Source organism: Mus musculus, chromosome 10 (assembly GCF_000001635.26).
Source record: "Mus musculus strain C57BL/6J chromosome 10, GRCm38.p6 C57BL/6J".
In the NCBI taxonomy this organism is placed as follows: domain Eukaryota; kingdom Metazoa; phylum Chordata; class Mammalia; order Rodentia; family Muridae; genus Mus; species Mus musculus.
The window spans coordinates 40,999,833-41,071,921 of record NC_000076.6 but is presented as its reverse complement, the minus strand read 5'-3'; the positions used below and the strand labels follow the sequence as shown (position 1 = coordinate 41,071,921).

At 44.7% G+C, this 72,089-nt stretch overlaps 1 protein-coding gene, 1 long non-coding RNA gene and 1 pseudogene across 2 annotated transcripts in view; 2 read left to right on the top strand and 1 right to left on the bottom strand.

Moving 5' to 3' along the window:
• The window catches only part of Gpr6 (G protein-coupled receptor 6), a 2,314-nt gene extending 369 nt beyond the window's left edge, over nucleotides 1–1,945 (top strand). The window contains exon 2 of the mRNA NM_199058.2: nucleotides 319–1,945. Within this exon, the coding sequence (NP_951013.1) occupies nucleotides 338–1,429 (1,092 nt within the window). The 5' untranslated portion in view covers nucleotides 319–337 and the 3' untranslated portion in view covers nucleotides 1,430–1,945. The remainder of the gene's footprint in view (nucleotides 1–318) is intronic.
• Nucleotides 1,946–22,796: 20,851 nt separating this feature from the next.
• Nucleotides 22,797–24,196, top strand: Gm19611 (annotated as a pseudogene).
• A 10,511-nt stretch (nucleotides 24,197–34,707) lies between these two features.
• Nucleotides 34,708–36,867, bottom strand: Gm48057. The gene is made up of 2 exons (XR_003949056.1): nucleotides 36,630–36,867; nucleotides 34,708–35,628 (listed from the first exon to the last, which is right to left on the bottom strand). It is a non-coding gene; the product is annotated as a predicted gene, 48057 (long non-coding RNA).
• Between the last annotated feature and the right edge of the window lie 35,222 nt (nucleotides 36,868–72,089).

The window sequence follows — 72,089 nt, the reverse complement described above, 5'->3', positions numbered from 1 at the left end:
CAGCGGCTTTGCCCAGCTCAGGCTTGCAAAGAGATGACTCTCTAGGTTGATTTGTTTTAGGGTGTTCATGCATGCTAGTGCGTAGTGGAATCTATCTATGCACCTCTGCCAAAGCTCAGAAACCCCGTATATTCCGTTCATTCATTCACTCAACAGGTGCTTATTTATTGGGGTTCTCACTTTTCCCCCACTTCCCCCACTGCGCTCCGTGCGTGTTCCTGAGGTGAGATAAGCAATTTAAGTGAAGCAGTTAGAGCGGGGAAAGTTCATCGGTAGCTTGGGCAGTGCACCTGACAATCTGCGGTCCCTTTTGTGCAGGGAGCAACATCTAGCGGCGATGAACGCTAGCGCCGCCGCGCTCAACGAGTCCCAAGTGGTGGCAGTAGCGGCCGAGGGAGCGGCAGCTGCGGCTACAGCAGCAGGGGCACCGGACACCGGCGAATGGGGACCCCCAGCAGCATCCGCAGCGCTGGGAGGCGGCGGCGGACCTAACGGGTCACTGGAGCTGTCTTCTCAGCTGCCAGCAGGGCCCTCGGGACTACTGCTTTCGGCAGTGAATCCCTGGGATGTGCTGCTGTGCGTGTCGGGAACTGTGATCGCAGGCGAAAATGCGCTGGTGGTGGCGCTCATCGCGTCCACTCCCGCGCTGCGCACGCCCATGTTTGTGCTCGTGGGTAGTCTGGCCACTGCTGACCTGTTGGCGGGCTGTGGCCTCATCTTACACTTCGTGTTCCAGTACGTGGTGCCCTCGGAGACTGTGAGCCTGCTCATGGTGGGCTTCCTGGTGGCGTCCTTTGCCGCCTCAGTCAGCAGCCTGCTTGCTATCACAGTTGACCGTTACCTGTCTTTGTACAACGCGCTCACCTACTACTCGCGCCGGACCCTGTTGGGCGTGCACCTCTTGCTAGCAGCCACCTGGACAGTGTCCCTCGGGTTGGGGTTGCTGCCTGTTCTAGGCTGGAACTGCTTGGCCGACCGCACGTCCTGCAGCGTGGTGCGCCCCCTGACACGCAGCCATGTGGCGTTGCTCTCTACTTCCTTCTTCGTGGTCTTTGGCATCATGCTGCACTTGTACGTGCGCATCTGCCAGGTGGTCTGGCGCCACGCCCACCAGATCGCTTTGCAACAGCATTGCCTAGCACCGCCCCACTTAGCAGCCACCAGAAAGGGAGTGGGAACTTTGGCCGTGGTGCTAGGCACTTTTGGGGCCAGCTGGCTGCCCTTCGCCATCTATTGTGTGGTGGGTAGCCAAGAGGACCCGGCCATCTACACTTATGCCACCCTGTTGCCTGCCACCTATAACTCCATGATCAATCCCATCATCTATGCCTTCCGCAACCAGGAGATCCAGCGTGCCTTGTGGCTCCTGTTCTGTGGCTGTTTCCAATCCAAAGTGCCCTTCCGCTCCAGGTCCCCCAGTGAGGTCTGAAGGGCTCCTCGTGTTCCCTCACAAACACCACAAACCCAACATGCCAGCCTTTGGTGAGCGTCAAGGTGCCTGCTGATGAACTCTTGAGGTGTCAGTGGTGCAAATCTGACTCTGCTGGAGCAAAGGGACTGAACGTGAACGCAACGAACTGACTCAGACAAAGAGGCTTGTTGGCATTTTACATATACAGTGTATACATGTGTACATATATATACAAATCTTTGTATCTTCTGAGGTGTTCAGGACCTGGAGCTTCCTGTTCTGTGAAAACCAAACAAAATGTGGTTGTATACTCAATCGTACATCACATTTGTCAAGTGAAGACATTCCAATACTGCTTAATAATAGCACTTTATTTTTAGCTGCTGAAATGCCAAGACAGTGTTGCCATCCCCAAGAGCAGGAGAAAGGGAGTCTAAGATGTATTTTTGTTGTATGTGATAGAGTATTTTGCTGCACATGCATCGTAAACTACAACATATTTTGTACACAAATAAACACATTATAAAAATATAATCTTGGCTATGTGGTGGATTTTGGAATTAATTGGAAGCTGAATTGTGAGTGTGTTTGTAAAAAGTCTATTACATATCTATCATCTCCTTCCAGGGATAGCCACATGAAATACCAGATCCGGATCATGGGGTAGGGTAGAGTCATGGAGGGAGTAGCATTCACATATGGCATTCCCAGAACATGAAAAGGCCTGGTTGTTACTGTGCAAGCTAATGTGCTCCCTTGGAGACCAGGTTGGGAGAACATGTTTCAGAGGTCAAAACAATTCAAGTCACATAGGTACAGCTGTAAACTCTGAAGCCACAACTTCCCAGTGAAGCTTTACAAATATGGCAAGGTTATCAACATGGCTTGTTCAGACTGTTGCTAGCCAGGTCTGGTAGCCAGGTATAGTGCCTAATAAAATGAATAGAATTCTACTAAAGAAGGATTCCCAGATCTTCACGAGTTAACTGAAGTGTGTCCCTATGTCCCTTCTACAGAACATCATCTTCCAAACATGCATTAAGACCTTAAACAAGCAAACATTCCTCTTTATCAATAGGTCATGAGAATCAATGCTAAATGGGGCAGGGCTACTGTGAGCCCATATGAAGAAATATGTCCACAAACACATACATATTTGGGAGGTTAAGGAAATATGCACATGTGCATTTGTGCATGGATTTTGTATTTATTGGGTGCTTATTGTATGTTGGGCACAATTCTGAGCCTGGGGATATGGAAATAAAATTAAAAACAAGAAAAAAAATCCCTCCATATTCATGGCATTATATTCTAGTGGCGCGACTGGCCTGAAAGTACCTAGTTTTATTTTGAGATAAATGCCTAGGAAAAAGATAAAGGGGCGGGGGGGGGGAGACAGCGGAGTGTGCTCCAGTGGTGGGGGGTAACGGGGGAGTTGCTGGGGGAGGTAGCATTTAGGAGGTAACCGAAATGGAATGTGGTGTGAGAGGTGTTAGAATGTAAGGGGACAGCTTTCTGGGCCAAGGGAGCAGCAAATGCAGAGGTTTCAGGCCAGGATGTAACTGTCAAGTTCAAAGAGACCCAAGGTGAACAGCTGTATGAACTGAGCAGGGGTGGGGAAGGTCCAAGGGCAGCGTGGGCAGGGCTGAGAGGTGGCATCTTCTCCTTTAAACGTTTTGGAGGACCCTGGTTTTTCACTGAGTGGTAAGACAGCGATTCAATGCCACTTGTATTTTTTAAAGAATTACTCAGAGTGGGGATGGAGGGCAGAGAAATGGGGAGAGAGGAGGGGGTCCCAAATACAAACCTGATATTTGGTAAATTAACCAAAAACAAACAAACAAAACACAAAATAAAACAAAAAAAAAACAACAACAAAAGAACAACCTAAAAATTCCTTTGGTTGTTCCACTGAAAATTAAGTCAGGTGGTGCTTTAAGTGCACCCACCAACAAGGGAATAGTTCTTGTCATATCAAAAGATCCTGCAAGAAACAACCAATATAGCAAAGAATAAGCATAGTTACCACCATCATCACCACCACCACCACCAACAACAACAAAGTTTTAAAACAAAAAGAGTATTCACAGCCAGGAGTGATGACACATAGCTTTAGTCTCAGCACTTGGGAAGCAGAGGCAGGCAGATTTCTGAGTTTGAGACCAACCTGGTCTACAGAGTGAGCTCCAGGGTGGCCAGAGTTACACAGAGAAACCTTGTCTCAAAAAAAAAAAAAAAAAGAAAAGAAAAGAAGAGAAGAGAAGAGAAGAGAAGAGAAGAGAAGAGAAGAGAAGAGAAAAGAAAAGAAAAGAAAAGAAAAGAAAAGAAAAGAAGAGAGAAGGAAGGAAGGAAAGAAAGAGGGAAAGAAAGGAAAGAAAAGAAATTGTCTCTAGAGTTAGACTAGAGACAGCAGATGGACGCCCATGGCTGTACTCCCCTGAAAATGATGGTAGCTTTAGGCACAGAAGCAATGGTAAAAATGGTGAATCATGGTTCTGGAAATATAGTAAGGTATAGATGAGGCATGAGAGAAAACTTTACATTGAGCCAGAGAGCAAATGGGCACCACTGATATCAAAGAAACAATAAGGAGGGGAGCCATGCTACATATGATGATTGTCTGTCAACTTGACCAGACATTCAGTTATGCAGATAACTGGTCAAACATTCTGAGTAACGTTTTACTGAAGAGGATTTGGGGTGAGACTAACATCTAGATGGGTAGACAGTGAATGAAGCTGACACCCTTATGTATGCAGACACCTCAGTCAGTCACAGCATGGCCTGTCTTCTGACTCCATTGCTAACACTGGGGCTTTCTGGCTCTCCTGCAGATGGCCTTGAGACAGAAACCACGCCAGGTTCCTCAGGTCCCAAGTGCACTAACCTGCTCTGCACATTCTGGGTGTGCTAGTTCCCACAGTCACACAGGTCCCTTCCCTATAATAAATTCCTCACACTTGTATGCCCATCTGTTCTCATATCTCATGCCCAGTGTGTCAACAAAGCCTACTGACTTCCCTTCTTAGGGTGCACACATCTTGTTGGTTCTTTAGTCCGTGTCCTTGGAAAACCCCAATCCAGGAAGGGCAGGAGCTTTAAAATTATTTCTGGACTCCCAAATAGAGAGCACATGTGGCAATTTGTCTATTTCATAAACACTCCTATAGCACTTTCTATAAATCAGTCATTGATCTAAACATGTGACAAATATCTAAATTAATCACTGCACCAATTCTGGATTGATGAACTCCCAGCAAGAAACAAATAGCATGGTCTAACCAAGGAATGAAGTGGGGTTTAATAATGGGTCTCTTTCTAAAGGTGAAAATGGTCAAATAAATCCAACAAAGGTTCCAAGGCTCCTTCCCCCACCCCCCACCCCCCGCCACAGCTCACTAACAGAGCTGCCAAGGGAATGAAAAGAAAGCAGATTCTAGATCCAAGAGAAAGTGCTGTAGAGTAGGGGCCTCTGTCATGTGAACCTTAGAAAGAAAGGCAGACCCTATCAACCCAGAGTCAAATATGGAGAGAGCTGGGACAGTTAATTACTGGGTCACCATCTCTTGGCTCCATCTCTTGACAATGACTTTTATTAATTAAACTTTACCAGAACACAGAGAGCAAGAAAGACAACCAGCTCTGATGTAAGGCACAAAGTCCGTTTCCCTGGAGTAGTTGAGGTGGAATGAAACAGATCTGCAAATGAGAACAGAACAGTTATCACCATCACTGTGAGATAGGTACTTGGTTTATGCCCACTTTACAGATGAGGAAATGGAGGCACAGAAAGGTTACCTATACATGTCAGGAGTTTGGGAGCTGACAAAAATATGGAACTTACCAACATAATGATGGTATTTAAGTTATAGGTCTGGATAGGGTCGTCTTGGGAGTATCTGTTGTGTGAGTTTCCCAGAGGAGATGAGAAAAAATGTTTACTCCATCCAGATAGGGCACTAATGAGAGACCCTAAGAAATGATTCCATTAAAGTCTAACTAAGAAAAACAATAGTTTATTGGCTTACTCGTGGGAGTGTGGGTGAGGGGTTACTTATAGGCCCATCGGCATAGGTTACAACTCACAAAAGCTGTTCCTCAACCTGCATGTAGATTGACAGGCCAGGAAAGTCTCCTACTCTTAGTAGCCTTTTCTACTTATATAACCTCAGAGATAGAGGGACCTTATGAACCTTGAAAGTTTCAGGAACTTCCTGAGACTTGGGAGTTGTTTGCTGGCTGAGTCTTAAGGACCCACCCTCCAAGATGGAAAGTTTCATTGTGGAGGACACCACTATATAAAACTGTTGGACCGAAAAGAGGGTCAAGGACCAAAGTGTTCATAAACCAAAAGACAGGGAGGGTCAAACAAAGGGAGGAGAGAGAGGTAAGAAGAAACAGAGTTCTCCCAAGAAAGAAGGAAACCATGCCCCAGGAAGGAGTTGTTAGCAAAGGAGTAAAATAGGGTCTTAAGAAATGATTTGAAATCTTATTATGGGCTGCTGCTGAACTCACTCCTCAGGACAGGCAGAGGAGAAGGAGTCTGTCTGTAGAAGGCCCAGGAGAAAATTCACTAGTGATCCAGACTCGAGCAGCTCCCAGCAGCAGGGTGACCTTTTCAATACTGGAACACCCTGTGCTTTATGCATGTAGACTTTCACGATGCCCATAAACTTAGATATGGGAAGATTAGAGTTATTGCTCATTCATCACGTTAAAATTTTCTAAAGCTCTAACCCTTGTGGACTCTCCAGTGTTGTCACTCATAGTTTGAAGCCCCTCTACCCCTTCACAACTAGAATGTGTTGGAGTGCGCTGAAACACAAGAACTAGCTGTCAGCATCCCCTAAATGTGAGGGGAGAAAATAATCTAACTTTATAAACGGAACAAAGGCATTAATAGTATGATAAATTTTATAACCATAAAGAATTTTTTCTGTAATAAGCACATAGAGACACTTCTATGTGAGAATTTACTATGGGCGATGAATCTGACTTAAGTCTACTTAAATATTAGTTAATATTTAATGTCCAACCCAGGCCTGATCCAGGTTTAGAGGAACTAAAAACAGGAAAATGCTAGGCAATCAGTTTGCTAATGATGCTGACTTACATGGTGGCTCAGTCTATGTAATGTCAATAGGTTTGACATTAGCCAACCTATGATGTAACCGTATAAAACTGTGGGCAGATCTCAAAACATTTCCACACAGAAATGTCACATATTCATTTGACCTATCAAAAACTAATTAAGAATCTCCCGTTACAAGGCCTTACTAGTTGTAGAAGCATAGGATCTTTGAGAAACACAAGCCTCATTCAAACATGCAGTTACTTCTCCACTTTATTATCTAATATGTGTCCTACATTCGGCCACTGAGTTTTACCCACCACAAACCCCATTATCTAGATCTTATTTACAATGTTAATGCAGGGTCATCTTTGTGATTGTGAGAGTCGCCAACTTTAGAAATTATGCTTACCTTTCTGCTTCTTTCCTGATTCGTGCACCATCAAATGCCATCATCTTTAACTTCAAACACACAGAGAACCTATCCAGTGACATTTCTGGACTGGCACCATTGCCTCTTGTCTGGATTACTTCAGTAGCTTCCTATCAGAGCTCCTGATGCAGCTCTTGTATCTTACAAGTCCCTGACAACCAACAGTAGCTTCCTTGGCTGCTCTTCAGAGAGAAGCCAGTGATTCTGGGCAATAGTCTGTCTCTAAGGGGCAAACTTGGGGTGGAGCCCATGGGCCCTGGAAGCAAGGGCTTTCTGTAGACATCTGGTGCCTAGCTTTGAAGTGAGGACATAGATTTCACCCTCTTCCCCAAAGGAAGGCTTGGAACAAGCAGGATTCTCTAAGGCTTGAAGCTCAGTGCCAGGCTTCACTTGGCATAACATATCCGTTTGCTGTTGCTGATGTAGCAAATCGCATAAAACTTGTTAATATGCATAAAACAGCACACATTTTACACTGATGGCAACTGGAAGCCAGAAATCAACTTCCCAGGGTCAGAATGGCAGCAAGCCTTGCTCCCGCCAGCAGCTCTATAGGGAGAATATTTCCTATCAAACTTTCCCAGTGTTCCAGGTTGCATTCCTTGGTTCATGGCTCCTCCCTCAGTGGCCACATTGCCTTCTTCTGCAGTCAGATCTCTGGTGTGTTTGGTTTATAAAGATGCAGTGGTTGCCTGTAAGCCCTGGCTAGGGAGATCCTCCCACTATCTCCATTCCAGGGACCTTAATCACTTCTGTAAAGACTTTGTCATCTAAGTAACAGAGAGTCTTTGAGAGCAGTGCCAAGGTTCTAGCCTGAGGCACAGAAACATGGTAGGCAAAAGAGAAGAGCAACCCAGGAGAGTCACCAAGTATGGAAAGTACTGAGAAAACAAGTGAGCCCAGGGCTGGGGAGTGTTCAGTTAAAAACATGGTAGTGACGGGTGAACAACGGACAGCAAGATAGAGTCTGAGACTGGGTACAGTGAGGAGGAACATGCCATGTTCTCCTGCTGAATGTAGTTCTCTCTCTCTCTCTTTCTCTCTCTCTCTCTCCCCCCTCTCTCTCTGTCTCTCTCTCTGTCTCTCTTTCTCTCTCCCCCCCCCGAAAGCCAAGAATTGAATATATTATTCTACCAAGGAGGTAGCAATATGTAGTTGAAAAAGATAAGAAAGATGCTTGACAGACAAGACTTGATTAGGTAGGAGGGGCTCCGAGGCACAGTGCAGGGAGTCGGTGAGGACTCAGCTCCCCTGCTCTGCCAGGAGGCAAGGAGAGAATAATTGGTACTGAGAGATCTAAGTTTATAGGTGGTGGGAGGAAGTTCACAGAGTTCCTACCTGACAATCTCCATTTGCCTGAAGGAGGAGTGCCAGTTAAGAGATGATTATAAGAAGACTCATGAACCTAAGCTGATGAGTTTTGGAACAAAGCCTGGTACTTGGTGATGCTGCAAACACTTGATCCAAGTTAAAGATCATAGCAGGTGTAGCGAGGATGGCGAGCATCCACAATCCTCAGAGACTGTCAACGGGGATGCAGGATGGCAAAAACACTTTGGAAGATGATTTGGTGGTTTCCTAAGAACTAAAACATCTCACCACATAATCGAAAATTTTTTAAAGAAGTGAAAGAATGTGCCCATATAAAGGCATCTATTTGAATGTCCACAGCAGCTGGGTTTATAAGACCAAGAAAGGAAGAAAAAAAAAACAAGTTACTCAAATATTCATCAACAAGTAAATACTAAATTGGGGTCCACCTATCTGATTGGATGGTACTCACAAGTGAGAGAAATGAACTAGTGATCTATGCAGAATGAGTCTCCAAACAGTTATTCTGAGTGGACAGAGGCCAGGCAAGAAGAGACTAGAGTGTACAATGTGCAGAATTCTTGAAAATACATGGCAATAGAAATTAGATTATGGCCAGGACAGGTGTGCAGAGATGTTCAAAGGGGAAAGAAACTGAAAAGGAGGCTTGAAGGAAATTCTGAGACAGTGCATGTTGTCCTTATCTTAATCTTGATGTTTCATTGGGGCAGATTGTGCACAGATTGTGCCTTGGATGGTGGCACATGCCTGTAATCCCTCTAATGCCTGGGACATTGGACTTGTAAGTTCAAGGTCAATGTGGGATACATAGCAGGCTCAAGGCCAGTGTTGGCTGTACAGTGTATCCTTCATTCATAAACTAAGGGCTTGGGCTGAAACTCTGTGGAGAAACATTTACTTGATATATACAAAGCCTTGGCTTCAATCTATGGTATTGCATAAAAATATAAACAAGCATTCATTTTTACATCAATTGTAGCTCAATAGATTCATACTGAGTAACTAGGGATCATCAGAAGGACCCCAGTATGATAGCATATGTATGAAAAATACAAATCAATATGATACAGTTAATTAGTCAGATAATGTGGTCCAGTCTACTCAAACATATCCACCTGCTACCCATTGAAGGGTCCAGTGAATAGGAAGAGAGAGCGAGCTGAAGTTGCACTACGTGCCTTGTGGTGTCTAAGGTTCTGGTAAAGATCGTATGGCCCAATATGCATTAGTTAAGCTGCAGTAACAAATGGCCCATAATCCTAATCCTAGTGCTTCATGTTTGCAACATGTGGCCAACATCTCCAAACGCCTTTGATGTGTATAGATATAGATGTGATCATACTTAGAAGCTGAGTGAGGCTGTTTAAATGGTGTGTGTGTGTGTGTGTGTGTGTGTGTGTGTGTGTGTGTGTGTGTGAGAGAGAGAGAGAGAGAGAGAGAGATCAGAGGACAACCTCAGCTGTCATCCCTCAGCCTCCATCCACCTTATTGTAAGACAAGTCTCTCATTGACTTGGAAGCTATCAGGTAGGCTAGGCTGGCCAGTCAAGGAGCACCTCTCCAGCCCGGTTCTCCCACACCCAGCTCTTTTTTTTTAGATGTTTATAATATATGTTAAAAGTTTAGAACTCAGTCCTGTAGTCCTGTGCTTGCCAGGTAAGTGACCTCCCCAGTCCTGAATTGTTCTTTTTCTGAAGCCACAAAGGTTTCAAGAATTTCAGTCCAAAACTTAACTTTTCTTCATCATGGCTGAGCTGTCCTAAAGTTGCTGTAAGGACTGGGTGAGCCAATGAAACTAAAAGGGCACCTGACCGGAGGCAGCAGGCGTCTGTCATTATCAAGCAGAGGATACAGTTGTAGCATTTCACACAAGGCAGCAGGTGTCTGTCTTTATCAAGCAGAGGATACAGTTGTAGCATTTCACAGGGTCTGGATGTTATTAGTCTTAAGTACAAGTTTTCATTCTTCAGGTTCCCCTCCATTGTACTTCAAGTATTTTTCCTGTTACCTGTTTTTCGTAGCTTGAAAATCTCAAAATTTGCCATGGTAATACTTTAGTTGCTGCCTTAAAATACCTTTCTAATAATCTTTTTTAAATCATTACAATTTGTTTATTAATCATATATGGGGGTGCCATCGTGCACACGTGGAGGCCAGAGAGCAGGGCTTGAAAGTCAGTTCTCTCCTTTCCCCATGTGCGTCTTGGGGATCAAACCCAAGTTACTATGCTTGGCAGCAGGAGCCTTGATTTGCAGAGCCATCTTGCTGGTCCCCAAAGCATGACAGTGTTTAAAGCTGTAACTCTGAAACAGGAATTCATATCAATATTACACCTATTTTCCAAATGTATTGAAACTAAGGTGTACATACTTACTGTCAACCACTTGTTAATAAATTTTCCAATAAAATGTTTATACTTAGTAATAATATTAACATCCTCCCGTCTGCTCCCAGGAAACAAGAATCATTGTATAGTAACAAAATAAACAAAAACCATCTCCTCACATATAGATCTCTGTTTGTCTATCACTGACAGGAAGACAGGCAAGCAGGCAGGCAGGCAGGCAGGCAGACACAGACACACACATTTCTATCTCTGTTTCTTTAGCAAAAACAAGCAGACAGACAGACAGACAGACACACGCATGCACATGCCCGCACACACAGGTCATGTACTTGGGAGTCATTGCTACTTACCAAGACCTGCTCACTGGGATGGATATACTACACTCCTAGTAGTTTGTATTCAAGGGTACTCTGAAAAGAATGGATTACTCCCTTAAACAATGCAGCTTGGAGAAAGAAATTGTTTCTTACAAACTCCACAGCACACAGAAGCAGCCTAATATGCCCAGCTTGGGCACTGACTCTGTGAGCGTTTTTTTGACTGGCAGCTTGAAAATGAAAAGAGCAGGCAGGAGTTCTCTCATGGCCATTGAGAGAATGTTCTGTGTTCAGTCACTTATCAGCCCCTGGCTGTAGGCTTTGGGGACTTGTCTATATCTGAGCATGCAGGTAACAGCCCTCCTCCCTTACCCCCCAATGTCTATTAAGTTATGTCACAGTGTAACCAAAGCCAACAATGGTTACAACCCCTTGGGTGTTACTGTAATATTGGAGTCTGCTCTGTGTTAAAGGAATAATTGCTCCCTTAATTTTTTAAATTGCTGTTATTAATAGGAGCACAGAGTAAATGAGCATGACACAGTATTCTTTCTCTTACTGGAAGGTTATTAAATGCCTGTTTTGTAAACACTGCACACACAAAGGTAATTATGAAAACGAAGGCAGAATTAATAACGATGAAAGTATCACTTGTCTTAGTCCATCTCAACAAATCTCATTTTCACTGCTGTGGACGCACTTCCACTTATTACTGAAACAGCTGATGGCTGATAGTGTTATCTTTTATTGCTGAGGCATTTAATCCCCGTGTGACAGATGTCACCGGTCCAGCTGGTACCAAGCTAGCAGAACTTTGCACATCACGCAGAGTACATGTGATAGCCATCCTGCCTGGATTTTAGACTGTACTCAATTCCAGGGAGTCTGTGACTGTTTGGGACCCTGTTTCCATATATGTACCACTTTCCTTGTCCAGAAAGCTAGCTAGCTACATCTGTAGCAACACAGATAGAAAAACAGGGATAGAAAGGGCTTTAGAAGCCGTCATGCAGAGTTTCTTTGGGTTTCAGTGTGTTGGGGTTTCAAAGAGAAGTCGGGGAGAAGTCTTATTCAAGATCCCATAGTTGATGAATAGCTGGAGTTCAGTTTACCCAGAGTTCCTGGTTTTGCTACCCAGTCACATGAGATGTTTAGTAGGTCTTGGTTGAACAGGCCCAGGAACACTCCTACCTATCTATAGATTTCTCTCTGCTTTCCTCTGCTCTCTGCTTCCTTACCTCTTGGGAAAGCTGGGTAGGATTTCACACCAGACATGGTGCCCACCTGAGACAAGGGTGGCTCCCCATGTCTGACCCTTTCCCAGCGGAGGCTAACGGAGCTGCTGGCAAAGTTTGGATCTCTCTCCAGAACTGCAAAATCAAGGCTCAGAGTGGATGGTTGTGAGATGCCAAAGACCAAGTTGATGTGGTAAGCAAAACTTAATGTCTGTCCAACTTTAGCCCTGCTTCTCAGGCTCCAGAGCAGGAGCTTGGTCCAAGTCTTGATCTGTGTCTCAGTCAGTGCCTGGATGCTTAAACAATAATGCCATATAGTTGGATACCTCAGGACATTCAGGAAAACTTTTAGCCTCAAAAGCAAGAGTTTACTGCCTCTCCCAACTGAGTTTAGAGTAGATAAATAAGTAAAGTAAAAGACAAAAAAAAATGTAAATGAGGACCTATCCATCAAGTATGTGAAGTAGAGAAGACTTTCCAGTGAATAAAACCACATAGTATAAAAGAAATTAAGGTATAGCCAAACCCCATGGTAAAAAAAAAAAAAAAATCGAAAGACAAAGAACATAGCAAAGTTTATCAAATACAGTTCATACATTTAAAACCATTAACAGTATATGACACAGTTATGCATATGCATTTATTCTAATTAAGAAAATTATAACTCGGTAAGAAAATTGACAAAAATATAAAAGGGGTTATATCGAAAATAAAATCAGCCAATTGTTTTCAACCCTAGGGGGTGTGGACACTTGTAGCATCCTATCTCATGGGAAGAGACTCTTCCTAATGATGTAGTTGGCTTTTCATGTGCTCAAACTCCTGACCCTTGGCATTAGAGGAAGTTCTGAGAACCATGTTGGGGTAAGAATAGAACATTCTATCAATGGGTTATGTTCATGAGACACCAGGGCAAGGGAGGAAGAAGGGCCACTCAGCCACAGCTCTACACCGATGCCCTGTTCCCTCAACTTCCACCCAATCTAACATCCACCCTGTTCTTTAAAATGATCACTGGCTATTTTTGGAGTGGGAGGGTTCACCAGGACCAAGAATCTTAACATTCAGGCTGTCTTGTAAGAAGCAGTTTTACAACAAAGTGTTTGTAGATGAGGAAGGGCGTGATTTCTGGTAGACCGTGATTGGTGCATAATTGAAGTCACTGAAGGGCCATGTGACTTCAAGTGAGGCATGAAGGCATCAGCTCAAACATCAGCAGAATGAGAAGTTGGGCCCAAGATGAGCTGAGAGTTTCTTTCCTCAGGTGATGGGCCAGTACCCTCTCCATGGTGGGGTACAAGAGATGCTGAGTTATCCGGCCCTGGCTTACCCCTCAGGATCTCAGGAGGAGGCTCATCATACCCAGAGGATGTCTTGTGCTTCCTTACTCTGATGGAGGTGCAGGTGCTTTGAGATGTGGTGAATTTCATACTCTTGACAGTTCCTTTCCTCTCAGACTCCTACCACATGGAAAGAGGATGAGAGAGAAGTGTTTTGTTCTTTCCAGCAACTCTGCCTGCATATTCCACAGCTTCTCTAAAACAAGCCAATGCCTTAGCATGACCAGACATTTATAATCTGATCCCTGCAACCTCTTCAGATCAATCCCCTCTATCACCATGCCCAGTGGCCTACATGTTTGGAACATGCTAGCTTTCATCAGCCTGCAAGACTTTGTGCATCCATTGTTATCTATGGCCTCATCCAATTTGTTTGTTTGTATTTTCTCTTCAGTTTCTCCATTCCTCCTAATAGGTGGCTCATCAGTGTCTCAGCTCCCACTATCTTCCTACACACTTGGATTTCACTCCCCACATCCCTCCTACCCTAGGTCAACTTAGTTCTCCATGAGGCATTCCTCTAAGTGCCCTGAGCATCTTCAAGCCTGGTACTCTTCATCATTTACGATAATCATTTCTCTAAATTGTTTTTCTCCTTGAGAGACCGTTTATTTTAAGGGACCCTATCTTATTACCACGACATCCAAAAGGTTTTAACAAGCCTTGTATATAAAAAATACCCAAGGGGGTTGGAGAGATTGCTCAGTGGTTAAGAGCACTGACTGCTCTTCCAGAGCCCTGACGTCAATCCCCAGCAACCACATGGTGACTCTCAACCATCTGTAATGGGATCCGATACCCTTTTTTGGTGTGTCTGAAGAGAGTGACAGCGTACTCAATGAGAGTTAAAAATACCACCTACACTCCAATCCTACCATACCCTATGCATGTCTATCCCACTAATGAAAAGTCTGGGTTACCCGAAGCAAGAAGAGTAAGTAATCCCATTGGAAAGCCCTAGAAACCCATGAATATTTCAGGTTCTACTACTTGAATAGATCTATACCAAAGGCTTAGCAAAATGCCCAGGGAACCACTTACACAGAGAACCCACCATAACCTCGCTCCTTACATCTTCAAAGTAGCTACTGTTTTCACAGAAAAATATTTTTCCTATCAGAATTAACTAAAAGACAACACATTAATTTTTTAAATGTAATTTGAAATTTAATAGGCTTTGGAAAAAAACAAGGATTTATTTTGCATCCCCTGTGACAGGGGAAGTTATCCATTTTGCTCTAACATCAACTAAGCCTACTGCTGTGAGCCATTGGTACTAATGGTTATTCTGGTGAATTTTTGTGCAGCTCTACCTAGTTTCTTCTCTGTGTTCTCATGGATGTTTGCTTTACAGTATCTTGTCCTCCTTTCCTAGAAGTGCATCACAAACCCCAACATGTATCCACTCCAGGAACTATGATCAAGAGAGAAAGGTTGGATACAGGCTACTTGCATGCCCAGGCCCATTCTGCTCATGCTCTTGACCTACTAACGGGTCCTCATCTTCCTATTCACTGTGTAAACTTTGACGTTCCTCCAGTGTAGAAGTGTCATGCATAATATATACAAATGGTTTCTGTGGCTTATGAAGAACTGTAGCTTCTTGTATTCTCATGCTAATTATGTCATCCAAAAACCTATTTGCAGTGTCCCTCAAGTAAGACACTAACCCTCAGATGGTTCTGATTGGTTAAAAAAAGGTAACATCAGCCAATGACTGGGCAGGGCAGACAGAGGCGGGACTTTAGGGTTTCCATGCTAGGGACAGACTGGAGAAGACAGAGGGAGATCCACATTAACAAGAGAAAGAGAAGAAAGATGCCTTGCCTTGTGTAGCTGCCGTGTAGGAGCCCGGGAAGAGTAGCCCCAAGAGGGCCCCCCTCAACTGGGTCTAGGTTAGCAAAAATGGAATATAGGTTTTAGTAAGTAATGACTTGGGAATATCAGAGGGGTTGGATCAGCCATGTGGAGGTTAGGTAGTGGCCCAGCCATTGAGCTGTTTAAGGCATATAAAAATATAAAGGCTGTGTGTATGTGTATTTCATTCAGGAACCCAAAACAATGAGGGTGGTAGGGAGGATCTATTGAGTAGGTCCAAGGCACAAACTCAGATTCCTATGTGAAGATGTTTTGAAGTTCAAAGCTGTCTCTGCTCCAGGATCTTTGCACATTGCAAAGTTTAAAATGAAAGTAGAAAAGCCAGGTTTGGTAAGAGGCTTAGTGGTGAGCAACAGCCAGTGTGTAGAGAGCGCTGTGTTTCATACACACTATCCGGAGAGAGATGCAGAAGAGATAGAGAGAAAAGGATAAATGCAAATCTAGCCAACAGGAATAGGGTATAGGTTAAAACCAAACAATTACTTGAAAAGGGCAAAATATTGCAAGAAAAGACAACAAATTCTGACTCTTAAAGACTGTGCTTCATTTTTTTCTAATTTTCTCTTTATTCAAAATCACGCATGACGTCATTCGTTAATAACAGAACTGGTAGTGGGGAAAGCATAACTTGAGGGGAAAGAATCTGGCCTTACTATTAAGACAATGCAGAACCGTGACCTACTTTCAGTTACAAATGTAGTCCTGGCCTCTTTGTTCCAAATTTCTAGTTCAATTTCCTGCCAGAGTTCTTAATGCACAGTAGCAAGGTCAGCTCTTAATCAACTCTTAATCACCGTAGCGTGGAGCTGCAATGGCGTGGGCTCTGGCAATCATCTCCTTGCAAGCAATCCCCCTCTGCCACAAGTTTGAGAATGGAGGATGAGTCACTCCAATACAGGCTTGCTGGCGGGGAGAGACAAAAACCCGCTTGGGAACACTGAAGCCATGCCCAGGGGAGCCCACTGGAGTGAAAGGCCAGCTCTTAGCCACAGAGGGTTTTTAAAAGCTTAAGAAGAAACATTTCCTTCTTTTAGGCTGATTCATTCTAAATTAAGAATTCATTTGGAAATTGAAAAAGGCAAAGAAAGCTTGAGCCTACAGTTAAGCTTAAGAACAAACAGGACAGAGGTAGGAAGCAGCTGCATTGACATCTGCCTTTTGTGTTTAGTTCATTCTAATGAGCATGAAGCTGGAGGTCGGAAGGACCTCTCCATCACGTGTATTGGGGAAAGGAGCTTTCTTTCTATGTACGTTGATGTCCTGTTGATGCTCTAACAAATCACTCCAATTTCAGTGACATTAAAAACAATGGGAAACTCAGGCCAGACCACCTGAATTCAACCCCACATGTTGGAAGCAGAGAACCTACTAATACAGTTTTCTTTTGACTGATGCATGGGTACAATAGCATTCGAGCATGCGCACACACATATGCAGTGAATAGAATGTGAAACACACACACACACACACACACACACACACACACACACACATGCCTATTCTCCTCCGTGCCTCCCATCTAGACTCTGATCCTCCTGCCTCCTCGTACACGGATCCTTATGATTTCTTTCCACTTGGATTACTTAATCCAGGTCACTCCTCGCATAGTAGGCTCCTTCATCACATCTGCACCATCCATCATGTCATCTATAGTAGTTGTCACCAGTCCCAAGGATTGGGCAAGGATTGGGATAGGACAGTTTAGAGAGATGGAGGATACTATTTGATCTACAAGTCCATGGGATGGAGTTCTCTTTCTGGGTATAATTAAAGAATACTACTGAAAATATAGAGGTAATAAAGGCACAGAATGGCTCAGAAATATCTCCAATTAGAGATTACTCATCTTTGACTGTCTCCATTGATTTTCCTGACAAAGATGAAAATTTAAAATAAATTCACCTTTTATCTTGTAACTGTAACTTTAATTTTTTCAATGCCTATTTTTAATGATGGTTCTTTGTTGTGTCTGGCCAGTAGATCACAACCTGGGTTTACACAACAGTTCTTAAATGCTTTAACCTCCCTTTTAGCCCATCACCCACCAGAGTTGGTGGGAAAGAAAGGATACAGGAAAGTGGATCTGTTTAGAAATGGTTCTTTGGAGCAACTCCCATCTGTGTAGTTTGGAAACTAGCAGTTCTGTTCATAGATTAGCAGAGGCAGTTTCATCCACTCACAAACACTTCACGGATACACCAGCAATCCTGGTCAGTAGAGTTGAAATAGCAACACGAATCATCAGTGGTGGGACTACCTAGCAGAGACAGCCAGTCCTCAGCCTTAGCATGAGTCAGCAGGAGGAACCAGGAGGAACCCCAGGGAAATTGCTCAGCTGTGCCCCTCAGGGAAGCTAAGATCAGGGAAGATAAGATCCACAAGCGTTGCACAGCTAGCTCTGTAAGCCAGCCAGGTTCAGCCTTCATCACTGTCAGTCAAGTTCTATCTATAACCTCCAAACATCACATGTCCTCCACAGATCTTGCTCAGCACACAAGACTGTCTCAGCTGACATCACTGCACGAAAGCCACGACACACCACCAGAAGCTTTTTGGTGGAGTTTTCTCTACAGAGTGGCAACAAGTGGAGCTCAACTACATACTGTAAGGCAGACCAGTGCATGCATGTTGTTAACAAAGAATCCTTCATCACGTGTCCTTTCAAGTGCTTCCTTTAGCAGTATATCCTCTCTCCTGTGTCTGCTTCAGCTAAACATCCCTACATGAGTCTGCCTTAGTCTTTCACCTATGTTCACTTCAGGAAAACACGCCTTCACGTGTTTGCCCCAGCAAAACACCATCCAACACAACTGACTTTCCAAAGGACCCTTAGGTTTCCACTTCAAATCCCTCTTTCTGTTTAAGAACTGTCCTTTTCTCTAACAATAATCTATGCACAATAGAAATAATAATAAGAACCATCATATTTTCATAAATGGCTTATGTACAATATAGTCAAACATTTTAACAAAACAATCTTAAATTTCTATCAATATACAATGAAAAACCCTAAATATCTATCAATATACAATAGTTCAAACAAAACAACTTTAAATTTCTATCAATATACAATAATTAAAGAAGAAACATAAAGTAACATAAACATAAGTTTTACATCTTCATCTGAAGGCTGCTAGTGGAAGACTGGATTCCAGGCAGCTATGATGAGGGTCTTAAAGCCCACACCCACGGTGACACACCTACTCCAACAAGGTCACACCTACTCCAACAAGGCCACACCTTCTAATAGTGCCACTCCCTGGTCCAAGCATATACAAACCATCACACAATAAACCAAACCACACACAAACCAAAACCTTATATTTCTGTTAATATACAGTAATTAAACAAAAATCTTAAACTTCTATTAATATAAAATAATTAAACAAAATCTGTTTCTTTCAATATCTATTAATATAGCATAATTACACAAAAACCTTAAATATCTATTAATATAAACTAACTCCCCCAAAACATATTTCTATCAATATAGAATACAATAATTAAACAAAACAACATACCACCCTAGACGATAACAACTATAACACATCAAGTAACCAAAACCACTCCCCCCAACTTAAGGGGTTGGGACAATGGTCTTCTTATACACATTTGCTTCTTCATGAATTGGGGTGAAGAATTCCTGTTTTGGGCCCCAAAGGAAAAAAAATGTTTAGTCTGAGAAAAGCTAGCTGTAGCATTTATTGCACAGTCTCTGTTTCTATCCAGTCTCTGTATTGTCTGTCCAGTCTACGTACTATCAGTCTCTGTGACTGATCACCTGGGCTAGCCCTTTTGAAGTTGATTTGCATGTTGATTTTTTTTTTTTTGAGAAATCAATAATTGAGACAGTCTCTGAATTATTTGGGCTATTTGCTTTGTGAAGATACCCATGTCTCAAATGATAAGTTTTCTTTGGTTTGATCTGATTTTTATAAGTTTTCTTGGTCTGATCTAATCTTTATAAGTTTTGTTGGCATCCATATTTTTTCATTCCCTGTAGATACATAAACATAGCCATGTCCCCATCTTAAAATATCGCAGCTTTCCCTTCTAATGTCAACACATCCTTACAGTCTATTGGTTGGCCTACTTCCTTGTAACCCAGTGTCTCTCAGCTGCTGTTTTCCCTTTTCACCAACATTAAGAAAATTGAGAGTTAGCAGCACATTATTTAGTCTGTCTCTGAAGGGTTTTACCCTCCCTTTTTGTTTAATAGGCATCTCTTTTAAGGTGCGATTGGCTCTTTCTGTAAGTGCTTGACCAGTGGGATTTTGTATGGTATCCCAGTAACATGCTTTATATTATAATATGCAAGGAATTGCTTCATCATATTGGATACATATGTGAGAGCATTGTCTGTTTTAATTTGTGTAGGCATCCCCATAATTGCCATCATTTCCAGTAACTTGTGTAATGACAGTCAGTCTTTTAAGAACTTAAAGCAGTTGTCAATTGAAATTGTGAGATTGTGTCAATGGTATGGTGTGTAGACCTTTGTTTTCCAAATTCTGTAAAATGGAAAACATCCATTTGCCATATGTCATTTCTTTTGGTCCCCCTAGGGTTACTACCAGCAGGTAATGGAGTTTTGTTTGCATTTAAAATATTCCTTATAGATCCTAGTGTTTGAACATGTAGTCTCTAGCAGGTGATACTGTCTTGGGAAGTTGGAATCTAGCTTTAGGAGGTGTGTTCTAGCTCTAGGAAGCAGTTTTCTGGCTTGGCATTGGGGATGTGATGACCACCATTGCAGTGTGAGCAGCCACAGGCTAACACTGCACATCACTCCTGCCACAACGCTTCCCCTGTTCCCTCAGAGTGTGAGCCAAAATGAACCTTTATGTCACTTCTTGTTGAGCACTTGAGAGCAGTGACTGCAGAGAAGCTAATACAGTCCTTTGGGGCAGGAGTGTTCCCATCTCTCATTGATCCATGTCTTGCTCTGACTTCACAAGGAACCAGTGTGATAAATGACCAACACCTGTGCATATAATGTCCTGCCTAGGGCTGATTATTGTCCTAGTGTGGAGAGCTGAAGGTGGTTCTCCGTGATGTTTTGGACTCAGGGGCGGGTGAAGCTGCTTGGACTTTGACACAGTGAGCCCTTTTCTCACTTTACGGCTTGAAGTTTGCAAGTGCCGGCTTAAGTTCTTCATTTTACATTTTGTAGTTTGTCTTTGATTTTAGATCTTTATTTTTACATATTTTAAATTTTCTTCATTATCTTCAATTTGCCTTTTTCTACCTACTTTTTTTTTTGCCTTTTTAACGTTTAAAATTTTTGCTAATAAACATTAACCATACAAAGTAAGACATTTCACTGAGACATTATGTATATGCAGATAATGTACTTTGATGATATTCACCGTCTCTGAGATCCTGCATCCCTCTTCTTTCTCCTTCATATCCCTGATCAATTCCTCTTACTTCAGGTCCCTTCCCATACCTACACTTCAGCACTTGAGAGTATCTTTTGGGGACTGGCTTATTAAACAACACAATGATTTGCAAGTCCACGTTTTTGTTTTGTTTTGTTTTAAATGACAATTGCACTCTTCAGCTGGGTGTGTGATTCTTGGCCTTCTGTTTCTATGCAGTTTGTCAGTTAGTTGGTGGGTGTTGCAGCCCTAGTGTGACTGGATGAACCCATTTTGATCAGGAAGTGTGGTCCTTTTAAGTGCTGTTGAATTCTGTGTGAGGTACTATGTACTCTGTCCAAGGAATGTTGTGTCCATGTCCCTGGGTGTTGATTATGTTTTTCCCTTGTCACTGTACCTACCTGGTAACAGAGGCTCAAAGGATAGCACTGGAAGCCTCTCTCCTCTATTTTATGGGATAGTTTCAGAAGCATTGGTAATGGGCTTTGCCTTAAAGACTCGATAGAAATCACCAATGAGTTTGCCTAGTCTGGCCTTTTTTGTTATTATTGCTGTTAGGAGATTCCTTTAAATTACTACATCAATTTTGTTGGGTTTTGTTTGTTTGTTTTAAATTAGCTCTTTGAGAATTTTACAGATATATTCGGCCATATTTATCCCTTCCCCTAACTCCTCCCAGATCCTCCACACCCCTTTTCCCACCATTCAGGTTTGGGTCTTTTATTTGTTTTGTTTTGGGCCATCGAGTACAGTTTCTGTTGTCCTTATACTCTGGGACATGTGGCCTTCTGCTGACAAAGAGAGGTCTGTCCAACCTGATCAGGGTCCATGCCCTGAAAATGTGTTCTCCCTGTCCTGGCAACTATCAGTTACGAACGGCTCATCAGCCAGGTGTGTGACTTCCTGCCCACCTCCCCTCTTCATGCTGAGAGTTTGACTGGCTTGAGCCTGAAGGTCACAATGCTGTGAGCTCACATGTGCGACTTGCCCTACTGTGCCCAGAAAACACTGCTTCTCCTTGCCACCCACTGCCTCTGCCCTTACAGTCTTGCAGTTTAGATGTTTTCTGTCTTCTTAGCTCAGTTTTGATAGTCTTGAGGTTTATCAATTTCTTCTAGATGTTTCCAATCACTGGAACATTTCTAAAGCAATCCCTGGTGATTGTTTCATGTCTGGATTTCCGTTATATCTCTGGTATACTGCCTTATTTTTTTCTCTAATATTATTGTGTATCCTCCTCTTTTTATTAGTCATTTTGATTAAGATTGCATAAGTTATATTTATCCTTAAAATAAACAAGTTTATTACTGTAGTGGTTTGAATATGCTTGGCCCAGGGAGTGGCACTATTTTAAGAGGTGTCACCTTGTTGGAGGAAGTGTGTCACTGTGGGGGTGGGCCTTGAGGTCCTCCTCCTGGCTTCGTAGAAGAGCCAGTATTCTCCCAGCAGCCTTCAGATGAAGATGTAGAACTCTCAGTTCCTCCTGCACCATGCCTGCCTGGATGCTGCCATGCTCACACCTTGATGATGAGAACTGAACCTCTGAACCTGTAAGCCAGCCCCAATTAAACGTTGTCCTTATAAGACTTGCCTTGGTCATGGCATCTATTCACAGCAGTAAAACCCTAACTAAGACAGTTACATTGGTCTTTGTATTATTTTAGTTTCCATTTCATCAATTTACATTCTGAACTTGATTCTATTTGTTTTGGACTTGGCTTGTTCTTATTTTTCTATGGCCTTGACCTGCATCATTAGGTTATTTGGGACACCTTTCTTTTTATTTTATTTTATTTTTTATTTTTTCAAGACAGGGTTTCTCTGTATAGCCCTGGCTGTCCTGGAACTCACTCTGTAGACCAGGCTGGCCTCGAACTCAGAAATCCACCTGCCTTTGCTTCTCAAGTGCTGGGATTAAAGGCATGGGCCACCACTGCCCGGCGACACCTTTCTTTTTTACTGCAGGAATTTAAGGCTGTGACTGTTTCTCTTAGACCCACTTTTATCTGCATCACTAGTTGGTGTGGACACTGAACATTCCTATCAACAAAGATGAATTAGAAGCAAGTGTGTCAGGACCTAAGGTCCATCTCCTTTGATGAAGAGGCTTTAACAGAACATTGTAAAATACTAATGACCCTTAGCCAAGTGTACTGGCTAGTTTTGTGTCAACTTGACACAGCTGGAGTTATCACAGAGAAAGGAGCTTCAGTTGAGGAAATGCCTCCATGAGATCCAACTGTAAGGCATTTTCTCAATTAGTGATCAAGTGGGAAGGGCCCCTTGTGGGTGGGACCATCTCTGGGCTGGTAGTCTTGGGTTCTATAAGAGAGCAGGCTGAGCAAGCCAGGTGAGGCAAGCCAGTAAAGAGCATCCCTCCATGGCCTCTGCATCAGCTCCTGCTTTCTGACCTGCTTGAGTTCCAGTCCTGACTCCCTCTGGTGATGAACAGCAGTATGGAAGTATAAGCCGAATAAACCCTTTCCTCCCCAACTTGCTTCTTGGTCATGATGTTTGTGCAGGAATAGAAACCCTGACTAAGACACCAAGGAACATTCAGGGAAGTAAAACTGGCTGGCCATCTCCTCACCCAGACAATGGTAGCAGTAAAAATTCTCCCCAAAGCAGGAAAAACCCCCATGTCAAATTAAAAGTTGAAATAATGAAATCCCTCGATCATCCCTATATTATTAAACTTTTGCACATAATCAATACCACATAAAAATATTTACATCATTCTAGAGCACACTGTGGGAGGAGAGCTGCTGGGCAGAATTGTGGAGTTTGGCTACCTGTAGGAGGAGAATTCTCACAAGCTACTTAAACAGATGGTATGTGCCCTCCAGTATTGTCACCCAAAAGGATTTCCCACAGGGATTTAAAGCCCAAAATCATTTTAGTAGACAGCAAAGGAGATAGAAAGCTTAGTGATTTGGGCTTGGGCACCAAGCTAATCACGGGCCAGAAGTGAGCAACTTTCTGTGGGACTCTCCCTAACTGTGACCCAGAACTCTCTAAAGGTAAAGGATGGCTCTTCAATTGATATTTGGAGCTTGGGGGTTGTGCTTCATTTTATGTCGAATGGATGCCTCCCTTTCCAGGGACACAGCTATGAAGAAATAAAACAGAAGATCTTGGCAGGAAAGTACTCTGAAAAATTCAAGCTGTCACCAGATCTTTGGGATGTGGTTGCTAAGTTGTTAACTGTAATCCCTGGACAAGGCCAACAGTACATGATATTGTGAGCTTCCAATGGCTGAAGCCTGACAATGAAGGTTCTCCCAGTTCCTTTAGAGAGAACACAGCTAGCCACCCAGACCCCACTGTCATGGTCATCATGGGTGTCATGGGATATAAACAATGAAAGATAAAGGAAAGTGTTTGACCAGGTGATGGCTACTTATTTGATGCTGAAGCAACATTTACCCTGGGAAGACAACTCAATTAAATAAACAAATAAATAAAACCTAAGCCTGGGCAGTGGCATCGAATCTGAGACACACAAGGCCAAGCATGAAACAACCAATGATTATAATAATACGATATAATATAATATAATATAATATAATATAATATAATATAATATAATATAATGGTTATAAGGGGGATCTAGTGTGTCTACCCTTCCCACCTTCAGTGTGCCAATGAACCAGAAAGTCCTGAGATGGGAAAAAAAAGACTACAATGACATACAGTTTGCCAGCCACACAGAACTGCTTGAATAAGAAGACAACTCTCGTTCGTAGAATCTGCCCCCAGCTTGTCCACAAGGCTCACTTCATGAACAGCACCTGGGGGGCGGGCAGAATGCAGTGACACCTCTGATAAGTGCTGTACCAGAGTGTCTTCAGAGGACTCATGACTGGAAATCTACTCCTGCCAGTTATCCATGGATGTGTCCAAAGCTGGCTTTAACAATTCAAAGAGCAAGGTGTCCTGGCAGGATGTTTTATCTCATCATGCCTCTGTGGAGGAAGCCCAGTGTGTAAGGGCACCAACATAACCAGTGAAAAGATAAAAATTATCTCTTCCACAAACCTCACCTCAAGAGGACCCCATGGGACAGCTCCACAACATGACCTCACAGGATAGATCACTCCCATTCTCCAGCAAGGAAGCCTAGGGTGAGGGTCCTACCATACAAGAGTGTCAAGCCTGTCCTCCCCAGGTAAGCCCTAGGGACACCTCTGTGGCAGGTGTTAAACTGTACCCAGGGCCCCCTTTCAAAGGCGGGTCTGGAAGATGCTGAAGGATGGGCTTATAAAAGGACTGGGAACCACCTCATGCTGCCACCTGCCATTCCAAGAGAGAGTGCACCTAGCCAACCACAAAGTCCTTGCTGTGAGTTACAAGGGCCCTGGAAGCAGCCGTGGTAACAGATAGGCAGAGAAGCTACGATGAACTTCTACAGAATGTCCTTTTCGTTAAAGAAAAAATATTTACTGTATGTGCAAGGAGGTTAACTTGGAGGAGTCAGTTCTGCCTTTACACCGTGTCCGTTCTGAGGAATGGATCAAGGACCCCAGGCTAGGCAGCAAATGCCTTTACTCACTGAACTGTCTTCTGGACTAAATGATATGCTTTGATATGGTATGATATGGTTGGTGATAATATATGATCACACCTGAAATCCAATCCCACGGTATCCTTCCTGAGTAACTTGACTATACATAGACAGCAGAGGACAGTGTACCGAGACTGGGCAAGGATGCTGGAGAATGGGGGTGAAGGGATCAATGGAGCACTCAGGAGGAATCAGCCTGAGGCCATGCCAGCACAGGCCAGCGTAGCCAAGCACAAGTCCTGAAGATTTCTAAGACTCCCCTTTCTTGTGTCTGTTTTAAGTGCACTTGGAGGCTCGGGGCTCTCTGGCATATGATACCAGAGCATGCAGAGCAGCCTGCTGAGGATGCAGAGAGGTGCCGGAGTGAGGCAGGGAGGAATCTCCCATGGCTGTGGGAAGCCATGTCTATAGCACAAGCTGAAACTCAGAGCAAACTGTTCCCGTGTCTACAGATGAACAGTGTGTGTCTGTGGGTGTGGGGGAGGGAGAGTGTCACAGATCCCCTGGGGCCCGAGAACTGAGCAAGGGATCTGGGAGGCAGGGCTGAGCTCATGATTGTCCTGACTCTGCCCTCTAGGTAAGTTCATGATGGCTAGTGGTGCCACAGTTGCACCAGGCAAGTGAGGTGTCATGGAACTCAGAAACTCTGTAAACAAGGTACCACCGCGTGAGGGCCATCATCAGGAAAACTGGTCTCAGAGGACCTTCCATGCATGGTGAGATTATCAGTGGCCTGTCTCCAGATGTACCTGTGAGCCATTAGAAGAGACAGTGGGCATGGAAGCTGAGGAGGACCCCAGAGGGCCTGACCTCCTTGTGTTTGTGTCCACGATGACTATTGCTGAGAGATTGGAGCACACACTCACATACTGACTCACACAATCTCCCATGCACACTCACTTATACACATACCACATGCACTCATACATGCACACTCAACACACTCTCTCACACACTCACTTTTACACATTCTCACACACTCACTTTTACACATTCTCATACACTCAGTTATACACACTCACACTCACACACGCACTGCCTTAAACACATACTCACACACTCACTTATATATATACTCACTCCCACATACACACTCACTTAGACACACTCACACTCACTCCCATACAGTCCCTTATATACATACACACATACATGCACACTTTCACACATTCTCTCTCTCTCTCTCTCTCTCTCTCTCTCTCTCTCTCTCTCTCTCTCTCTCTCTCTCTCTCTCTTCCTTTCTGTCTCTCCCTGTCTCTCTGTCTCTATCTTTCTGTCTGTCTGTCTCTCTCCCACCCTCCTTCCCCTCCATTCTCCCTCTCTCCTTGGGGACTTGAATTTGAGTTGATAATAAATACTCTAAAGTCCTTGGAAGTCCTCTGAACAAGCAAAATGACTGATAATTGTTGCTCAGAGCTCGTTTTAAACCTCTGACTTAGAACACAAAGAGCAAAGTATTGAACTATTTTAGAAAGGATTTTGTAGTAAAGAAAAATATTCCTTCTCTACTTGAAAGGACAAAACCCTGAAGCATCTAGACAGTGTGGCTTCCTATACCGACTACTCTATTTTGGAAATCGGTGTGCATTGTCTTTAATAAGTTAAGTTTCATTAGTGTGCATTCCATCCATCCAGGATTTTAATTCCTGGAATGTCTATAATTCTCATCTTTTGCATGACATAGCATGAAATTCTCTGACAAGTAAAGTCCTAGGATAAATCAGACATGCATGTTATCTGGTTATCAAACATGTAGATAGCACACTCTCAACAGCTTCACTGCAGGCAGGAGCTACCCAGGATGTGTGTGTGTGTGTGTGTGTGTGTGTGTGTGTGTGTGTGTGTATGTGTGTGTGTGTGTGTGTGTGTGTGTGTGTGTGTGTGTGTGTGTGTGTTAATTGTTCTTTAGGTATGACTACCTCAACATCAGTTTCAGTGCATGTAGCTGAAAAATTAAAAAAAAAAAGTAAAGTATTTCTTCAAACATATTTAAAATTCAGACTGCTACCTTAGGTTGCTCAAGTTAATGAGAATTAATTCTTTTTCCCACATTAATTATATTTTAATTAAATCACCAGCAGTGACTGAATTGTTCTAAAATGATTCAAGCTACATGAAAATATTTTTAAAGGCACAATTACCTCTTAGAAGTGCAATTCAAAACGTGAGCTATATTTAAAAGCCTTCCTTTGTGTGATGCAGAGATCAAACAGCGATTTCCATGGAGAAATGTTACCTGAGATATTAAATACCCAGCCCAAAGTATAAAGCCTTCATTGATACATTCCAATTATCCTCATGGTCCTCCCACGATCTTAACTCAAAACACTGAGATGACAATTTTCATAGTCTATAAACCACAGCCATCATAGCCAACAGTTGTGCAGACACCAACACTGTAGTCTGCATATGTCTTGTGAGAAAAGAGAGACATTGGAACATTCGGCAAAGCTGCAGAGACAACGCTCTTGGGAGGGGCACCCAGGTTAGGGTCAGCATCTAGCATTTTCTGTGAAGCTTGTTCCAAGTTTTGCTACTTCATGTTGAGAAGAATTTATAAATGGCAGCTGTGTGTAGTTCACACTCTATTAAAGGAACAATATTCAGTTCTCCCAAACAATTTATTTGAATTTTTCTAGTTACAGTATTGGATGGGTCCAACAGTTTATGACTACATAGGAATTGATTGATAACTTTTATTTGCTCAGGATTGGTTCTTTCGGTTCTGGTTTGAAAACCAAAAGCTTGGTGATGAGGTTCTGTGTCAATTGGTGTTGTTGTTGCTAGCATATACAAAGCTCTGGGTTTAATCCCCATCATTAAAAAATGGTGGCTCATGCTTGTTATTCTAACATTTAGAAGGTGGTAGGAGGACAGACAGGTTATCCTGAGCTACATAGTGAGTTTGAGACCAGTCTGAGATACTGGAGACCCTTGTCCATCCCCCAAAAGGAACCATTGATGGAATGCTGTTATATTATAATATTATAGCTGACTAATCTCGGATTGGAAATGGCTTAATATGGGTGAACAGGTGGACCACAAGGTGGTAGGTGCTGCAGCCGAGTGACAGCACACAGTGGTCCCTTTCCAGTCTTATCTCTACTTCCGGTATTTGATATTTTTCATAATAAAAAGGGAAAGGGAGAAATCAATGCATGCTGATGATAGCTAGAAGAAAACAAGGCTGATTACTAGCTTTGCTGGGTCACCTCAGCCCAACTGCCTCAGACACGATTGGCCCTTAGGTAAACAGTGAAGGGATTTCTGTGTGAGTGTCCTGTGATTTTATTTTATTTTTTTCCAATAATCAGGCCCCTCACTTGGTGAGAATTGATCTTGATTCTGACTCTGGTTCCCTGTGAAAATAGGTGTGTAGGCATGAGCACACCCACACCTGCACTTTTAAAAATGTATAATTACACCCTTTCCTTGTTCCCGAGAGGATTTAAGATATTTGTGCCCATGTGAAATCAAACTTAAATAGTTTTGCCATTTAAAATTTCTCTCCCTAAAATAAAGCCCCATGAATATTTATTTTACATTTGCATAAAAAAGGCAAACACCTTGTCATGAGACCCTTTTGTTCAGTCGGCTCCCATCACTCAAGCTTGTGATGAACCACGTTCCTATTTATATACAGAGTGTTACATTGCTTCTGATTAAGATCAGAAAAATTACCTTGTTTCAAATTTTGCTGCCCTCCAGTAATATCTATTGAAACTGGCAGCAGTTAAAAATATGGGGGCTTTTGCCTTGTGTGTCCATACATGTGAACGCAGGGCACCCCTACTCCTCGCTGCTAGAAAGGTGAATTCTGAAATGGCATTAATTGCCATCTTCCACCTATCTTTTGTAAAAGTTTGAAGACCAAAAAACGTAGCCACTTCCTTGATAAACTAGAAGGGAACCAAGTCACCAAAGACAGCATTGATTGCTCAAAGGCTTAAAAGTAGGAGGGGGAAAAAATGTTCAATTGAAGCAGGGAATTACTGCATTCCGCCCACTTAAAATCAGTCTGCAGAATGAGTTCCACGTGGCTCCAGTCAGTCTTTTAGCAACCGGAGTGTGATTGCTTGAGTAACCCAGAGGGACAGGCACCCCTCTGGCACAATTGCTCCAATCTGAGGACCGGTGCCAGGCACTAACAATAGGTTCAGAATTCAAAGATGTCTAAATCCTGGTCACCCACGCTGTGCCTCTGAGACCTGTAATTTGCCCCACCGTGGAGGTCAGTTCTCATTACCGAGCTAGGGAACGTCTCATAGTTCGGGCAGCAGGGCCATTGGAAAGCTGCGACTGTAATCAATGATGAACAAAGAGTCCCCCGAGAGCCATCTGGGACACCAGAGAGAATTCCTTTTGAAAAATACAGAGCAAAGGTAATTCTCCAAATCATTTGCGACATTAACTGTCGGCCTCTCTGGAAAGCCCTTCGAGTGTCTACACATGGTATAGACCATAGGCTTTCACTGGGGCTGCACCGTCCAGGCACGTGGGTCTCTCAAGCTTCTTGATACTCAGCTCAAAACTCAGACCAACTCAATCGCATGCAGACACTGATGTCACAAACAACTCTGGAGCGTTCTAGAACAAGCCAAGCTTAAAAGCTGGCGTTCTAGACACCTCATCTCATTTCATTTTCAAAAGAATCCCAGGTGGCGGGTATGGCCCATTTCTGTTCCATGCAGGGAGAAATGGGCACAGCTATGTTGTTCTGTAGAGTTTGAAATTTATAAGTGGTTTCTGACCTAGATCTGTCTAATTCACAAATAAAGGCTTGAACAAGGGATTTCACTACATTACCTAAGGAAATTAGCTATTAAGATGCTGATCCTGACGTCGTAGCACTCAGTAAGAAACTGCTTTACCCGCCTCACAAGCAAATGCCACGGACTCCGGAGAATGAAGCCCCTAGAGGAGGTTGGGGTGTTCTGAACTTCCGGTTACCATGACACTGTGAGGGCTTAGGCTCACGCTTGCAGTCTGATCTGAATGCCAGATTGTGTTGTACTGAAGCAATTTATTTTATTTTATTTTTTTACTAAAGCCAGAGGATGGGTGCAACTTCCCTTGAAGGTGAAAGAGAAGATATTGCCCCCCCCTCCTCACCCCGCTCCCAACAACAAGACGTCTTATTTGAGAGGGGAACTTTTTTTTTCCTCTTGCATCTGGAGTCTTTGTGAATAAAAAAGAAATTTAATAAAGTTTGGATAAGGGAATAAAAACGATGTTTCCCTTAACAAAGCAAGCTAGGGGTCAAAAAGAAAGACAGTTTGTACTATGCATACGGGGGCCTTTGTGTTTGCTGGGTTAGTGGTGCTGTGGGTGGAAGGCAGGTCATCACCCATACTAGGTAACTAAGTGATTAGCCCTGACACACAGTGTTGAAAAACCCAATTGTGGATCCTCATCTTGGACACATTTTTACAGACAATCACATAGGATGGAATAGGTATATGTCTCTAGATAAAGCTCTGCTTAGATGCCAGGGAGGGCACTGACTGAGAACACTTGACCTATGTTATAAGGCTAGGTAGTGACAAACTGAATTGGCTTTACCATTCCCTGACCCCCAGCCCAGCCCAGCCCAGCCCAGGAAAGCCCTGCCCAGCCCAGCCCAGGAAAGCCCAGCCCAGCCCAGCACAGCACAACCCAGGAAAGCCCAGCCCAGGACAGCCCAGACCAGCCCAGACCAGACCAGCCCAGGACAGCCCAGACCAGCCCAGACCAGCTCAGCCCAGCCCAGCCCAGACCAGCCCAGACCAGCTCAGCCCAGCCCAGCCCAGGACAGCCCAGCCCAGCCCAGCCCAGCCCAGCCCAGCCCAGCCCAGCACAGGACAGCACAGCACAGAACAGCCCAGCCCAGCACAGGACAGCCCAGACCAGACCAGCCCAGCCCAGCCCAGCCCAGCCCAGCACAGGACAGCACAGCACAGCACAGGACAGCAGACACTTCAGCCTAATCTACTGCACAGTGGAGTGTATCCTCAGACACACACTACCCTCAGGCCAGTGTGGCAATGGAGGGTAGCTGTGAGTGCTTCCACAGGAGTGAGGTCTAAGAAAAGCCTGCTCTCTAAGCAGAGCCATTCCAGTCTCTCGGATGCGAAACAAGTAAAGCATGGTGTCTATAATGTACTCGATACAGTGCCTTCCGTCTGTGGTGATAAACTTCCCTCTCTGTGGTAAAAAAAAAAATTTTTTTTTTTCTTGACAGGGTTTCTCTGTGTAGCCCTGGCTGTCCTGGAACTCACTCTGTAGACCAGGCTGGCCTCGAACTCAGAAATCCGCCGCCTCTGCCTCCCGAGTACTGGGATTAAAGGCGTGCGTCACCACACCCGGCTATGGTCAGATTTTTAAATGTATTTATTTTGCTATGAAATGTAGTGTTTTCTTTCCATTCCCAGTCAAGAAGAACTGTGCCTTAGTGAAGAATTCTTGGTTCATTTTGAGACAAACTCACTGTGCTGATCAGGCTAACATGGAACTTATGAGCTCAACTGATCCTTCTGTCTCAGCATCCCAAATAGCTGGGACCAGCAGTACATGTCACCATGTTTAACCCAAGTGAAGGATGCTGTGGTTGTTTGAACAGATATGGCTTCCATAGATTCGTGTGTTTGAATGCTTGGCCCTTAGGGAGTAGCACTGTTAGTAGGTGTGGCCTTGTTGGAGGAAGTATGTCACTCTGGGGGACAGTCTTTGAGGTCTCCTCTGCTCAAGCTCCACCCAGTATGGAATCCAGTCTCCTCCTGAATGCCTTCAGATCAAGATGTAGAACTCTAGACTCCTCCAGCACCATGTCTGCCTGCACGCTGCCATGCCTCCCACCATGTTGATAATAGACTAATTCTCTGAACTATAAGGCAGACCCAATTAAATGTTGCCCTTTATAAGAGTTGCCTTGGTCATGGTGTCTGTTCATAGCAATAAAATCCTAAGACGGATGCTAATAGTTAATAGGCAGGGGTAGTGGTTGCTAAAGTAGCCTGAACTCAAGTTAGGCAATGAACCCTTACAAATGTAACTTGTATTTGAGTGAGAGTCATTGTTTACATTTACTAGTCAGTCCACAGTATGGAAAACGATTCACAGTCACCTAAGGAAGCCGTGTCCAGCATTGGACAAGATTCTTATCTGTATAGAAGAGCTGCTTCCAGATATAAGATCAGGTGCAAGTGTGAGCTGGGCCTCTACCAACTTTCATTTCCAAATCTTCTCACCAGTTCACCTTTCACTGCAGACTCCATGTAGACTTCCTCTACATGGTACCATCATATTCAACAATCCTTTTTGGTATAAGCTGTATCCCCGTACTATAGCTGATGGAAGACATAGACATAACAAACCTTCTTTGTACCGGAAGAGCTGTGCAGCCTGATTTCAGGACGTCTGCCTCCCTCTATGGAGATGAGACCTGCACACTGGCTCTGCTCTTGCTCTGACCTTACCTCCCATCACTCTCTCCTCACTCTGTTCCTGCCCAGTGTAGCTGCTTGGCTCTTTCTGGAATACAGCTTGCTCCCACAGCAGGATTCCACATATGTGAATACCACTTCTCTTGATGGCACAGTCCAAGCACTAATGTCACCTCTTTGGAAAGACTTTTTCCTAAAGCTTTATTCATATCCTTCTCAAGAATCAAAAACTGCAATGACTCAGCGCTTGGACAGCATTGTTGGAGTTTAATAAATATTTTTCAAAAGTGAATGAACAACGCAGCATATAGCACAGAAAGAGGAAATATGAAATAATTATAAAAATTAAGGATATGAAAATTTTGAGATGGGAAAGGTTGTCCCTGATGCAGGAGGAAGCCATTTGGGGTCTCTTTTCAGAGTGGTAAAACAACACCAGTTTCTCCAGACTTACGAACAGTGTTGGCCGATGCCTAGTGGCCCGTTGCCAGAAAGCCACCAAGATAACCATTCAAGAAGCCACTAGATATTCTAGACACATCCACAGGATGCCATAAATAATTCAATGCCCCTGGGCCTTACTTTACTAATAGGATGAAGAGCCGTGATAACGCATCGTTCATGCCTACAGCATCCTTGCTCTCCCAACAAGCAGCTTGATTAGCTCATATATGTCTATGCTAGACCCAAGCACTGCCATTTAATGCCTGCAGCCACGATATTACTCTGGAAACTTGTTAGAAGTAGCTCAGTGGCTTCGCACAGATCACCTCAGCTAGGGCTGGAGGCAGAGGTCTGCTCCAAGAGCTTGTCCTCTGACCCCAGAATTGAGCTGCCTTCCGAAGCTGTTCCCATGCACTGGCAGCTGCTTTACCTGTCAGCTACTCCAGCCTACATGAAGCTCGCTAAATATTTAAAGCAATTATTTAGTTTGACAACTTCTTTTGGGAAACTCAGCGAACTCTTTTGAGAATGTGGGAGCATAATTAATTTACCTACGATGGTAGCATGATCTTCACACACACAGACGCCAGAATGTTTTAACAACCTGGTTTCAGCACTTTCCCCAGGCCAAAACCAGATCCTTTCAAGGCGTTACCAGCCTGGGGCTTGGGGGTGGACACATGGTTAAAGTGCTGACTGGTGAAAATCATTGGCTGGGTCCTCTTACCACCCGATGAGGCCTCCTCCTTCTCTCCCTCCCACTCCATCTCTCTTGGTATGCTGCCTTTGTGTTTTCTATCCACTTTGGCCAGTGTACAATTTCGAGTTGAAATGCCAGCTACAAGGCTGGCACATGCAGTCACGTGCCAAAAGGCTCACGTGGACCCAGCAAGCGCTGCCGCTATTGCCGAGCAGTCACTGGTGCCAAGCCTGGCATAAACTCATCCAAAATGCTAGTCACAAGAAATGTACAACCTCCATGGGAAACCAAAAGGGGGTGCTGGCTCTTCTTATCAGTTAGCAAGCAGTTAAAACTGTCTGTGTCGTGCGAGTGTGTGTGCGTGTGTGTGCGTGTGTGTGTGTGTGTGTGTGTGTGTGTGTGTGTGTGTAGTGTGTGTCTGGTGTGTATATGTGTATTTGTGGTATGAGTGTCTGTATATGTGTGTGTATGTGTGGTGTGTATGTTTGTGTGGCAGTGTGAGTATGTGTGTGTCTGTGTCTGTGTGGTATGGTGTGTATGTATGTAGTGTGTATGTATGTGTGCTGTATGTGTGGTGTGTGTGTATGTGTGAGATGTGTGTGTCTGTGTGTCTGTGAGGTGTGGTGTGTCTGTGTGTGCATGTGGTATGTATATATGTGTGTGTATGGTGTGTGTGTATATGAGATGTGTGTATCTCTGTGTTTGTGGTGTGTGTGTGCCCCATTCAGACAAGTCGATGACCTTTTTGTCTTCCTCTTTGGAATGTACCAGGATCATCACCTGGATCTGCTAGGAAAGAGTTGTGGGAGGGGTCACATGACAGACAGCAGCTTCTTATTTCCAAATCCTTTATTCTGACAAAGGGTGTATATATATATATATAGAGAGAGGAGGGCCCTAGAGGTTCTCAAATTGTTACAGAAGTCCACGTTGTCAAACGCCTGTGCTTTTCACGCCTGTGTCTGCCGCAAGTCAAATGGATTTTATTTTCTCACTAGTCTATGCAAGACATAAACGTTACTGGTCAAGTTGTAGAAAACAAATGAAAGGTGGTTTTAATCCAAACTATAAACCATCTTCCTGAAGGATTTGATCACAAACAGGCAGAGTCAAGTCATCCTACTGACAAGAACTTTCACATATACCTTGAGACACGCCATCGGGGGCCTCCTGGAGGTGGACATCTTACATCAATAAGAACTATTAGTGACAACATCACCAGATGGCTGCCACTGTTTCTTTGGCTTTGTACAGTCTACTAAAGTTGAGACTATGGCTATTCTATGCCTCTGCCATGTTCATTTCAGCAGGGCCAAAGAATTTCCAGGTGGAGCATTGTTAATCAATAGAGTGTCTCAGATAGGCAGGTGCACAGAGATGCTCCTAGCAGTAACACTCAGAATTGTGAGAACTAGAAGCAGTCAGCCTGCCCATCAATAGGGAAATAGGTGAATCGAGAGCCATCACACAGTAGAATTCCACACGCAATGGAAATGAGAAATTGTTGTTACAGAAGAACAATACAGATGAGTCTTCCACTCATAGTGATGGAAGCCAGACACACAATTTGAATCCATCCACTGTAACCAGGTCAAAAAGTCTTGATCAATGTAGATACACTTGGCCCGTATTATCTGAGTTACAGAATTCCTACAATAAATAGAAAATGAACAGTGGAGACTAGAGTCATTGAATCTTCTCAAGCAGTTCTGGGGAACTTCCTGTCCTCACCACCATCCTGTCTTCCCTTCAGACCTGGGGGGGGGGGGGAAAGGTCAGAAGCCAAAGGTGAGTATGTCTTTCCACGATCCCATAGGGCTGCTTTAAGTTATGAGAAGTACCTGGGCTACCTGGGCTTGAACTTTTGAGTCTCGAATTCCATGTGACCTGCTTCCTAAGGCTTTTCACTTGACAAAAAAATTGCATGCCAAGGAAGCGTCAAAATTCTATCAAGATTAATTATGCAATTTCTGTCTATAAATGACATACCTCCTGTACCCAGTGAAACCCACCCATGCACTAATAGGATGTGACAGCCACATCACTAACAAAGCCTCCTCCGCCTCAGTTCCCAAAGGTGAGTACCTGCTGCTGGGGAGGCACTGTCACCCCATGGGGGAAGGGAATTAAGGATGGTGTGAGAACCCAGGTTTGCCAAAGTATGGCTCTGTACAGGCGGGTGGTCAAGCAGAAGTGCGAGGGAGTGCAGAGGTCAGTGGACCCCACAACATTTTCCCCTTTTGAACAGAAATCCACTCTTGCTGAAGGCTATGACCTGCCCTCTTCCTATGAAACTGTGTCTAACCACAGCATGAGGCTTTTCCATTGCTAAGGTTAAGCACAGTATATTTCTCTCAGTCGGCCAGGAACCCGGGCTCCCCTCTCAGCTATGCATGTGGGGGACTCTGGACATGGAAGACCTCAAATTATGATTCCCTCTGAGACAAAGGGGGAAAGATCTGTCCTCTTGTGTCTCCTTGTCTCTTTACCCGTTGTGGATGACAGACAAACAACCAAGAAGGACAGACAACAACAGTGTATGAGTTTTCATGGAAACCATCTTTTTTCTCATTCTTTTCCAGTATATCTGAGCTGGAAGAAAAGATTTAACAAGTACATCGGAAATCTTAAAAAGCAATAAACTCTCTCCAAATCCCCTTGCTCATTTCCCACTGGCTTTGAATATGGCAGAAGAGATGAGACTCGCCAGGATATGCAGGCGGGAGGGGGTACGGTTCTGGGGTGAAGAGACTCACCAGGATTTGCGGGTTGAGCTGGGAGATGGAGCTGGGGTGATTGCTCATTTCTCTTCACTAATGTTATCTAAAGAACTCTCCTTAAGTGCAGAGGTAAAATCTGCTGGCAAGGCTGCAACATTATTCCACTGGAGCTGATTTCGTTCAAGCCGTCTGCAAACAGTTCCTTTGGAAGTGTTCACGTGAGCAACGCGGCCATTCCGAACATTGCACTGAGGAAACGGGCGTGAATTTACAGAGCTGGTTCAAACAGATGCAAAATTTCCCCTGGATATATTTTTTTGTCTTAGAAAAAAAGGTGGAGTGGAGTCAAAAATAATTTTAAAATTACAAAAAAAAAAAAGTCTGAAATTTTCTGTACCAGGAGAAGTTAAAACTTTTCTACCTGTACTTTGTTTTACTGAGAAGCCTCTACATGACCCCAGGAATACATCAAACATCTGCTTAGAGGACATCCTTTAAAAATGTCTTTAAAGTAATTATTTGAGATGCATGTAACTTTGGGGCCTAGGAAAGAGAAAAGGAAAGCCATAAATGAATGAGCTGGGGAGGGCTTTGTGGAGCTTTACATAAGACTTAAATCTCAGTTGAATGTTTGCTTCTGCAGAACATGAAACATCTTAAATGCTTTTCTTTTTGTTGTTTGTTTGCTTGTTATTTGTTTTTGTTTTAGAGACAGGGTTTCTCTGTATAGCCCTGGCTGTCCTGGAACTCACTTTGTAGACCAGGCTGGCCTCGAACTCAGTAATACGTCTGCCTCTGCCTCCCAAGTGCTGGGATTAAAGGCATGTGCCACCACTGCCCTACTCCTTAAATGTCTTTCATAGCTAACATATTTTGATTTTTATAATCATCAATGTTGAGAACTCCACTTCTTATAAACACATAATATAAATTGACAGAAGTTCATTTAGAGCCATTCCAGAAATTATTGGAATTCTGTCTTAATCTCAAGCTAAAATAAATTTAATGGGTTTTTATGAAATTCAAGTCAGCAACTCAAAGCTAGATTTTTAAATCAAACATCCTAACACAGCCTACTCCAAAGACACACTAATTTGATACTTACATACCAAGAAATGGCAGTAGAAAAAGTATTATAGCACTCACTTCCTGTAATTAGGTTTCTGTGAGAACAAAGGCTTTGTGTGTGCAATAAAAGCGCTGTTAGTTCCATGTTCACTTGATGGGCTCTGTAACCATGTGTCAGGCAAGCTGAGGAACACACTTGTGAGGAATTATGCTAACTGAGAAAGGAAGGCCCTTCCTAAAAAATGGGCAGTATTATTCCCCAGACAGGATCCTAGGCGGGAGGGAGGGAGGGAGGAAGGAAAGGAGGGAGGGAGGGAGGGAGGGAGGGAGAGAGAGAGAAAAAAAGAGAGAGAGAGAGAGTTGGGATAGCAAGATAGTTCAGTAGGTAAAGACACATGTTGACCTGAGTTTGATTCCCAGGACCCATGTGGTAGAAGAAAAGAACATATATTTCTGCAAATTATCCTGTGACTTCTACATGAACAGTAAGCACATGCAAACACATACATACATACATACATACATACATACATACATACATGAAGAAAGTAAGAGAGAAAGAAAGAAAGAGAAAGAGAGAAAGAAAGGAGGGAAGGAAGGAAGGAAGGAAGGAAGGAAGGAAGGAAGGAAGGAAGAAAGACAGAGAGAAAGAGAGAGAGAGGAAGGGGAGGGGAGAAGAAGAAAGGAAGGAAAGAAGGAAGGGAGAAAAGAAGGAAGGAAGGAAGGAAGGAAGGAAGGAAGGAAGGAAGGAAGGAAGGAAGGAATGTAATAGAAGCTGGAGAGATGGCTCAGCAGTTAAAAGTGCTGCCTGTTCTTCCAGAGGACCTGGGTTTAATTTCCAGCACCCACATGGTGGCTCACAGCCATCTAAACCTCCAGTTGCAGATCCAATGCAGTCCTTAGACCTCTGCAGGCACCAGGCCAGCCACTAATTCACAGACAATCATACAGACAAAACCACCATATACATAATGTAATAAAATTGATCTTTTTAAAGGAGAAAGCTAGATGGGCAGCCTCTCTGGTCTCTTCTTCCTGGCTGCTAACTTGCAATATGACCAACCACCATCCAAACTATCAGCCCAGATTAAGGGATTTTTGTTTTCTTTTTAAAAATTGTCACTTTGTCACAGTATTGTATCACAGCAACAGGGAAAACCATCAAGGACATCATGATTCATAACCCACAGTCGTCTCAAAGCTGAGCCACGGCAATTCAAGCAGGGTCACTGGTGCCATCGCCTGACGGGACAGCATGTGTAATGCTAAGCATGCATGCAGTGTGTCCAGGAACAAGGTTGCAAGGGAGTCATGTGACACACACGAGTGAGTGAGTGAGTGAGTGAGTGAGTGAGTGAGTGAGTGAGCGAGCGAGCAAGCAAGTACAAACAGCTTGGACCCATTAGGCTCTAGGTTTTGGATTACTTTTGCTAGTTGCAAATTTCAGAAACCTTATACTGATACTGAATTTTTCTTCCAAACAACATCCAGTGACATGATCCCATGTGGAGTCACGTGTCACAATTTAAGAAGCTGGGCTATAGACCAGCAACCTTCCGGGTGTGACTACTTTATGTAACCACTCCCTCCGGTGACTATTTGGAAACATGAATTCAAAACTCATACGAGACTCACTGGATGTAAATTTGTAAATGTCCTTGGGGCTTTAAAAGTCTGATTCCATTTTCACTTTCCCTTCTTCGTATAAAAATAGCTGCCAACACCTTGGATCTCTTGCTAGATATTATTTTAGGATACTGTGTGTACAATTTCGAGTTAATACAAAACAACCTGGCCTGCCTTCCTGTGTGTCATTAGGCTGCTCAGTGTGAACTGGGTCACCTCAGTGGCTCACTGATCTGGTTTCTACAAACCTGGCAGTAGATAAAAAGGAAAATTACTCAATGCAATTTCCCCCTAAAGAATCAGCTTGGTTTTCTTCCTTAATTAATTATTTTTTTTTTCTTACGGAAACCCCATTATGAACTGAACTAGGAATTTTTGAGTCTCTGAGGCAAAAAGAGCCATTTTGTATCCCTGAGCATCTCAGATCTCCTGGGGGATGGGCGCTTGGTCAACAGCAGTCTAGGGGCAGGGTGGGCACAAGGGTGAGATCTGAAATGAATGAGAGGGCAGAGGCACCTTGGGAAATGTGTATCTGGAAGCTACCTGGAGGATACCTGTGTGCTTGGTGGCTCATGGTGTTCTTTGTCTTCATAAAAGTGTTAGGGGACTTTTCCCTTTTTTTTTTTTTGGTAAATTCAAAGAAATAAATGTCAGGAGGCCCAGCAGAGATCAAAGTCTGACATCACTGTGCAGCTTAGAGCTCAGTGCAAACTGGCTGACTCTGTCAACGGGGCTTCCTCTTCTCTGGGAGCCCATTTCAACTACCTGAAGAAGGTCAGGTAGTCCTGTACCTGAGATTTCTGGGAGGCCTCCGCGTGCTAATGAGGCATCTCAGTGGCTTTAGTTTCAGCCAATGACCTTTGCCCACCATGGATATTCCTGATCCTTTCCCCCAAACAATACAACCCTCGGTTCACCCCGAATAAAGTGTGTGTGTGTGTGTGTGTGTGTGTGTGTGTGTGTGTATAAGCCTACCCCAGATAAAGCTATATAAGCTAAGATTGTCTCAGGGAGCTGTTTCATTGAAGATTGGTGGAGAAGTGCCCCACCCCCCACCCCCCCCCCCACTCCCAGCAGACCCTGATCCTGCCAGTTCCGGACTCCCCTTCATCCTTCCAGCTGAGTATGCATTGGTGTTTGGACACCTTGAGAGGGAGAAAGCAGAAGATCTCGGGGTTACCATGAAGAAGCATTGCATGACAGAGGGTGATCTCTCCAGTAGTGCGCCGCCTCCAGCGTTCCCTGCTGGAGAACAGCTCAGGAAGAGGGGGCCGAATGAGTGTAAGAGTCAGAGGGGATGGAGACCACCAAAGAAACAAGGGCTTCTAAACACAGAACCACTGAAGCACTCATGAATTCACAGAGACTGGCAGCATGCATGGGGCCTGCACAGGTTTGGGTCTAATGGGATACCAGTGCTGGGAGAGGAAGTGGACTCTGCCCCCATCTCCAGCCTAGAAATTCTCTCTGCTCCCTCACAAGTGAAAAACAGTTTCTTCAATGCAGTCTTCACTGGCAGTACACTCTCTTACGGCCAATAAATTCAATTGTGGGGTTTGTTTGTTTTTGTTTGTTTATTGACTTTACCCTACAGATCTTTTGCTTATATGTCATGTTTGTCACTTTTGTGTCTTTATCAGTGTGTGTGTGTGTCTCTGCATCTATATGTGCTTCTTGTGCTCTGCCCTTGTTTCTTCGTTTGTTTGTTTGTTTGTTTTCTTCTATTCAAGTTTGCTGTTTTTCTTTTATGTTGGTTTCTTTTTTTCATTTTTGGATACCTGTTTGTATGTCAATGAGAGAGCAAGAAAGGATGTGGATTTGGGTGGGTGGGGAGGTGGGGAGGAGCAGAGAGGAGCTGGGAAATGAGGGGGACCAGAATCAGATGTATTGTATGAAAGTAATCTACTTTCAATAAAAATATTCAAATAAAAATAAGACATGGACAAACAAAAACCTCTAACTTCCTTCATCATTTCTGGTGACTATGAGAAAAAGAAGGGGAAAAAAACCTTAAAATATTGTGAAACCAAGATCAACTTGGGTGGGTGGGGAGGTGGATTTGGGTGGGTGGGGAGGTGGGGAGGATCAACGAAAACTCAGATAATTTCCAGATTTCATATCATACGTGCCAGACAGGTCCCACCAGAAGGTCAGATGGCTGGGGTTTGCTTCCAGCTGAGCTGGGGAGTCGTATGTGAACTTAGAAAGGGATCTTGACCCTGAGTCCTTGACTCCTGGACAAGACCAAGTGCCGGGTTCCCAGTGGCAAAGGCCTCCATTGCTTCCTCTTAGAATCTATGAAAGCTCAGTAACTAGTGAGTTATCTATACACATCCCAAATCAATGAGTGGACACACAAATGTAGGCGATCCACCCAACAGAATATTACTAAGCTGTGAAAAACAAAGACTCACTGGCATATGGTACAACATGGATGGACCTCGAAAACCTTGTTTTAAACACAAGAAGCAAGTGACACACAAAACCTCCTCCATATTATGCCTCTGTTCCAAGAACAGAGCAATCTACACACAGCAATGGTTCCCAGCCTCCCTAATGCTTTTAATACACTGCCTCATGTTGTGGCGGCCCCAACCATAAAATTATTTTTGTTGCTACTTCTTAACTAATTTTGCTACCATTATGGATCATAATGTAAATATTTTTGTAGATGGAGGTTTGCCAAAGGGGTCTTGATCCACAGGTTGGAAGCCACTGCCAGAGAAAAAGCAGACTGGTGTATCCTGGGGCTAGAGGTATGCGTAGGTAGGTGTGGGACCGTGAAAGGCAGCCTGTTTTCTAGTTGAGCTAGATTTAAACCCCAAAGACCCAGCAGATAATTCTGCAAGGGATGGAAGGCCCATTTGCCACACTCCCAGACACCAGGCCCCTAACATGAGAACCCAGCCCCATAATTCTGTGGCCATCAGTCACATAGGGCAATGCCCCAAGTCCCTGGTATTCTGTCTGGACTCTACCCCTCATCCCTACAGTTACCTGGCAACAGCCAGGTAGGCCTGGCCCACTATAAAAGGAGCTGTTTGCCCCCTCCTCCCTCTCTTACTCCTCTCTCTCTTACTGTTGCCTCTCTCCCCTTCGCTCCCTCTTCACATTCCCTTTCCCCCTCTCTCCACATAGCCATGGCCGGCCTCTACTTCTCTACTCTTTTCCCCTCTCTGCCTTTCTACAATAAACGCCTTGCCTCTTCTCCTTGGGATGCGCCGTGCTGGAGCGATAGGGCAGGTCTTCCCATGAAGACCTAACCTCCCACGGGAGACCCCTCTGTGCTCCATGTGTTCCCAGCCACCAAGCCACCAAACCTGAGAAAGCCTAGGACACTCTCCTCCCCGAGGGACCCAGCTGGAGCACTCTCCTCCTACCCTTTTCCCTTCCACCCCAGGGCCAGAGCCCGCCTGCAGGCACCTACTCCGTTCTCAGCTCTTCCACAGCTTTCAGCGGCATCTGCAGTATCTAAGAGTGAGAACCTGCCTGACTCAGCCTCCATACAGGCCGGGACCACCCCACCCCCCTGAATTCTGGCATTTCCCAGGGGACCTCAGACTTCACTTCCTCACTCTGGAGCAGGGTTCTGCGGCTTCTCACAGCCCGACATGCACCCAGAGGCAGTGTGGGGTGTGCAGTCAGACTCGCCCAGCTGCCTTGGGCCAGACTCGGGACCCCATTTTTAACCCACAAGTAGGAAATAGGAGATGACAGACAAGGTTACAGGACTTCCTTCTAACATGTTGGGAATGCTCTAAAGTTGATTACATAATGGTTACATAGGTCAGTGAGTTCACTAAAAACCACTGAATTGGGTACTGTATTTGGGTAACTGTGTGGTATGTGAATTACATCTCAATAAAGCTATTAAAAGAAGAGTCTGTTAAAAAAAAAAAAAAAAAAAAAAAAAAAAACAGTTTTCACAGATTGCTACGTTTTAACCGGAAACAAGGCCCTGGAGTTAGGCCAAGAACCTTTCTTGAACCAGATACTCCATGTATACCAACTATTGCATCTCCTGACACTACCCTCGTGAAATAGAACATGGAGAGCAACTGAGCTGTGAACATTGGAAGGTCATGACACCAGCCCAATGAGAGAGAAATACAAAGCAAACCAGGACAGTCGGGCAAGGAAAAGTCACACAAGGGATCAGGCTAAGTCCCCGCTCTGAATCTGGAGCCGTGGATGGGGTGAAAATGGGGCCCGATAGGCAGAACAGTCCCTGTTGAGTAGAGTAGGGGAACTCCCAGGGTCTGAGGCAGAACCAAACAGGCTGGTGAGAAAGGAGAGTGCTGGCAGGTATCTGGCAACCTGTGAGTGGAGGGGAGGGGCCAGGCCAGCCTGGAGGAAAGGGCAGGAAACAGTGATGAGCTGTCAGGGCCACTGTGCACTGCCCTAGCTGCTGAATGGAAGGTGTTTTTAGGTTACAGAACATCAGCCAACACTCAGCAAAGTGCTCCAAGTCCACAGAAGCAAATTCTGCAAAGGGGCCAGGTCAGGAAGTTGCTTCAATGGCCAGACGTTGGCTAACCTTCATGCCTAAAGAGAAAGTGCACACTATGACCATCGTGGACCTTCAGTGGGGAAAAGCTTGGATACAGACCTGCACCTAGTCAAGAGGTTTTTCTCTCTTCATAGAGATCCTGGAATGGCCAGGGAACCCAGCTGCACTAGCAGAAATATTAGACCTAAGGCTTCCAGGGCAGGAGTTACAGGAGGGGACAAGGTCAGGGGACAGCTTTGCTCCTTTAGTCCTCAAGAGAGGCCTCCTAAACTCCCTATTCTGCAATTGGTAATTTCAATCCAAGGTAAAATCTGGCATTAATAGACTCAGTACTACCTAGAAACGTGTTAGAAATGCTTACTGTAGGAGTGGAGCCCAGGGATCTGTGTTTAATCAGGATTCTCTGATGGTGAAACACCATGGGCTACATCCCTCTGTCAGTGACCTGGATACTGCATGCTTCTGAGGAACAACAAATTGGAATGTATCCACTGCTTTTTCTGTCACCATGAATTTCTTATAGAAACACCATGCAATGTATAGAAGAGCTTGTTTGAGGCTTTCAGCTCTGGGGAGTTAGGTCCATAATGGTAGAGACACCAGGCAGCAGACATCACATCTGGAGCTGGAACCTGAGTGCTGACAGCTCACATCGTGAACCACAAACAAGAAGCAGAGAGTGTACATTGAATACCAAGAGTGGCTGTCCTGGAACTCACTTGATGATTCAGGCTGGTCTCGAACTCCACCTGCCTTTGCTTCCCAAGTGCTGACGTTGACTCTTGCATGACTTTTAGAACCCCAAAGCTACACCACCAAGGCCGCACCTCCAAAACCTATCCCCAAATAGAATCATTATCTGGAGACCATGTATTCATATGGCTGAGAATATAAGGAACATTTCATTCAAAATACCCCATGGGGCATCAATAAGAACCAATACAGGCACCAGGGTCAGAAAACAGCCAGTCTTCTTCCCCTTGCAGGCTCTCCAGAGACCTGCCATTGAGAATTGGATGCAAAGAGTGAACCTGAACACAATAAGGAAACAGCTCCTACTATCTTAGCAGCTCCATCTTGCACACTTCCCGCAGGGTAGCAACCCTGCCTGTACCTTGCTGTACCTTGCTTGATCAGCACAGTAGAGCTGGCCCTGGTGGTAGGGTCACAGGAAAGTGGAGGGGATGGTGTGCATGTTGGTGTCCCACTCCTTGTCTGCCATGTGATACGACAGGCACAGGAGAGATGCCCACACTCACCCCCACCACCTGTGGCAGGCAAGTGAGCTGTCCCTGAGGGCATGAGAGTGGGAGAGCTGGCTCTGCCCCTTGCCTGGGCACACCAGGAGAGCTGACCCTGGTGGCACAGGTACAGGAGATCTGGAGGTCTGACCAATTAATTCATCTCCTACCCAGGCCCAGATCCAGATCTTTGAGTTGGCCCAGCCCAACTTTAACCCATCGATGAACTGCTGGAGTGTGTGAAGGGGCAGATCCTGCAGAGATCCAAAGGTGAGGGATCTCCATGACTCAGGGAAACAACAGGATATCTAGGAGGAGTCCCAGTGAGGATCCAGTACTGATATAGCCTAGCAGAAGCCTTGACTCATTGCAAGTAAACCTGTTCAGACAAAAGGGTGTCCTGTTTGATACACCACGGCACACTGCAGCTTGCACGCTCAGGTTTTGTTTTATTTATTTTCTTTGGTTTTTATTTTTATTTATTTATTTTTGGGGGAGGAGGTCGCAAGGGGGGATATGAAGGCATGGGACATGAGTGGGATTGGGGTGCATGATATGAAACTCACAAAGAATCAACAAAAAGTTTTAAAGAAGAAGAAGAAGAGGAAGAGGAAGAGGAAGAGGAAGAGGAGGAAGACATAGCTGAGCTTCTGCCAGCTCAAAGAAGCAGGTTTTGAGGGCTCCAAATTGAAGAACCAAGGCCTACAGGGTATCAAGCCGTTGGTCATTGTTCAGCCTGAGTGATTCTTCATTACCATAGCGTCAGACCCATCAAATGGAACCCAGTATGGAAGGGGCTGGAGGTAGTGTGACAGCTTCTGAGAAATCTCACAGTGGGGGACAGAGGAGGCACATACCAAAGCTGGCATTTTCAAATTTTTAGCAAAAGTAACAAGAACTTAATTTAAAAAGCAGTTAAAACTCCCCCAAGGGGAAAGTTTTATAAAACATAATTCTGTCTAATATCCTGGGGAAATAAACATTAGGTCACTGCTCTGTCGTGTATACAGTCAAAAGTTGAACTGTCTTTTCAAGGCTTCTGTACTAATGACAAGTCTTCTTCCACGTTAGAATGAATTTCAGTTCAGCCTCTACAGCTTCTGTAGAGTCGCACAAATGACCTCTACTCCACATGTCACTCTTTCTCAAGTGTGGTGGCTTTTGGTGATCTCACCACCAAGGGAATGGCTCTCATTCCTGTCCAAAGACCCTAGAAACAACCAGGAGAGCAAAGAATAAACACAGTTAGTTATCAGCAGTAGACCATCAAAACAAAAACACTAAGAGCCATTCACAGCCAGGCATGGTAGCAAGCACCTTTAACCCCAGCACTAGGGGGGTAGAGGCAGTCAGATCTCTGGGAATTCAAGATCAATCTGGCCTGCATAGCAAGTTTCAGCACAGCCAGAGCTATGTAATAGCAAGACCCTGTCTCAAGTTTAGAAAAAAAAAATGGTATTCATTCTGTAGCTACTCAAAATGACTTAAAAGATAAGTAGCAGAAGGTGAGAAAAGTCACAGCCATAGTGATGGGCGCCATCTACTGCATGAAACAGAAGAGATAGTCTTTCTGGGCATTGTGCATGCCTCCCCTGAACCCCTCAGTGAGGTTCTGGCTAAGGTGACTGATCAGGTGGCAGCAAACCTAATGAATTCACTTCCACAAAAGCCCAAGATTACACTATAGTCCCCTAAATTGGTCACCAAATGAGATTGGCTCTAGGTAAAAAAAAAAAAAAAAGTCCTCCTGCTATCTTTAGCTCTCATTAAGAAAGTCAACAAAGATAACAAAGGGTCCAGCTGACAGTATCCCAGCACGCTCTGACAAGTGCCCACTTTTATGCCTGTGGCCCACAGAGATAACTGCTCTTGGGACCAGTACTGAGTCTTCCTGCCCTGGCAAGGTTCTCTCAACTACAAAGCACATGGACACACAAATCCAAAGTGTTAGGAACAAAGCACACTTCTCTTGTTCTTCTACAGGCAGCCAGTGTGAGAATTCCCCTGAATTTGTTTTAATATAACAATGTGGTGAGGCACACAGACCTGGAAATGTCCATTATGAAGGAGGAAATCTTAGCTCTCAGGTTGCTAGCAGCAGAAGGCATGGCCACTATGCAGCTCCCCATGGAAAGGCATGGGATGGGTCAGGAGGAGGAAAAGCCCGGGTCAAAAGCAAAGCAAAGCAAAGCCTTTAGTAGAAGCAAAGGGAAGGCAGGAAAAGGCAGTTTAGGAGTGACTTCAACAGGCCAAGCAGCTAGCACCCAGCCTTTCAGTGGTCCAGCACTGGGCAGGAGGCTATTTGGCTTGATATGAGAGAGTTGGATAGAAGCAGCAGCTGGGGATACAGGCTTCAGATCAGCTGGGCTATGGGGAAAGGCATGTTTCTATAAGTTGTTCAATAGCTAGCCCTGGGAGGACCAGTCCCTCCAGGGGGCCATTAGATGTCAAAGCATGTCCAATTCACAAAAAGAATGCTTGTTTAGTACATATCTGATCTCCTGCCCTGCTGTTCTCTCTGTGTCTCTGCCTGCCTGTCTGTCTGTCTGTCTGTCTGTCTGTCTGCCTCTCTCAGTCTCTGTCTCTGTCTCTGTCTCTGTCTCTGTCTCTGTCTCTCATGCGCGAGCACACACACAATCTATTATTGATCTCAGGCTTTTTTTTTAACTTCCTTTGGTTTTTGTTTGTTTTTGTTTTCTGATACAGTCTCACTGTGTAACTCAGGCTAGAGGGAAATCCAGGATCCATCTGCCTTGATCTAGAATGCTGTGATCACAGATGTGTGACACTGTGTCTTGCTAGACAACTGTTTTGAATGAAAATGAGGACAAGACTGCTCCAAGGTATGGTTGAGAAGATGGGCTTTTGGCTTTCTGTTTTGTTTGCTTGTTTGTTTCTAGATATGAGGGAATGTACAGCCAGAGGCACCTGAAAAGGTCCACACTGAATTAGGCCACTGAGAGGAGGGGTAAGTCTATAAGAGAGGAAGAGAGGAGAGGAGAGGAGAGGAGAGGAGAGGAGAGGAGAGGAGAGGAGAGGAGAGGAGAGGAGAGGAGAGGGGAGGGGAGGGGAGGGGAGGGGAGGGGAGGGGAGGGGAGGGGAGGGGAGGGGAGGGGAGGGGGGGAGGGGAGGGGAGGGGAGGGGAAGAAAAGAGGGAAGAGGAGAGAGGACAAGTAGATGAAGAAAGGAGTTGTGAAGAAAGCCAAGAGCAAGCCAGCCAGGAGCCAAGAGCAGAGTGTAAGAGTCCAAGATTCACTGAAGAATGATACCCCAGATTCAAATTGTATGCAAAAGCAGAAACATGCTGGGGTCTCTCATCTACAAAGGTGAAGGTGCCCAGGTGAGCTTGCAGACCCAATTTATAGAACATTAGGAGAATTCCAGGGAGAGGTAGGTGACCATGAAATGTATTAGTTGTCTCTACGGACATTCCAGAACCATTGCTGGGGGGCTGGAAACTTTTGCTAGGGAAGCCTGGAAACTGTTGCTGACTCTACCCTTGTCTCAGGCCAGGTGGCAGGGTGACAGGGCAGATTCTGATTGGTTGCCTGAGGCTTGGGATTTTTCCAGTAATTGACTTGCCTGTACTTGTCCAGTCCTGGGAAACAAATTTAAGCCAATCTTCTGACCTGATAATTTGAGGCCTGTCATGGAGTCAGCCTGTCTCAGTCCTCTCAAGAAGTCCAAGAGGCCAAGAGAGCATTTGTACAGGAATCAGAAGTGGGAGGAAGGAAAGCCCAGCCAAGGGTCTGGAGAGGCTTAGAGTAGGGGGTGGGGAGAGAAGTATTGGGAGGAACCACGGGTACTGAGTGAGCCTTGCCCTGGGTTTCCTTGGGATCTGACAGTCCAGTCTTTTTATCAATGACAAGGGCTGACTTAATCTCTTCTATAACTGTTTCTTAACTGAAGTTCGGTCATCACTCTCCGAAGGCCCAGGAAGGCTAGAAGATTGGTGGAAGCTGGGAAGAGAGAGGAGAGTGCAGGCTGGGGAACATTTGTTTTGCTCACAGCCCAGCTTCTGCAGGACCACGTGGCGAGGCTAGTGAAGAGCATGCCTCTTTGGAGCAGTCTAGGATACAGGTTCCAAAGGAACACCTGGGGTTGGTGCATCACAGGCAGGTTTGGGGCGGCGGTTTGCTGTTGATTGGAAATCTGCTGGGTCAGACAGACTCGGGACAGAAATTCAAGTTAAGTAATTAAGGGGAAAATTCATTAACTTGGGTGTACATTTGAAACTTCCAGGTCCCTGAAGCTTACTATATATATATATATATTAAGTTTACAAAAAAAGAGATAAGTTTTAGCTATATTTGCATTACCACTGTTTGTAATCTGTACTGAAGTCCACATTCCAGAAAAAACAATAAGACTCACACATTTGAATCATAGCAAACTCTTGCAGACAAGTAGTGAGTCACACATACCCAGGTTATTTCTTGTGAAACAATCCCCTAATGAATAGAGAGGCCAATCACTGGGCAAGTAGGAGGGACTTCCAAGTAGGAAGGGAAGAGAGGAAGCAGGAGAGAGTTAGGTCCTTTTGGACGGGATAGTGTGAGGACAAGATGTAATTACTAGTGTCTTCCTGTTGCGATGGAGGATCCATCAGGATTCGCCACCGGAGGATTTAGATTTAAAAAGGCTTACAAGTTAGGATTTTGGTTGTTGCATGCACCCCAGCGATTGAGTTACCCTTGTTTCTGAACTAAGTCTATGCAGTGTTTTCCTTCATAGGGCGATTCAACTGGGTTTAAGAGAGAAAGGTAGGCAGCAAAGCTTGGGTTTGCCAGATGTGCACCACAAAGGCCCTGGGGGATTTGAAGCATAGGACTGGTGTGGTAATGACCTAGCGAGCTGGGTGGAGAGATTTTAGAGTTCTGAGACAGATTCTCCATGAGACAAAAACAGGTCAGCCTTTGCCTACCAGAGCATGGCAGTAGCACAGGAACTTGCTGGTCCTTTATTAATATTTCCCACAACAATCTGGAGACCTAGTAGGTTCAGAAAGGTGAGGCCTCGCTGGGCACTGGTGACCCAGCACTCAGGAAGCAGAGGCAGGAGGATCTCTATTATTCAAGGCCAGCCTGATCTACAGAGTGAGCTCCAGGACAGCCAAGGCTACACAGAGAAACCTGGTCTTGAAAAACAAAACAAAACAAAACAAAACAAAACAAAACAAAACAAAACAAAACACAAAAGAAGGAAAGAGAGATGGTGGGGGGAAGCAACATAGAAAAGTGAGGCCTGGTTTTACACATTAAATAAACCAACCAGGCCTTCGGGGAAAGAGCTGGTTTGCTTGCTACTGTTAAACGGATAAAGCTACAATTAGCTGTCAACACCATCAGAGATCTGAGAAAGATAAATTACAGCAGGAAGTGCAATCCAAATGGCCTCTGTATCAATTAAAATGACAGAGACTTACCACTAACTAGATGGTTACCTTATGCTTCCACGGTCTCGATGGCTTTGTTGGGGGGCAAAGGTCTTTAGATACTACACAGGGCATTACACCTCTGGCTGCTGCACAGAACAGCATAGGCCTTTGGCTGCTAGTCCCAGAAGATCCAAGAGATTTTTCCTGTGGAGGAGAAACCTGGGAAAACTGACCCACCTTGATGAGGCAGTCAACCCTACAGTGTCCACAGCATTTGACAGGCAGGGCTCTGATGCTGGGTGAGGCGTGGGACAGTTCTTCTCAGTGGTTAGCACTGCCAAAATCCAGGTAGAGTTGTCTGTGCCCCATGGTCTTCTTTGGAGATCTTAGGGTTGCCTCTAGGAGCTAGAATTTTTGTTTATTACAGGAAACCTTTTTTGTTTTAATTAAACATTTTAAATGCCATATTCAGCAGAAGAATTTGAGAACTATCACATATCAAGCATACCTTATTTGAAACATCCTATACATGCATTTAGTTACCTGCTCTAGACTTAACCTTGAAATACAAACATAGGAAGCTAAACCAAGCTTGTCACTGTAAATACACTGCGTTTGAACGTAGATGACTATGGATAAGTTCTGCTTGACACTGTAAATAAATTGCGTTGGAACTTAGCATGACTATGAATAAGTTCTGAGCACATTAAAAAATTTGGTCATTTATGAGGTGATAGAGCATTAACCTGCATGTCTTAATTATCTTTAACAGTTTACAAGTTAGTAATTTTGATAAAATTAAGATTTAAATTTTATAAAGTCAATTAATGTTAAGTTTGAGCCTTAATAATTTGAGTTGAAGATTTCATTGAAGATACTTTAGCATCAAAAATGAAACTTTAAACCATAAATACAGTCCGTAGAGAAACTGGGAACTTTATCCGTTTATAGTGCACCATTACAGACTGTCACACTCTTGTAAGACTTGGTTTATCCAAATATCCAAAGCTTAATAAAGTTAATAAAGACAAAGAGGGTAGACATTTATCTTCAAGTCAGTAGCTGTTGAGTAGACCTTTGGAATTTATCTGGGAATTTATCTTTTAGAATTTATCTGGTGTTGAACACAGCTCACAAAAACATAAGTAGTTAGATATATACCTCTGTGTCAGCTTCTGAGTTTATCTTCATGAACTTTTCATAACATGAAAATCCATCCTAATCCAATATATTTGGAGACCTGCTGTTGCCTCCTTAATCTAAAAAGAAGATACAGTGATAAACAGAGTGCTCAGTGAGGCTAAGACATTCTATAATTATCTCTTTAGTTGGTTTATACCACATGGTCACCTTAACCAAGATTGTGGTGAAGTTGCAGGTATGTACTCTCTAACCTTAGTAAAAATGGCTGCCAGCCGCACGCTTGCCTCCATCATGATGAGGTCATCAGCCAAGGTGAAGGAAAGCCACATGGTTGCTATTTAAAAACATCAATTTTCCTAAACAAAAATTGAATTTAAGTTTTTAAAAAATGAATCACATAAGATTCAACCTTTTGTTACAAGTATTAAGCTAACTTTTTATTATAGATTTTGCAGATTCTTTAACCACACTTAATGAATTTACAAATCCCCAAATAAAAAAGTATCTACATACTAGTCTTAAAAGACTTCTTGAGAGCAGAATGTAGAGAAATCTTAGAGATAAAAGATTTAGAAGAGTGGAAAATAGGGAGTTTGGGAGTTGTAGAGCAGATAAAACTTAGATAAAAGAGGTTTGGGGATCATTTATTTGTGCGGTGGCAGAAGTGTTAGGATTTGGGGGATGAGTGTGCCAATTTTGGGCCGTTGCCTGAGTTGTTCTGAGACCAAGCTCTTTGCAGTAAGATTTCAAGGCTTTAATAAAAATCCTATGAGTCCAAGGAGGAAATTGATTCTAAGGGGAAAAGGAAAAAGGGTCGTAAACCTGAACTCCTCTGGAAGAGTTCCTATAAGGTCCAAGAGGGAGCTGAGCATCAGAAAACGGGGTTGCAGTGAAGAATTCCACCTATGGAAGGATTCCAGCACCATACTGTAGAGGCCCAGAGAGCATAGAGAACCTGCAGACCATAGCACGAAGCTTGGGGATGGGATGGGGCGGGGTGAGGAACCATGAGGGACAAGGGTCACAATTTATAGGCCCAGGAGGGTGGGAGGGTGTAGCTGTTAGGAAGAGGGGTAACTGTTTTAATAAAGAGCTGCCCAGGAAGAGTAGCAGGCTCCAGGAGCTGAAGAGATAGAGAAGACATATACAGAGTAAGAGAAGAGACACTACGGGTTAGAGAAGGTGGAGGGAGGAAGCGGCTGAAAGAGGCAGATGCCAGAATTTAGAGATTCAGATGCTAGGGGAAGAGAAGCCCCGCCCCCAGGCTGGAGAGGTTTAAGGTAGAGGGCGGGGCGAGAAGTGCTGGGAGGAGCCACTGGTACAGAGTTTCTTTGAGTTTCTCCCAGGTTTCTTTTTTTTTTTTCCCATTTTTTATTAGGTATTTAGCTCATTTACATTTCCAATGCTATACCAAAAGTCTCCCAGGTTTCTTTGGGACTTGACATCTGCCATTCTCATTTCTCTCTCATTAGCCTTCCAATGTACAGAAACTGTTGACCACACAGGCTTGTCACACTCACATGCCAGGTTCTCCCTCCCCTCTGATGACAATAGCTTGTGTCTAGTTGACATGGAACTAACCAGTGCACCTGGCCTGTGAATCCTCCATGTCTCTGCCCCTCCCTGATCATGAAATCTCTGCTTCATCCGACCCACAGTTTCTGCTTTGAAAAGCTTGGTGCTTTAAAGGCTACAGCTACACGTTAATGGAAGTGTATATTAAGCTGTAAAACCCTCCAAATTTGCTCTTATGAATCAATATTTTAATCAAAGTCAATTTTTAAATTAAAAAATTTTAGGCTATTCTAGATCATTTGCATTTCTCTACCATTTTTAAAAATCAGTTTGCCAATTTCTGCAGAATTCCCTTTGGGCTTTTTCCCCTTTCTCCCTCCCTCCCTCCTTCCCTCCCCCATTCCCTCCCTCCTTCCCCCCCTTCCTTTCTCCCTCCCTCCCTTCCTCCCTCCCTCTCTTCCTTTCTTCCTTCCTCCCTCCCTCCCTCCCTCCCTCCCTCCCTCCCTCCCTTCCTCCCTCCCTCCCTCTCTCCCTCCCTCCCTCCCTCCCTCCCTCTCTCCCTCCTTCCCTCCCTCCCTTCCTTCCTCCCTCCCTCCCTCTCTACCTCCCTCCCTCTCTCCCTCCCTCCCTCCCTCTCTCCCTCCTTCCCTCCCTCCCTCCCTCCTTCCCTCCCTCCCTTCCTTCTTTGATTCAGAGTCTCACTCTGTAGCCCAGGATAGCCTGAAACCTGTGCTCATCTTTCTGCTCCAGCCTCCTGAGCACTGAGAGCCCAGGTAGGGTCCACCAGCACACCCAACTACCTCTGATATTTTCATTGTAAATACATTTAGTCTGTAGATTAATTTGGAAAGAATTGACATTTTAAGAACAACGAATCTTTCCACAAACATGGCATAATCTCTCCACTTACTTATCCATTCACACTGAGTAGAAACCGTACGTGGAAGTTGGAATTCGGATCTTTTCTGGTGGAAGGGACAGACAATTTTGTAAGGTGCTTTCATTGTGAAGAAGTTTACAGTCATGAGTGGAAATAACCAAAAATACTGTCTAGTACTCCATGCTGCTAAGTGGTCATGTTTGGTAGCTTAGGATACCAAATGCATTTTCAGCTCCTGCCAGTTTCAACTTGTAGTGGGTTATCAGTGTGTAACTTCTGCTGCAACCAGACCTGTGTGTGAATTCAGACCGATCTGCGTATACTTCACAAAGCTGTGCCAATTTCTGCAGAATTCCCTTTAGAGACCCTTGGGCCACAGGATCTAGGCCAAGCTGTTGGAGGCAGCTGACTATTCTTGCCAAGTGTCACTGTTCTGCCCACCAGCCCTCTTCCTGTCAGCTCACCTTCAAATGTCCCAATCCTAGGATGTTTTAGAGTCAGAAACCTTGTGACTGGAGGCAATCCATGTCACCTCTCAGTGCTTCGGTTTTCATCTGTAAAATGAGAATAACTATAGCAATTTTTCGGGGCAATTATGAAGGTAGAAAGAGGAGTCACCTAGAAAGAGTGTCGACAGGCCTGTGTCAGTGAGTATGACCATGGCTACAATTTTGCAGAGTGGCTCGTTCTTGAGGTGGACATTCACACTAATCCTCCCTGCCCTGTTAAGGAAGGATTCCTCACTTTCCCTCATCCAGACTGGTGTGTCAGGGTTCTATTCAAAATCTCACTTCCCAAAGGTCTGCTGCCCGTCTCCTCTGCAACCCTTCTTTACCTCACTTAGGCTCCACAGCCTCCAGCTGCTGAGGGAGCAATGACTCCCACAGGCAACTGCTCATCCACACCTGCAGGCAGGGCCACATGACTCCTGCTGCAGGCGACCCCTGGCTGTGCTCAGGCAGAGCTGTCCAAGTAAACATATGCTTCAAATGCATGCACCTGGGGTCCTCACAGCCCCCTACTTCCTGGTGTGTTAGCATTCCAGTCGTTTGCTGAAGTCACAAGGTTAGCCCCATTGGCCCATGAAACCCCACTCCAGCCAAACACTTCTTGAGGTTGTGCTGTGCCCAGATCAGCATTTAATCACGTTTCCATCACAACACAGTGAGAAATGTGTGACTGGCCCTTAGCAACAGTCTCTCCAGAAAGCTAGCCCTATAGAGAGCTTATTAAGTTAGCCGAGCACACGTGAGGCACAAGCTAAAAACAGACGTGTGCTGCCTGGAACCTCATGCGGCACATGGCCGAGCTGGGAAGGGAAGGGATAGGGCTTTGCTGGCAAATGAGGGCAGAGAAATGAGGAGATGCAGGCCCAGGTTCCTGAGGTCACTAAGCTATCTCAAGGGCTAAAGACCCCTCCCCTCACCCAGCTCAGACTGTCAACCAGCTGCTCTCAGGTCCCCATGCTGGGAAGCCCTCTGTGATCCCCCACAGCTCCTTTGTGTCATTTAGGACCCAAGAAAGAGATCTACCTGGAACTGCCTGCGAAGGAAGAATTAAAATTTAACACTTATTTTTTTTTTCCAGCAAGCTCAGGACGCACCATGATGCAAATATATTCTTGTCAGATGAGGCTAGTCAGACTGGTAATCCCCATGCTCAAACAGCTGAGGCAGGATTATTGTGAGTTCAGGGCTAACCTGAGCTACAGAGTAAAACCTTGTCTCAAAAGGGATGGGGCAATGGAGTTGTGGCTCAGTTGATGGAGTGTTTGCCTAGCATGCCTGAAGCCCTGGGTTCGATTCCCAGCACTGCATAAACTGGACATGGTAGGGAAGACCTGTAACCCTGAACTCAGAAACTCAAAGCATAAGAGTCAGAAGCTCAAGGTCGGTTCTTGGCTACATAACTAGAGGAAAGTCAGCCTGGTAAACATGAGATCCTATCAGAAAAAGAAAAAAGTTCTGGGGGCTGAAGAATGGCTCTGTAGTTAAGAGCACTTGCTGTTCTCCAAGAGACTGTAAGAGCATGTCAGCTCACAGCTATCTGTAACTCCAGTTCCAGGGAATCTGACACCCTCTTCTGGTCGCCACTGGCACTGCATATTTGTGGAGCAGGTGCAGGCATGCACACATGCATGAATAAAAAAATGAATACCTCCGAATGCCCTATGTAGTGCCCTGGACACGCCCCTCCATGGCCTCTCTCCTGGTGAAATATGATTGAGCGTTTGCTCCTCAGGCAGGGGGCCTGATGGTGGTCCTGAAGATGACCAGACTGCAGAGTTTTGCAGCCCCCTCTTCACATTCTGCTGCACACACATGTGCCCACTGCAGCTGGTGAAGACCTAGACATTTCATCTGGTGACAATTGCCAATGACTTCAATGCAGCACACCAAATGCTCTAATGGAAGCAAGCAAAGCTGTTGGGGCTGGTTTTGTGTGCTGTGTATTAGCTGCTGAGTTCTGGGCCCCAAGATCAGGTTGCAGTCTGGACATGGGCATTGTATTGACCAATGTGCTATAACCACGAGGAGAGAGGAGAGAGAAGGAAGTCTCTGTGAGGCAGGATAGATTATGAGCACATGGCCAAGAGAAAAATCACCTTAAGGACACACCTGGAACAGAACCAGATGCAGATGGTGAATAATGGGGCATTTATCTGATTATTGACAATCCAGCAGCGTTAAAATAGCTCAGAATCTGCCCAGCACAGTGGCAACAGCTTGTAAACAAAATACCAGGTTTCTGTGTCTCTTATTTGGGAGCTAAATGGGATATAGAGTGTAGCAAACCCCTCCCCCATAAAATTCATTTAATACAAAGCCGTCTGGATTCAGAAGGAAGGAGGGATGACCCAGACAGGAAACTGGAAACGGCTGCATGGAAGACTCTGCATTTATCCTGGCCCTGGCCTCCCTAGTCCCAGCACCTGCAGGTTTGTCCTCCTCAGTGCCCAGCTGACTCTACCAAGCTCTAGGGAAGTGGCCAAAAGGAAGGCATTCTAAAGCCTGGATTATGGCCTGCTCCTAGGTACCCTGAGCAACCTCAAATGACGCTGCTTTTTCTGTTGCTGGGAAACCAACTGGATGCTGCCTAAGGGACTCTGGCTTCGGAAACAGACATCAGGGACCCTGTGACCTTTCCTGTCCTTCCCTTTCCTCATGAAGCCCAGATGAAGTCTTGGAGGCCAGGGTAAAATAGTTCCTTGTTTCATTTTGGTGCAAAAATAGGTAAGCAGACTATGGCAAATTGTTGGGTCTACAATGACTTAGCATTGCAAGACAACCTTGGCCACCTTTGCCAGCAGCTATCCTTTAAGCTCAACTCAAGAGCGGTGAATACCAATCCTCTTCCCTGGAAAGTAAGGTAGCTTTCTGCATTACAGGGAAGCTGACCTAGAAGATGGAGCACAAAGAATTTGTGGCCAATTTCTGGAGATAAGGAGATAGTCTGAGAACAGGGAGGTCAGTGTGCTTAACTGGAAGTCCTAGCAGGCCATCTGGACAAGAGGAAGTGTTTCAGGAAGTGTTAGGGGTGTAGACATTGAGGAAGGTACAGAATTTAAATCTAGATCACCAGATGGAATCTCCGGTCCTCACCAGAGCTAGCAGGTGCCTGTATGTGCAGCAGACTAGAGAGAGGGATGCTAAACTTTGAAGTGTGGGCATCTTCAAAACCACCATCAGGCCTCCTTCCCAAGGAACAAACCCTCAATCATATTTCACTAGCGGAGAGGGTAGCTCTCTCATGCCTGTTTCTGAGTCTAAGACTAGTGAACAAGGAGGATAGCTCTGCTAATCAGAGACAGCACTATCGTTAGGAACAGAGGAGTCTGTGAGCCCCCACAAATGAGGAGAAAATATTCTCATAGGCCGTGAAGCACTGTATAAATGTTAGGGGGTTTTCCCACTAAAGAAATTGGTGTCCCCACTACAGATTGAGCCAGTATCCACAGTTCATGACCTCCTGGCAGCTAGTATGACCTGCTTCACTCCCATCTTCCCCACTGAAAATTATTCTTCCATGGGTTTATTTGAGACACGTTTATTGAACAGCCTCCGTGTGCTGGGCAATGGACCCAGCTTAGCAGAAGGCATGGATGATGCCCCTTGAGAAATTCAGGCTCTGATTTAAAAAAAAATGTTCTAAAGGCATCATTTATACCAGACAGGACAGCATTCAGTGGTTAACCTGTCTGCAGTAACTTTGCAATGCAGGACTATCTTGGTCAACTTCACTATCCTTAACCCTAAACTCTGGCAAGGTGAATTCAGACCCTTTCCCTTGAGTCCACAAGAGGCGAGCTTTCTCCTAGAAGATCTGAAAAGAAACACACGGGATGTGGCTTCCTCTGGGGAGGAACACAGATGGCATATTAATGAATTCTTTAGCAAGGACTGATTCAGCTGTAGCCACCAAACATACATCTGTGTTTTGAAAGGTGGCCCGGATGCAAGAGGTCCTTCCACAGGCAGCCAAAGGCAAATTAGGATAAGTCCTTATTGTCATGAGCCAGACACTTAGTACATTAGCATTTTCACCTGCCTTGAAGTGAAAGTCCCAACCTTGCAAGCCACATGAACGTCAAACATCACTCAGTAACTTCATTTTGCACACTAGCCACTCGGAAACCAAGTTCTGCTTCCACGTGTGGAACTGCCTGAGCTCATGTTGGTTGCTTTTCAACTTCCCAATGACCCAGGTCACTCTTTAGTCCCAGGCATTAAGGAATCATATTCTAGTTACATATATTCCAGGTCGCAGAATAGTCATGCATGCCAGCAACTCTGTCCCTTATTTCCCCTGTCCAGATGTCCTAATCCTTCAAAGAAACCCAGATCTCCTCAGTTCCACGTACAAGCAAGGATAAGAGAGCCAAAAAGAAGGCCAGAAATGCCCAGCCTGGAATCCCAAGTCGTGATGCCCATTACAGAGCAAAGGAGCTTCATAAAGTGTCCTCTGAGAGGCTGAAAACACCAGCAAAACACCACTTAAAACTAATGGTGGAATTAAAATAGAAACCCTTCCTTCTGAGGATTTGGTCCTAAGATCTGTGGCTTCAGCATCTATGGCAATGTGATTCTCAGACCCGTCCAGGTGAAGCCCACACTTGCTGAAGGAGGATCAGGCAGCACACAACGGCTAAAACAAATTGAAAAAGCAAATGGTCCTAAAGCAAGAAGCTGAGGAAACAGTTCAGTTTGCCTTCATGTCTCCCAAGCGTGTTTGTAAGTGGCCATTGCTTTAGACAGTTAGACCTACAGAGCTCTGGGCTCACTCTTTGAGAATGGAAGAGTTACATTTATTTCCTGTGGCTTCCATCATAAATACCACAGTATGGTGGTTTAAACAATAAGAATTTCTCTTTGTATAGCTGGGAAGCCACAAATCCAAGATAAGGTGTCAACAGGGCACCCTCCCTAGACTTCTTGACTTTCAGATGGCCATATATTATATAATAATTATATATTATAATTAAAATATATTTATAATATATAACTATGTATACTATATATATGTACATATATAAACAAACACATGCATTGGTTTTCTTATAACAACACTAGTTGGATTGAATAAAATAAGTTATAAATTAAATATAAAACAGCTTTGTTTTAACTTAATCATCTCTCTAAAGATGCTATGTCTAAAATATACTCATTACTTGAAGATAACTTCAGGATATGAATTTTGGGGACCCCAGCAAGAATCTTGTCACGTGAACCTCTTTGTCAGAGTTCATCAGTTCTATAAGCCCTGTTCTGGGCATGTGGGTCCAAGGGAGGCTGATTCACCCTCTTCCCTCATCACACACATGCTCTCCAGGAGGCAGGTGCTTCTGTAGACCCAGTGCATTCTGGGAAGAACAGCCACTGGCAGAGCAGGAAATGGGGAGAAGAGAGAGAAGGTAGGAGAGTAAAGAGAAGAGAGAAAGGCGAAACCACGGTAACACTAGGAACTCAGCAGGAACAGAGGCAGCTGAGGAAGACTACCCAATCTCGAAAGCCAAGCGGGCTGCATGTCTGGAACCTGACAGAACTATACCCTTGAAAGCTGTGTGGTCGTGGTTCAGCCTCTTCCACTCTTGGCATTTTTGCTCATTCACTAGTTCATCTGTTCATTTATTTCACAAACGAATCCTCAGGTCCTACTGCAAGTATTATTTCCTTGTGGGTAAAATGGAAATAGAAATCCCAATTTACAAGCTGTCAGGAAGGCTCTAGATGCGCCCCTAGAATAAAGCCTAGCAGATAGCAGTGACTGGGGGAGCTAGTCTCACTGGAAACATGGGAACATGGTCTATGCTTGGTCACAGAATTCTGTCTCCAATGTCACAAAAGATGACGGCTACATAGTTGGTATCTGAGGGAGAACTCAAGGAAGATGAGGGAGACTAGGAGAGAGAAGAAAGGGAAGCAAGAGTGTCGCACTGAATGGTCAGCCCCATGATTGCTGTCACCAGAGTGACCCAGTTTCTGTGGAGGCCCCAGAACATGGTGTCCTCTATATCAGACTTTGACCTACATCATTCTTCTCTTCCTCAGCTGGGCTGCAGGAGATGAGAGACCTTGATGCTGAGACCTGAGGTCAGCTGGAGAGCTGCCCAGGAAGTGTCTTCTCCACACACCTTCTTCTACTGGGTTCCCTGTTTCTCATGCCAGGGCCTTCTCATTGCCCATAGGCCGCTCTCTCATGCCCTCTCTTGAGACATTACAAGGTTCATCTCCTTCCTTGTTATTCCCAGAGGTCAAGTCTATGGACTTGGCTCATGAATGGCTCCTCAGTATTGTGTGACTCTCCTGCAGGTACTTTCCGAGCCTGTACGCGAAAAGCAACAACTGGCTGGGACCTTTACAGAACAGCCAGCTTGGCCTATCACCTCCAACAGAAAATCTGGAGTTTCACAAAAACAAAAATCAAGAAACAAACAAAAAAAACCAAACCAAACAAAAACAACAACATTAAAAACAAAACATGAAAAACAAGAATAAATAAGTCCATATATAGAGTCTCTATGTGTCTGTCTGAACTCAAGTCTCCCTAGAAGCCAAGGCTGTTTGGGCTGACCTACATTTTTGCCTTGGCAGAGACCAGCACAGAAATTCTCCCTTCTGTCTCAGTGACTTCTCAGAACCTTCAGACTTTGCCAGGCATATCCCATTATCACCTCTAATTAGAAAAGAACTAATTTCCTGACACATGGAGCTCTCCCAAGGCGCTACCTACATGGCCTGGACCTTCAGAGTAGAATGCTGGAACACCAGTCCACACACAAGATGCTAGACCAGCCATGAACCTGCCCACTTCTCTTTCCACACTCTTCCTTTGGACCATAAATGAAACAAAACGTGACTTGTTTCTTGGGGCTGCAGGAACAGGGCCACTCCAGTGACAGGAGTCAACTGATCCTTCAATGTGACATACTGGCTTTTCTGTCTTCTCTCTCCTAGCTTCCCTCACCAGACTGGAGAAATACCTACCAGTGTTTGCCAGGGGAAGTTCTTCACAGTGTTGCTAATATGCTTTTCATATGCGGTATAGAGGTTAAGAACTTAGTTTTTAGATCTTTGTTTTGTTGTTGATGCTGCTGCTGTGGCACTGGGACTTAAAACAAGGGCCTTGCCAATGTCATGCAAGCAACTCTCTCATTAAACCACCTCCCCGCCCAATGTGAACTATCTAAATCCTGGGCAATGAAGACTCTTCCTTCTGACATCTTGTGTTAATGTTCTGTCACTAGGACAAGAAACTGAGAAATGTGAACATAAAGAGGAAAGGTTGCTCTTGGCTCACAGTTTTGGAGATGTAGGCTCATGGTTGTTTGGCCCTGTTATTTATTTATTTATTTATTTATTTATTTATTTATTTATTTATTTATTTTTGTCCTGTGGCAAGGCAGAACATGAAGGTTGGGAACACACAATGAACAAGCTGCTCACCCCCCACGCTGGCCAGGAAGCAAAGAATTAAAAGGAAGAGATAGATTTCAAAATGTCACTCAAAGACATGCCCTAAATGGCCTACAGCCTCTCCTAAATGATCTATGATATAAGGCCTCCCACCTGGTCCTTTTACAATTTTCAAATACACCACCACCACCACCACCATCATCATCATCATCCTCTGGAGACTATTAAGAACTTTGAAGAATATTTAAGATCCAAATTACAGCACATTCCCTTCAGCAACGCTTGCTCTTGAAAAGTGACAGAGAACTTTGGGATCTCCGATTAAGGAGGAATTGGAGTATGGGGAATATTTAATTTGGGTGTCAAGGGACATCTTATGCAGCCTGTAATTTACATTAATACATGTTTAGATCATCACTAGCTGTCCTAAGGACTGGTTTTAGAAGATCTCTTATTACCCTCTAGACATTCTTATCTAGTGAGTGTCCAAGGTTGGGGACTATGCAGCATTGTGAACATGTTCAGGAAGTGTGAGGTTAGTGAGGAAGACCCCTGGTTTGGAATCCATGATGCCAGAAGCAAGTCTACAAGAAATTCACTGAGTTCTTACAGCTCACATCTGAGAAGAAACTTGTTATCAAGTTCAATCATAAAGTCATAGAACTAAAAGAAAATGACATTTTAATTTAGCCAGGTTCAAGGGTAAATTAATTTTGCTTCTCCCTTTCTCCATAAAATTCATGGTAAAGCCACTGCTACATGATGAGGTGGATGAAGAACGAAAGCAGAAAAAAGAGGTAAGAAACAAAGAATTGATGGAACTGGGGAGCCGTTTGTACCTGTGACAGTTCTGGTTATCTGTGGCTTCCTTAGAAATCCTGAATGAGGACCCCAAAGCTATATGAGCTTCAGGATTCACACAATTTATATCCAAGCCTAGCAGGAAGTTACTAAAGTGGCCATGGAAACCCATCAGAAAGAAGTCAACCGCCTAATGACAGCTGTGACTGCTACCTTCTCAACATCAGCTTTCTCGTGAGAAGGGCAAGTCAGCATAGACAGGTCTTAGGCTAATCAATAACATAACACCATGGCCAAAGATAGCATTCTCACACAATGCTCACTAATTTGTACGGGTGGTAGTTGGGACCTTAAAAGAGGGTACCACTTAGCATCATGTGAATTTTTTCCTTAGTACTGGCATGGGGAGAGTGCATGAAGATGGACACCCATGGAAATAATGTATTCCCATGGAAACAAAGAATTTGTTCCTTTCCAAGGACTTAAGGGAGCACAAAGACTTCATCTGCCCTCAGTTTCTGGAACCGTCTTTGGAAGGAATCATCCTATGCACTTATCTGAGCCTCGAGGGTCGCCTGAGTCTACTACTCCAAAAGGACATTTTCCCTTGACTTTTATTTTCTTCCTTTTGTTCCAAGGTATTTTGTAGGCATGGAATTAAAACTCTACAAAAAATTATCAAATTACTAGCAATATATTTCAGGGGGTTGGGAAGGTGGCTGGAAGCATGCACAGATAAAGAGGGTCTGGGAGTACAGCAGTTTTCTTGGTCCTGTTCTGTGGCAACAGGACCGAGCGTGGTGGATGAGAGGCAACATAGTCATGTGACAAATCCCAGGCGCTCCAACTCCAGAGACCAGCAACAGGAAATCAGAGTTTATTGCCCAACCCATGAGCTTATATACAGTGTTTGATCCAACCCCAAGCACCTAAATCCTTGGCCAATTGTGTCTTGCCACACCGTCATGGTGCTCCAATGAAAGCCCTGCTTGATGAAGTAACTCAGAGTGTTTGGGAAAGTATCTTACCTGTGAGGACTTCCGTGAAGACCGGAAGCAGCTCCTGGCCTAAGTCTCAGACCCCTGGGACAAATGGCTGGGATGCCTATTTAATGTATGCAGACACTGGCCAGCTCTCCCAGGTCCCTCAGTACTTGTGGCCCCTCCCAGCCCTCCAAGCATCCCTTAGTGCCTGTGGCTCCTCCCTCTCTTTCCTCTCATAGTCCCAGTTTAGTTGGCCCTCCACAGTCAGCCTAGACTCTTCCCTCTACCTGCCCTTACTTACATCTATGCTAAAAATCGAACCCATACTTTAGTCACAACCTCCTCCTCTTGTCTCTCCTTTTCACTCAGCCATTAAAGTGCTTGCCTAACATGCACAGGATCCTGGAATTCAACACCCAGCACCTCGGAGACATTAATTCAAAAGGTCTTGAGGGGGACACTGAAAATCTCCATTTCAAGAATTCTCCACGAAACCGCTGGAGGAGGCCTAATGATTTCACTTGGATAATCATGACGCCGATGTTAACTCCCTACTTGTAGGGTTCACTGTGAGTCTTACGTTCACAGCAATGCTTGGAATGGTGCTTAACACAGTGCAAAGTGGGATGTGGGTGAAGCTCACCCTTAGCCTTCCTCTTTCTTCCCGGGCTGTTTTTATGAATGTAGCATGAAGCAGACTGATGTACAGCCCCACTACTTCCCCTCCCCCACTGACCCATCCCCATCCCCAGCTGCTCAGAACAGAACGGGGGAGAGTGGTGAGATCAGGGCCTTGACCAAACCTGGTGTGTAGCTTCCTGGACTGTGCCAGAGCTTCTGACATCTGTCAAGTGACCACCATGACTATTTGACTATAGCACTTTACCATAGGATGGCTCTGGGAGAGGTAGCCTCGGAAGCAGGGTACAACACGTATCCTAAAGTCTTGATAGCATAGATTCCTTCAAAAAATTGAAAACTAAATGCCAGTTGGCCCCTCCTAAACATGGACAGAAGAGAGAGACTCTGGTTCCCACATCTAGTGGGGGACGTGGGTTGGGCCGGAAGTCGCTGCCCACCAGCCTGCCCACCTTCTCATATTCCCTGTACCATTTAATTGCCACAGCAGTCTTGGGCTATCACCATAAGGACAGGTGTGATAATTTAAATCTCAGAGAGGATACATGAACAGTATGGTTGTGGAGGTAGAAACACGGCAACCAGGTCCAGCCTCGAACCACTGTCTTGATGATACTTAGCCAGAATCATAGATGTTCCTTACCACGAACTGCCTGGGATTCTCTGAGAGCTACCCTTCCTACCTCAGCTATTCACATTACCCTTGCTCCCCACGCCCGTTATCAGACTCACAGACTCTGCCAGATGGTGCCCCACCCAGAGTATGCAACGCCATGTGCCACGCCTGTCATTTCCTGGCACTTCTATCCACACCTCCCATTCTCTGACCTTCGGACTCAGAACTCAAACTGAATGGCACTGGTCGCTTGCATCCCTCTGTTCCCAGCTTGCAGACAGCGCACCTTGGGCCCTTTTCATCTCCATGATCATGTGATCCAGTCCCTTATCCTGTTTCTGGGCTAGAACAGCAGCCTCAAGCAGAGCTTGAGAGTTCGATAGATCCGGGTTCAAATCCCACTCCACTTGGATTTCCAGTAGTCAGTATTCCTCTTTGAAGCCACTGCCCAGACCTTCCCAAAGAATAGAGTTCTCATGCATGCACCATGGAAATGCAGAGGGACACAATGGCAGGACTCCAAGTTCTAGGTTCAAATCCCAAGTCTGTATAACCACTGACTGACTATGCACAAGCTACTTCACCTTTCTGTGTTTTTTTTTTAACATGTAAATGGAGATACTGATACCCTTGAGTGTGTGATGAAATTAAGAGAGACTGGAGTCACCCATGAAGACTTCAGAGCACACCCAGTATCCTAAGACATCAAATTCTGACACAGGCTGAAGCACATGCTGAGAGGTCACAGAATACCGGTTGCTACTGCTTGTTGCCATTTTCATGAGAGGCACACATTAAAATGAATGATTAAGGGCCTAAGCCACATCCTGTGAATCAGAAAACAACACAAAAAACCATAAGCATAAATCAGATACCAGTGTGGGACATTTTACCCCAGGCTGGGCACTGTGTGACATCGTTGCCCATCCGTGTCCAACAGAGAAGTCTGCTTCGCGGCCTGCACCTTTGTCAGCATCCCACCAGCTTGTCATAGACGGTCTCAGTACTGCTTGCATTAAATGATATCCTAGGCTTTCGCTCCTCATTGGCCTCCCCACGTGAGTGTACACGCCAGGCAGCCCATGTTCACAAGATAGGTCAGGGCACCCAGGTTCATTCACAAGTACTGGTGAGACAGAATGTAAGATTAGCATTGCAAAGGACCAAGTGTAACCTGTAAACAACGGTGAATTCTGAGTAACTCCTCAACATAGCTATGAACCATGCCAGGAGATCACAGCTCAGCTGCAACAAGATTGTCACACGGAAGCTGACCAAATACCACACTCCTCCTCCTCCTCCTCCTCCTCAAACAGACAACACAGCTCTCTCTAGCAAAGATGTCTATTTTTTTTTCTTTTTTAAAACAGGGTTTCTCTGTATAGCCTTGGCTGTCCTGGAACTCACTCTGTAGACCAGGCTGGCCTTGAACTCAGAAATCTGCCTGCCTCTGCCTCCCAAGTGCTGGGATTAAAGGCGTGCGCCACCACACCCAGCAAGGGTGTCTATTTTTTGACACTGCAATATGACACTGTCTTCTACAAGTGTGTTGGGCCTCACTGTAGCTGACCTCCTTCTCTGAAGCTGTCACATGGATACAATCATAGTGTCCACCTCCTTGGTGATGGTACGGAATAGATGAAACCACTCTTACAAAAAGCTTCCAGTGTGTGGCTGGAGAGATGGTTCAGCAGTTAAGAGTACTGGCTGCCCTTCCAGAGGTCCTGAGTTCAAATCCTAGCAACCACATAGTGGCTCACGACCATCTGACCATCTGCAATATGACACTGTCTACACTGTCTTCTGGTGTGTCTGAAGATAGTGACTATGTATTTATACACATATAATAAATAAACAAACAAACAAATCTTTTAAAAAATAATAACTAAAACTTCCAACGGAGCCTGGCACACAGGAAACCCTTACAGGGCTACCACTCAGTGTTGTCACTGGCCTTTTCAGTTCTAGTCCTGTCTCTGCAGCTTGGTGTGTTTTCCCTCCTGCCTGCACCATGCCTGGGCCATCCTTTCAGGCCCTCACCCTGCTGACCCCCTTCTCATCTCATAGCCAATGGTCCATGCTAAGCAGGTCACCCTCAGGCCTGCCTGAACAGGTTCATCTCCTACTCTGAGACTTTCTACACTTTAACAATAAATTCAGGTGCAAGAGAAGCATTTCAAACGTTTATTTTATTTTATTTTATTTTATTTTATTTTATTTTATTTTATTTTATTTTATGTGAAGAAATGACGCCAACAAGCCCAGCCGGTCTGTTCTGCTCTTCTGTGCTCTCAGCCCTTTCCCCCTCAGAGATGGAAGCACGTCTTTCTGGAAGAAGACACTTAACCAAGTGACTCTGTAGTGGGGGCAGGTTGGTAGGGAGAGAGAGAGGACTGGAAAACTATATGCATCTCAGCCTGGTCTGTTACTGGGTATCTCACCCACGGGCAGGAGCAATACTGTGCTGCTGACAGCATTGTCTAAAGCAGGTCAACACTGCCATCTGTTGGTCATGCAGAGTGCCTGATCTCCCAAGTAAAATTCCATTAGGTACTAATATACCGTAATTACTGTAATATAATTACCGTAATATACGTAGTCTTTTACTGATGCTGAAAACTCAGAAAAGCCAAAGTCCTCTTGGACATTGCAAAATGTGCCAGGTCTACACAACCAGCCAGCAGAGTCAAAAATCACCTTTCATTGCCAGCCTCTCGCCTTCAAAGGAATACTTAAATGACTAGATGACTCTATGCAGCCAGCGTGTCTCTTTTGCAGTACTTGGGACTAGGGCTAGCTGGATGGTGTGTGCTGGTTATGAATGAATTCTGCTCTTGCAGAGGACCCAAGTTCAGTTCCCAGAACTCACACCAGGCAGCTTACAGCCATCTGTAACTTATGCCCACATAGTGCACAGAAAATAAAATCTAATCGAATCTAATCTAATCTGCACAAATGTAATGAGATGTCTCTGAGCTGGGACATGAATCTAGACACAAAATTCCCTTATGTTTTATGTATGCATTTTTCCACAAAACCTGAGTAATTTTTCACAATTTTGTGCACGAAACAAATTTCATGGTTTTCTACTTATGTCACATAGATACTCGAATGGTTGGAGATTCGGAGTGTTTGCTATCTGGGGCTTTCTGGTTGGGGCTTCAGCTCCTCATGGGCCTCTCCAGTATGAGTGGACATGCCAAACTGCCCATGTCCACAAGGTGGAACCAGGCTGCCCAGGTTCTTTCACTCAGAGTAATAATGAGACTGAATCTGAGATTATCATTCCACAGGACCAATGGTGAATTCTGAGTAACTCCTCAACATAGCTATGAACCATGGCAGGAGACCACAGCTCAGCTGCAGCCAGATTGTCACACGGAAGCTGACTGAATATCACACTCCATAAACAGACAGCAGAGCTCTCTCTAGTAGGAGTGCCTATGTTTGACACTGCAATATGACACTGTCTTCTACAAGTGTGCTGGGCCTCACTTTTGCTGCCTGGGATGTGTATGACTCACGGACCTCAGGATGGACACAACGGCTGAAGAAATGGGGCAACCTGTGGCAGAACATGGAGTTAGAAGCCCTGTGTCTAAGCTTCAAATTCCAGTCCCATGACTAATAATCCTGTGCTTGGACATATGGAGTATGTGGAGGGCCAGTGTTCTGTGCTCTGAGCCTCAAGGCTGGAGTTTTGAGTCTGATTCCTCTAAGCTTGGAAACAACTAGACAAAATCCTGTCAGTGGTTAGGGGAAATGTCTCCAGGTTCATGCCTACAGTCTTGATAACACGCCAAGGCAAGACATTAGGAGTGAGTTTTCTGAACTAAGTGTATCATTAAGAAATATAATGTATAAGTCGGGCATGTTGGTTTATACTTGAAATCTAGCACTTGAGGGACTGAGGTCAGAGGATTTCTATGTGTGGGACCGTAATGACGCAGGATTAGGGAGGAAGGGTAGAGGGACCCTCAACTCTGTATACCTCAGATGAGGACAGCAGGAGTCGGCTACCTCCTCCTCCAACCTGGTGCCATAAAGTTTGCTTCCCCAGCAGCCCCACCATCAACCCTAGCAAGAATTTATTATGAATTTATTACCCCAACAGTTACCTGACCACACTTCTTGTTTGATCTTATAAGGTTCCCCCCCTCCCCCGGCCCTACATCCCTTGAGTCTGTCAATGAAGTGTCTTTCAACACCCCTGTTTCTGTTTCAGCCAACGGTACAAAGACACACAAACCTTGCCCCAGGACCCTGACCACCTCCCCAGGGGCATAAATACCCCTTTCTCCCCCTGCCCTCCAATAAATGAACCAGTTCTCCCAAGCTGTTCCCGGATGTGTTCTTTACCTGTGCACTCATCACAGACGAGGTCCTACATTGCACACATCCTCTCCCAGCTAAGCTTCCCTCCCTCCAGTCCAGCCTGGTACACAACTGGCCTGGCTACCCTGCAGGAGAAGTGGACACAGCAGGCAGCTATGAGTCCCAAGCTAGATGGGGCTACAGTGTGAGAGAACCCATCTCAAAAAATACACATAAAATTCAAAAGCTTAAGTCTTATAGTGAGAAGGTAGTACAGGGGTTCAGTGGGTGAAGGGGCTTGCTGCCAAGCAGAGTTTAAACCCTGGAGTCCACATGATAGAAGGAGAGAAATGACTTCTCTAAGTTGTCCTTATGCATATACATTAACTACAATATGTAAGGGTAAGTTTTTAAAATGTTAAAGGGAGTTACTATAGAAAGAGCTTCACAATGACACTCTCCACAGGGCACAATGACCCCACACTTAGAATTTATTAATCCCATGGGAAATTACATCAACCAAATCAGATGAGGAAATGGCTGCATACCACTCCCCTACACACACACACACACACACACACACACACACACACACACACAACTATGTTTAGCAGAACAGTTCTCTTCTCTCATTCTTTCTAGGCTAGTGGGTTTGACCAACCACCAGACTGGCTGGTAGCCCTGATTCTTCAGGCAGAGGTGGGGACAGGGGAACCTTCCCATCAGGAGGAATCTCAGGAGCAAACAGCACAGAAACCCAGAGGATCTGTTCACAGTTGGCTGTCATGGAGCAGACTGGGTCCCTCCACACCACCTGGGCATCTGTCCTCAAAGCTCAGGGTGTGTTAGGCTAGTGGCAACAGATAGGACTTCCCCTGATAAAAATTACAGAGTTGGACAACGAACTGAGGAATGAAAACTAAGGAGGTCTTCTCGGCGATCCTTAAAAATGCAAGCTATAAATTTAAATCAATGGCAAATCACATTTATAGAAGAAATAGCTGTGCTTTATAAGAATGTGCCAAATACTCTAACTCACATCGATCATTTTTAAATTGTAGTCCTTGTTCCACCTAACTCATTCTCAGAGGTTCTAAGCTTCGGCTTGGGGCGTTCCCTGCCTCTGACCGTAGTGGTCAGAAGCTAGCTGGAATGGCAGCCACACGGGCCTCCTGCAAACCTCTCTTCTCATGTAAAGTCGCTCAGTGATGATCTCTGAGTGAGGCCTGCTCTCCCGGGTGAAAGGTCTTCTCTTCATTTCTTGTTTTCCCACACCTGTGAAACTATTCCCGCAGCTCTCAGCACTGGGGATCCTGGGAAGTGTTTAATGGTTTGCAGAGAGGAGACTAGAACCTCTCATACTCATACTCACGTATGCACACACACACATGCATACACTCTCATACACACACTCACACACAAACTCTCTCATGTGCACACACTCATTCATGTGTACATACACACTCACACACATATGCACACGTCTTCACACACTCATGCATACACACTCTCATACCTGCACACACAATTCATACATGCACACATGCTCACAATCTCACACACACACACATGCACACACACACACTCACATGCACTCACTCACACGTACACACATGCATACACACTCATACACACATGCATGCACTCTCACGTACACTCTCACACACACATGCACACACTCATACACATATGCACACATTCTCACACACATGCACACACACATTCATACATGCACATATGTGCACAATCTGTCACACTCATACTCACACATGCACACACATGTGCACATCCTCATACACATTCACACTCATACACTCTCACACATACCTACACTCTCTCTTTTGCTCTCACTCCTTCAACCCTTTCCCCTCTAACTCCTCTTCTTCCCCCTCCTCCTCTTCCCCCTCTTCCTCCTCCTCCCCCTCCCAATTCTCCTCCTCCACATGGGGTCTCATGGTGTTACCCAGGCTGCCATCAAACTTAGGCTCCAGCTCTCTTCCCTTCTTAGCCTCTTGAGTAGCTGGAACTACAGGCAAGGCTCACATACTAGTCTATTATATCATTCTTGTACACAGCATAAAATGTTCTTCATAGGGGCTGGGAGATTATTCAATGGGAAAGGGTGCTTGTGTGAAAGCAAGAGGACCTGGGTTCAAATCTGACGTGGCTTTCTTTGTGTGTCAGCAAACCCAGCACTGGGGGGGTGGGGGGGAGGAGGGAAGCAAGTAAGATTATTGTGAGCCAGGAGGTTTCTGGCCAAAATGTAGTATTTTACATTCAGGGAAAGGCGCTGTTGGTAAAAACAAAACGACAATAATAATAGATAAAGAAAGACACCAGACATCTTCCTCTGGGCTCTGTATGTCCATATGTGGGCATGCACCTTGTGTAAAAACGTTTCTTTAAAAAATGTTATTCAAAAAACTTACTATTTCAATAATCTTTCAGTACTCTCCAAAAGAGTACTGAAATACAGGCAGCATTTTTTTCTACTCCTGTCATCAAAAAATGATGATGATGACGACGACGACGACGATGACAACAACGCTTAGAAAGGTCCATCTCCTGTGTCTGCTGATTTCAGGCAGCAGTGTCGGAGAGCCAAATCAGCTATTTTATACTCAGTATCAGGAGAGTGAGGCAAGAAGTGAGGTCTGGGGTCTGAGGTGGAGAAAGGAAAAGTGTTCTGATAAACGTTTGTGCAGCAAGGGCTGCAGAGGAGCTGAGGGACAAACCGCAAGAGGAATTCATCAGCAAACATATATTGTGCCTTCATCCACAGTCCAGGGCAGCTGCCCCCAAACCTTGTAGACCTTGTATGGTTGGTTGTAGGGTCCTGCGTCTGCTCCTCCACAGGGCATGCCTGCTTG